Raw genomic sequence first — 72089 nt, 5'->3', positions numbered from 1 at the left:
TTTCCATAGGGAAATACAAAGACAAAGTTTTATGTGATGTAGTACCTATGGAAGCTTGTCATATCTTATTAGGGAGACCATGGCAATTTGATAAGAAAACCTTGCATGATGGTCTCACTAACGAGATTTCCTTCACCCACAAGTATAAAAAGTTTGTACTTAGTCCTTTACCACATTCTCAAGTGGTGAAAGACCAAATACAAATGAAGCATAAGAGGGATGAGGAAAAAAAAAAAGAGCGCTAGAAAAAGAGAAAATCCTTAGGGATAGGAAGGCGTGGGAGAAGAGTGTTCCTTCCCACAAGGTTGATCAACAAGAAAAGCCTCTTGAAAACGTTTTTGAAAATTTGCTTCTTGTTGAACAACCAAGCCTTATCTTTTGTAAAGGAGCACTTACATGCACTGCCACAAGTAGTGAACTTATGAATTTACCTCCTCAAATAGAACACCTTTTAAGTGAATTTGAAGATCTATTCTCTAATGAGGGTCCCATTGGGCTTCCTCCCCTTAGTGGTATAGAACATCAAATTGACTTCATTCCGGGGGCAAGCCTACCAAATAGGCCTGCTTATAGAACAAACCCCGAGGAAACAAAGGAGATAGAATCACAAGTTCAAGACTTGTTGGAGAAGGGTTGGGTTCAAAAGAGCCTAAGCCCTTGTGCTGTACCTGTCTTGTTGGTGCCCAAAAAGGATGGAAAATGGCGCATGTGTTGTGATTGTCGAGCAATCAACAACATCACCATCAAGTATAGGCATCCAATCCCAAGACTTGATGATATGCTTGATGAATTACATGGGTCAACTCTATTATCCAAAATTGACCTTAAAAGTGGATATCACCAAATTCGAATAAAGGAGGGTGATGAGTGGAAAACCGCTTTTAAGACCAAATTTGGATTATATGAGTGGTTGGTGATGCCCTTTGGGCTTACTAATGCCCCAAGTACATTCATGAGGCTTATGAATCACACCTTGAGAGATTGTATAGGTAAATATGTAGTAGTTTATTTTGATGATATCTTAGTGTATAGTAAAACCCTAGAAGACCATCTAAGTCACCTTAGGGAAGTTCTTCTAGTGCTTAAGAAAAATAGTATTTTTGCAAATAGGGATAAGTGTACCTTTTGTGTAGATAGTGTAGTTTTCTTAGGCTTCATAGTAAACAAAAAGGGGGTGCATGTAGATCCCGAGAAAATCAAAGCCATCTGCGAGTGGCCCACTCCACAAAATGTAAGTGATGTAAGAAGTTTTCATGGGTTAGCTAGCTTCTATAGAAGGTTTGTGCCTAATTTTTCTAGTCTAGCTTCTCCTTTGAATGAACTTGTTAAAAAAGATGTTGCATTTTGTTGGAATGAAAAGCATGAGCAAGCCTTCCAAAGGCTAAAAGCTCAACTCACCAATGCACCAATTCTATCTCTCCCAAATTTTTCCAAAACTTTTGAGATAGAGTGTGATGCATCGGGGGTAGGCATAGGTGCGGTATTGTTGCAAGGTGGACACCCCATTGCTTATTTTAGTGAAAAACTCCATGGTGCCACTCTCAACTATCCCACCTATGACAAAGAGCTCTATGCTCTTGTGCGAGCCCTAAAGACTTGGGAACACTACCTTGTGTCCAAAGAATTTGTCATCCATAGTGATCACAAGTCTTTAAAATATTTGAAGGGCCAACACAAGCTCAACAAGAGACATGCTAAATGGATGGAATTTCTTGAACAATTTCCTTATGTAATCAAATACAAGAAAGGAAGCACCAATATAGTGGCCGATGCTCTTTCAAGACGGCATACACTCTTTTCAAAATTGGGTGCCCAAATTCTTGGATTTGATCACATAAGAGAGCTTTACCAAGAAGATCAAGAACTCTCATCCATCTATGCCCAATGTCTACATAGAGCGCAAGGAGGTTATTATGTGTCCGAGGGATATCTTTTTAAAGAGGGAAAACTTTGCATTCCCCAAGGAACACATAGGAAACTCCTTGTCAAAGAATCACATGAGGGGGGACTCATGGGCCATTTTGGAGTTGATAAGACTCTAGACCTTTTAAAAGCAAAATTTTGTTGGCCACACATGAGGAAAGATGTCCAAAGACATTGTTTTAGATGCATATCATGTTTAAAAGCAAAGTCTAGAACAATGCCTCATGGACTCTACACCCCTTTGCCGATTGCAAATGCTCCTTGGGAAGACATTAGCATGGATTTCATTTTAGGACTTCCTAGGACTGCAAGAGGCCATGACTCTATCTTTGTGGTAGTGGACCGTTTTAGCAAAATGTCCCATTTTATTCCTTGCCACAAGGTAGATGATGCTCAAAATATTTCTAGACTCTTCTTTAGAGAAGTGGTGAGACTTCATGGTCTCCCTAGAAGTATAGTATCCGATAGAGATCCCAAGTTTATAAGCCACTTTTGGAAAACTCTTTGGGGCAAACTTGGAACAAGACTACAATTTTCAACTTCTTGTCATCCTCAAACGGATGGCCAAACCGAAGTAGTCAATAGATCTCTTGGGACTATGCTTAGGGCTATCATGAAGGGATGAGTATCTTCCCCACATTGAATTTGCTTACAATCGAGTAGTTCACAAGACTACTAATGCTTCTCCTTTTGAAGTAGTATATGGTTTTAATCCTCTCACACCCATGGATTTGTTACCTCTTCCTAATCCACAAGAATTTGTGCATAAGGAAGGAGTAATCAAAGCCGACTTTGTAAAGAAAATGCATGAGAAGATTAAACTCTAAATACAACAACAAAATGAGAAGTACACAAAATACAACAATAAAGGGAAGAAGGAAATAATTTTTGAGGAAGGAGACTTAGTTTGGCTTCACCTTCGCAAAGATAGATTTCCAACTCAAAGGAAGTCCAAACTAAGTCCCCGAGGTGATGGACCCTTTTAAGTCCTCAAGCGAGTCAATAACAATGCATATAAATTGGACCTACCTCTTGAATATGGAGTTCATGACACTTTTAATGTAATTGATCTTTCTCCATTTGTAGGTACCAATGACGATGACGAGCTGGATTTGAGGACAAATCCTTTCCAAGGGGGAAGGGATGATGGAGGAGGGCCAAGCACATCTCACCATGGAAGCCAAGACCCAAAGATAGACTGTGATGAGCGTCTAGACTCAAGGAAGGAGCGTCTAGGACGTGATGAGGGAAGGCTACACATGGAGCGTCTAGGAAGAGACCTAGACCGTCTAGGCCCTATTACAAGGTCAATGGCTAAGCACATTCACGCCCAATTGGATGAAGCCACGAATGGAAGAGAGAAAGCCTTGTACATGTTACATGGAGGCCCATTAGGGGTGCTTAGTAATTAGAGTAGTGTTAGAAAGCATAAATGAGTGAACATTCTAGAACTTGTTTACTTGGCCGGTCATGAGCACATGTGCCTTGTCATTGTGCATTTCATTTGGCTCTCATTTCATTAGGAATTAGCTTAGTTTTTACGACCCTATAGCTTATAAATAGGAAGGCCATCTCTTGTATTTTCCAAGATTATTGTGAGTAAAGTTATGCTGCCATTTTTGTGCCAAGCTTTGCTTCTACCTAGATTCTAGGCTCTAATCTTCACATCCTTCACCTTTCCTTGGGCTGGCCGAACCTCCCAACTTCCATACATACCATGCACCTTCAAGATCACCATAGCTCTTAGGAGGATCTTGCACACACACATCCATGACTTCTGCACCATCCTTTACATGATTCTAAGAAGAATTTCATGAATTTGCCATCAGTTTTCACATAAAAACAAAAAAAAAATGGTTAATTAAGTTTAAGTCTCTTGGAAATTTAAGATTTTCAATTGAATTCTCATTAAAATATTTTGTTCATTGAGAATTTGAAATTTTTATATTTTTCAAATGAGTCTCTATCATCAAGTAGCTAACATGATTGTTTGATTTTATAATAAGAAAAATTAAATTTTGGAAATTTAATTATCTTTATAAAACAATATTGTTTTGTTTCTTCATATGGTTAGTTTCATTTGCGTTGTTAGGAAAAAGTCAAACACTCGTGACTTTGATTAAGTCTTAAAAATGATTATACTTCATATGTAAGACGATAGTATTCATTCAACAATAAATCATGTAAGACGCAAGTATTTCGTCTATTAGACAATACAACAATGTGCTACTTTCTTTTACGTATGATAAACATTTGATATGTTTAAACGATACACACATAATTTTAAGCTAGCTTCATACTACAAGCAAGAATATCCATATAATTATTCTATGACATAGGGAATTATTGTTACCTTCTTCTGCCAAGAATATTCGTTTAAAAAATGAAGTCACATCAAGATATCTTGAATGAAGAGCTAAAGCTTCTTTCTTCAACAACTTCATGATTCTAACATTTTCAACTCTGGAAAGAGTATTTGTTTTGTACGACTTTATCATTTACACAAATTCAAATAAAGACACACAGTCTAAGAAAAGCTAGGCACATCCAAATATTGGGATGTTGTATAAAACCGAAAAAGAGAAATTAATGTTGCATGAAATACATTTAGTACACCATTTATGTCCAAGCTCCTTAGATGCAAGAACAACATTAAACTAAGTTGAAAGTGCTCAACTGTCAGAAACAAAATTGCAATGACAATATTCTTCACCGCTTAAGGTCATTTATTGAGAATAAGTGAGAGATCGCATTGCATATTGCAAAAAAGTTGCTCAAATTTTATATGTCCAAAAAGCTTCATAGTGAACATTTCACTTAGTAAACTATAAGAGAGTTCATAAACCTTATATACGTCGAAAGACGTTATCCCTCCCTATTGAGCAACATTATGATTTGTTGATCACTATCTAAGAAAAGATAGGCACATCCAAATTTTGGGATGTTGCATAAAAAAGAAAAGAGAAATTAATGTTGCATGAAGTGCATTTAATACACCATTTATGTTCAAGCTCCTTAGATGTAATAACAACATTCAACTTAGTTGAAATTGCTCATCCGTCAGAACAAAACTATAACAACTATATTCTTCATCGCTTACATAAGGTAGTTGAGAAGAAGAAGAAGTGAGAGATCGCATTGCATATTGCAAAAACGTAGCTCAAATTTTATATGTTCAAAAAGCTTCATAGTGAACATTTTTTGGGTTTTTTTGACCATGATGGGGTTATTATTTTTTGTTTTTACCAAAATGGGGTCCGTTTTAAAAAAATTACAAATTTAGGCAAGTCGTGCCTAATTGGGACGACCTCATATGCAGAAGTCGTCCCAATTAGGCACGACTTCTGCCATGTCATACTAAAGTCGTGCCAACTTGGTACGACTTCTGCCCTGTCATACTGAAGTCGTGCCAACTTGGCACGACTTCTGCCACGTCATAATTTTTTTATTTTATTTTTAATTTTATTGTTTATATATTGGGTAGTAAGTTATGTAATGTTAAAAATTAATTTCTTCTCATCATTACGTGTTCTGTAAAATCATTACTTCTCAAGCTATTTATTTTGCAAATTCACAACAATAATTCTCTATTTATTTTTCAAATACAATAATTTTTCATTTATCTATTTATTTCCAAATTCAATAACAATTTTCTTCATTTTTTAATTAATCAAATAATCAAGTTATTGTATTACATTACCGTCAAACATAATTCATACACGATTATCCAATTTTTTGTTCCTTAAAACTAACACTCTTAGAAAATTATGTATCAAATTAATTTTTAACATTACATAACTTACTACCCAATATATAAACAATAAAATTAAAAAAAAATTTAAAAAAATATGACGTGGCAGAAGTCGTGCCAAGTTGGTACGACTTCTGTATAACAGGACAGAAGTCGTGCCAAGTTGGCACGACCTCAATATGACGGGGCAGAAGTCGTGCCAAGTTGGTACGACTTCAGTATGACAGGGCAGAAGTCGTGCCAACAGGCACGACTTCAGTATGACATGGCAGAAGTCGTGCCTAATTGGAACGATTTCTGCATATGAAGTCGTGCCGAATTGACACGACTTGCCTAAATTTGTAATTTTTTTTAAACGGACCCCATTTTGGTAAAAACCAAAAAAAATAACCCCATTATGATAAAAAAAAACCCATTTTTTGTGTTCACTTAACAAACTATAAGAGAGTTCATAAACCTTATATACATCAAAAGACATTATTCCTCCCTGTTGAGCAACATTGTGATTTGTTGATCACTACTTAGATAATTTATTATCTTAGCTAGAAATTGTTGTTTGACAAAGAATACTCGGTTGTTATTTAAGAATGGTTATTATTCAAAGAATACTCTTAAACGAGTTAACGATGATTGTTTGTGATCCAAAAAAAATACTCAGTTTGAGTTAAGGGTGACTAAGTATCAAAGAGTACTTGAATGAGGTTAGTCATAAGTGACTCAGTTCCAAAGAATACTCACAAGGATTAACCATAAGTGGTTATGTGCCCATATAATACTTGAAGGCATTGGTCATGAGTAGCTACATTCCCAAACAATACTTAAAGATGTTATTCAGAAGTGACTATGAGCTCAAAGAATATTTTGTGGGTTAGTTATATGTGCAATTTGAAACAATACTTGTGCGGGTTAACCAAGAGTGTGACTACGAGCCGAAATGATATTTGTTTTATACTTCATAACGTTAGTATGCTTAATGAAACTTAATATATTAACTGAGAATTGAATGTAGTATATTTTGTCACACAAATGAGTACAAAAATATATTGTGTATTTCTCTTTATCCTATCTACTTTACCTTGTACTAGCGGGAACACAGGTGTGTATCCGCATTTTTGTTTTTTGTTTTTAATGTATATCTGTATTTTATTATTATTATTATGTATCTAGTATTTTATTATTATTATTATTATGTATCCAATATTTTAAAATATATAACTTTTGTCCTCTATTATGTATCCAATATTATAATTATATTTAAGTTTTTTGTAAAATTTGAGATAAAATTGTAATTGATTGATAATGTAAAAATTATAACATACATGAAAATTAACATCATATTTTAAAATATATAACTTTTGTCCTGTATTTTGTTGAATCCATAATTTTGGTATTCTCATTTTAAAATAAACACATTTGGTGTTTCTGTTCTGAAAATTCAAAATGTAGTTGAACTTTTGACGAGAAAACTAAAAAGTCAAAGAAAAATGGCTTACAAAACTAAAACAGTTGGACATAAATTGGTTTGAGTGTGTGTTTCTAGTTATAGTTCAGTTCAATGATTCTCCACACCTATTTTTTCACATACAATGCTATCATCTTCACCAATTATTATTTCATTCCAATTTTACATATATGATGGTTTAGGAAAGAGTCAAAATTTATAAAAGAATTGTTTTTTTTTCAAAATATTTTAATAGTAAAAAAAATAAAAGTAGTTGTTAAAGTCACAATCTTTAAGTAGTATCTAAAACACAACATGGTCATTGACTAAAGTTTATGGTACATATATTATATACAAATATTGTACATAAAAATAGCGTGAATAAAAAGTATCTTTAGAAAATATTTTGCAAATGTAAAAATAAATATATGAAATACGATAATATTAAAAAAAAAGGTTTTTATCTAGATGATAGCGCTACTGTTAAATATTTTTTAAGAATAATTTAATTATGTTTTTTTAGTTTTTATTATTAAAAATAAATAAATGGAGGAACTATCTCGTAACTATCTTTCTTTCAAAGGATTAAATAAAATCAAAATTAAAAGCATAATTAGATAAAAGAAAATCAATAGAAAAAAAAAATGGAAAGAGAGAAACGAAAACTACATTTTGTATTCAAATCTGAAGAAAAACAATGGAGTTTTTTACTTTTCAGTATATCTCTCTCTCGAAACTTCCTAATGCGCCTCCCTTTTTCTCTCTAATCCCTTCTTTCTCATATACTAGTTTCTCTCACTTTCACCGACAGAACTTTATCTGGTACGTTTTTTTGTCTTTTAATTTTTTATTCAATGAACAAAACCGTAGGATTCTTATTTGTTTGTGTTTTCTTTAATAGATTTGTTATAATTTTGATTAATTTGTTATTTGTGTGAGCATAATAATTACTATATTGTCATCATACAATGCTAAAAACATGCATAAAGGAATAAAAAAGAAAAGTAAATTCAGACATTGCATTTTCATCTTCTACGTGGTTCTGGAACGAAACTACGACTTCTTATAATGTGAATATGAAAATAGAAAGCGAAAAAGTTTCATGAGATAAAAGTGAAAATGAACGTGAAGAAAAAAATGCAATTGTGCAATGTTCCTGAGCAAACCTCACTTTGCAATGTTTAATTTGAATTTAAAAATAGTTTTATCAGCTATGTTAGTATCTCTTTGAGATATAAAATTTAAATTGTTTTTAAAAAATAAAATTTATAAAGATAAAAATAAAATTGAAATAAAATAAGATGATAGTTAAAAGGGGAATCCCCTTTATATATAAGTATAGATATTACTATTACATGCACTAACCTAAGAAGGAGAATCATTGTGAAAATTACTCTCTAAAATTCTATAAATAATAAATCTATTAAATTATAAAGTTGTATTTATCGCATTCTATTAGACCAGTATAGGTTTAAAAGTCATTAACAAGTCGCTTGTTATACAAAATTATCGTTTGAATAATCACCACCAAACTATATATACAAAAAATTTTAAATGTGACAAAATCAAATGACATATACTTAATAGAAAATATAAATATTTTAAACATTCAATATATTTTTTTTAATGACAACTTAACTCAAAATATATATAAATTTATAAAAAACTTAAAACTTAATAAACAATGACTATAGATAACGATCACATCTTTCACTTAATAATAAATAATTAATTAAAAAATATATAAAAATGTTAAGTAATTAATAAAAAAATGTTTCATAAAAACTTAATTAAAAATAATTAAAATTATGAGAAATTCAAAACTTAATATATATATATATATATATATATATATATTTTGATGGCATTTCATGAAGTTCTTCTTGAATCAATGTAGAGTAATGGGGCGGAAGCAATGAATGAAGGTGAGCAAGATCCTCCTAAGAGTGGTGTTGATCTTGAAGGTGCATGATGTGTATGAAGCTAGGGAGGTTCGGCCAACCCAAGGAGAGGTGAAGGAGATGAAGTTTAGAGCCTAGAATTCTAGGGAGAAGCAAAGCTTGGCACAAAATGGCAGCATAACTTTACTCATAATAAACTTGAAAATACAAGGTGTAGGCTCCTCCTTTTATAGGCTAAGGAGGACCATAATGCAACCCTAATGCTAGCCAAATGAAATGTAAATGTGAAGCACATGGGTGCACATGGCACATGGGTGCACAAATGAGCACATGGGGAGGGGTGTGTCTAGTTTTTATGCTTACCCCCTCCATGGGCTTTCTAGACCGGCCTTGGTAAATTTAGAGGTTTTTTTAGAAACTCTAAGTTTACCTAGGTTGGTGTTTTTAGGTGCCAAAATTAATTCTAAGAAAATTACAAATAAAGTTCCTATGCTAATTTTGACAAGAAATTAAAGTCTACTCTACACTAGAGTTTATGGCATTTGAGCATGTAAAAGAACGTCTTCTTGGATCCTCTTGGCCATAACTCTATGGTTGGCCCAAATCTACTCTTTGGTGGGCTTGCATGTGGGCTTGTGCTTGGGCCTCTTCCATCATATATAATAGTCAAATATAGAATATTGAAGACATATTCTCCATAAATTTTGACACATTTATAAGGAAGAAAGTTCTGGAAAGATAAATGGTGTACTACTACTTCTTTAGCAAATATTCTAGGATTATTTGATGGTGCTAGTATTCCAGATACAGTCTCTCAATTTTGAACAGATGGTGATTGAAATATTTCATTGTCTTTACAGCAAATGCCTCATTTTTTTAGTCATATCATGGTTGGGGCGGAACAAGATATTCCTAATTGCATTCTAGATGAGTCTGGTCGTCTCACTCTTAAATTAGCTAGGACTTTCTTATCATTTATCTAATAAGGATGATCTTCTTTCTTTTATTAAGAGTGATGGTAGTCTGTTAGTTAAATTGATTAAGCTAGTAGTGATAACTTTTTCTATTTGGATGATATGGCGTATGAAGAATTATGCTTTTTCAGGATAAGATTGAGGTTTATAGAGCTATTTTGGTTATTAAAGATTTAACTTGTCTAGTGGATAATTCCTCTAAAGCTTCAATGAAGAATTATATGTTCGATTTCAATGTGCTCAAGTTTTTTTATATTAACACTCGTACTAGTAAAGTTCTACATTCTCTTCCTTTTAAATGAGAGTTTTCTTCACTAGGCTGAGTTAAAATTAACCTGATGGGGCTGCTAGGGGATATCCTGGTCTTGCTACTTATGGAGGTATTTTTCGTGGCAGTATGGGGGAATTTATTGAAGCTTTTTCTGCGTTTTTTGAAGTTCATATTGCTCTGGTTGCTGAGTTTTATAGGATTATACATGCTGTGGAGGAAGCTCAAAAGATGGTGTTTACTAATGTCTGGCTTGAATGTGATTTTGCTTTGGTTTGTACTACATTTTCTACTAGGACAAATGTTCCTTGGATGCTTCGATGGAATACTTGTCTTAATTACTGTGGAAAAATTAGGTTTAGGGTTACTCATATTTTTCGTGAAGGGAATGTGTTTGCTGATAAGTTGGTTAATTTAGGATTTATTCATAGAGAATCTTTTCATTGGTATAATAGGCTTCCATCTTGTCTGTTCTTAGAATTCTTTATGAATATGTATAGTCTACCTATGTATCGTTTTTGTTAACATATGAGTTTTGGTCTAGTTCCCGTATTTTTGTATTTTCTTTTTCTTTTTTAATAATATTTTTTCATGTGATGGCAAATGATTGTTGTTACTTGAGGTGTCAGTCTAACTGAGATCTTAAAGTTGCATAGTGATACCTAACCTGAAAGCTTTTATTAAAAAAAAGGAAGAAATTTTTTTCATGTCCCACAACTAGTATATGGAATATTTATAATATTTATTATTTAAATAAAAATATTATAATAATAAATCTATATATTAAAATTAAGAATTATTTTAGAGTAAATCAAAATTACATCAATTATTGAAGTATTAGTAAAGAAATAAGAAAAATCAAATCGATCAATTATTCAATTATTAGTAAACAATTAAGAATACATAAAAAAACAAAAATAAAAAATTGACCCAGTGTATTATATTTATTATAAATATATTTAGATAGATGTTTTCTCAAATTTAAAAGAGAAGGCAGGTTTCCATAAATAGTAAAGTTTTGTTGTGAATAATTGTGCTTCAACGTTTTCTTTTTGAAATTGGCAAGGGGTGTTTTGTAGCCTGAGCATTTTCTTGTTCATCAAATTGGCAAAGGCTGTTTTGTAGCTGCAAAATATAAAGCATACATAATCTTTTAGATACAATATCCATGAGGTAGTCATATATTCATAATTTTATAAGTCATATATTCATGTAACTGTCTTATAGATGTTAACCACATAGAAAATGGTAAACACATTGTTTCAAAAAGAACAAGCCAGAACTTAAATGTGTACACCTATATGTATGCATAATAATGTAAGTCATTGTATTCTGTTTTCATATTATTAAATAAAGACTTTTGACATAATAAATTGTAACATAATGCAATATCTCATTAATTATAGGAAATACTATTATAGAATAAATATGAACTTCATTACTTGTGGCCAAGTGTATTTAAGGCTCAATTAAGACAACAATAATTTCATGGGAAATGTAAATAAATTCGATAACAAAAGAAGTAAAATGTATTTCTAAATTCAAAGCTTTATAACAGAAAATATACTCAGTAAGAAAACAAAACATACTAAAAATAATACAAATGGACTACATAGTTGCTTTTCTTTAGGTGCTATAATATGAGGGTTGATCAATATTGTATTCAATGTCAACACATCTCATTTCGCATCTGATGTTAGTTGCATCATTGCAAAAAATAATACATAAAAGAGAAATGTCAATAAAAGAATGGACAATTAATAGAATTATGTAAATATTGAAAATGAATAAGAATGATTTTGTACCTGTCATAGGTTTTTGTCTCAGTAGTTTAAAGAAATGTACTGCTGAAGTTAATAGTTATGAAACAAATAAGATAAAATAATATGATACAATAAATTTAATTAGCAAAAGTTCTATGGAATTTTGATGATTATGCTGCTTGTTTTTGTAAACAAAGAACCATATAATTCATAATTATATAATATATAGATCTGTGTCCCTGTGTCCCCGTGTCCCGTGTCCCTGTGTCCCCGTGTCCCGTGTCCCTGTGTCCCCGTGTCAGTGTCTATGCTACAAAGATTAGTAGTCCAAAAATTAATTATAAATAAAAAGGAATGACTAAATTTTTGCCATAACAAATACATTACAATAGAAAAAAAATAATTTGAACAAATTTACATTATATAAATAATGATGGAGATCAAGCTCAAGAGGACATGGAGGCCAATCAACAAGATCAAGAAGAGGTGGAGGCACAAATGGAGGACGCCCATGGAGGTCAAAGTCCACCTCAAAGGATTACAAGAAGCATGTTCAAAGCTTTGGGAGCTAGAGGACATTTATTTTCTCTTTTTGTAATTTCTTTAGTTGAAGGTGCTTAGAGGGAAACATTAGAAACCTCTTTTGTTTTAGCATCTTTTAGGCTTTAGTTAGGAGCTTTAGGAGGGGGGTGTATTAGTAGATAGGTGTAGGTGTAGTTTTTGGGAGGTGTCATAGTAGAAAAAGGTCACACCTCCCATGTGACTTGTTTTTGGTGGGAATTTCAAATGAGTTTATTTGAAATTTCCCACCTATTTTTTCAGCACCTTAGGCTATAAATAGAGGTGCTTCCTTTGTAAAATTCAGATTGGAATTAATCTAAGAAAACTCTACTCAAATTTTGAGTGAACTTTGGAGAGCTTTGAGCCTTCTTCTCTAGTCTTATCTTGATGGATCAATGGAGTCCTCAAGTGGCGGCATCACTCTCATCTAGGAGCATTCCACACTTCTAGTGGCGAGATCATCCATCCTCCTTCCATCTTCATGAGCATTTCTTCTCTCCTTCCTTTCTCCTCTTTCTATTGTTTGTGTTAGCTTGTGTTCTTGAGTTTTGGTTAGATGTTCTTGCTGTTTTTATGAGTTTTTGGTTCGGCAGTTTTATATTTCTGTCCATTCATCTTGTTCCTTTGCTTTTCTTGCTCATTTGTTCGGTTCAATTTGACTACAATTGGTTCATCCAAATGAGTTTGGGATTTGGTACTAGTTTTTGGTGAGTTCTTGTCTTAGAACAATGATCCAACTCTAAGAAAAGTGCCTCTATAATGTCCAACTCAAGGTGATTCCTAAGAAGGTCAAGAACCTTTCTCTATATGGCTAGTGGAATCACATCATGTGGTATCATGAGTCTTAGGTTCTTCTTGTTTAATTGTTGAGTTGTGTGCACTTTAATTTCAAGAACTCTTTAATTTTCTTGCAATTTAAGTTTCTGTTTTAGAATTTTAATTGAATATTCTTGCTGTTTTTCTTTTACACCAAGTGCTTGTGAAAATGTTTATGGCACTCATAATTCTTATGAGTATGGTTGCTCTTTTGGAATGGCATTATCCTTCCTAGAGTTTACCTTAAGCTTCCTTTCACTTGTTGTTAAAATTTGTGATGTGTCTTTTAATTTTGTAATCATGTCAAGTTTTGTCTTAGTCATGTTATTCCATATTTGTCATTACTTCTAGTAGTACTTTTATTGTTTTGATTGTTTCTTGCTTTGGTGTCATATAATTTTCTGAATTGATGTTGATCCTTTGTGCATTTTCTTTTTAGAATTGAGTTCATACTTGTATTCTAGACCTATACAAGTTCCAATACATCATTTTCTATTATGTCTTTGCTAGTTCATCATCCTGTTTTTTTATTCCTATTAGGATTCCTCTGTTTCTGAAAAAAAGTGCTTTACTGTTTTTCCTTATTGCAATTGATTTACTTACTGGAAAATTCTGAAATTCTGGATTTGAGATATTCAAAGTGTTAGAAAAGAATAAAAAAAAGAATCATTCAAAAATACGAAGTACACAAAAAATGATAAATAAAATAAAAAAAGTGTACAATTATGCCGAAAAAAATACAGTAATCTGGCAGCGATTTTGAAAAATTTATTTCTCTCAATTGGCTTACTGTTTTTAATTGATTCCAGTGCCATTATTGAGTTAAAATCTTGAAGTTTCTGTGGTTTAAATTTCATAATCCAGTTCGCTCTACATCTTTCCAGTTAAATCAGTGAATATGAAGCACAGTTTGCCTTTTAAAAAAAAAAATTTCCAGTAGCTAATTTTTTGTTTTCTTCATCTACTCTAGAACTTTTCCTTAAGTATTCTTTTGTGTGCCTACTTTTCTCATTCAGTTCTTTATTTTCTTGATTGTCTTTCATTCTTACTCTTTGAGTTTGTCTCACATATAGTTTTCCTTTTGCAATTACCTTTCTTTGCTTATACCTTTTTTTGTTTGTCTTTATTGTTTCATTGGTTTTGTGGTGGTTGCTTTTGAGATTGGTGTGCTTGCTTTGACATCTTTCATTTGAGGATTCCAAGGCCTCAAGATCAGATTGGTGCAAGAACATTATTTCTTTGAGAGTGACCTCTTTTTCTACCTCATTTCACTTCGGCAGTTTCAATTGCAAAGCTCACTGTTTTTGCTAATTTTTTTAATTTGTTTGCTGTTTTGTGTGTTTGCTGTTTTTACTTACAAATGGCTGGATTTTCAAGTGATGCATCCTACAAGCAGAATTCTCCTTCCAAAGCTTCAATTCTTGGTGAATTACATGAAGCTCAAAGAACAATTAGACGGTTGGAGGAGAAAATGCAAAAGATGGAGGTCCAACAAGCTAGACCATCTCCTTCTATCCATGATGGACATCATTCTCATAGACCATCTTCAAGAGCTTCTTCAAATGATGTTGGCCGTGAAGATGAGCATAGGAGAAGGAGACCTCCACCCCAAGTCCATGGACAAAGACATCATCACCAAGGGGAAAGAATTCACTACGGCAATGACTTCTATCATGATGCAAAGTCCAAGCTTCCTTCGGTCAAGTTACCTTGTTTTAATGGTTCTAGTGATCCAAATGTATATTTAGATTGGGAGGCTAAGTGTGAACAAATTTTTGAGATCCATGAGATCCAAGATGAGCATAAGCTCAAGCTAGCCACCCTAGAGTTTAGTGATTATGCCATGAAATGGTGGCATGGAATTGTAAAGGACATTATCTATCACAAGGGTCCTCCCGTGGACTCTTGGAACTCTTTAAAGGATCACATGCGCGCTAGGTTTGTGCCCCCACATTTTAAGAAAGACCTCATGTTGAGACTCCAACGGTTTCAACAAGGCACGCTAAATGTGGATGAATATTATAAGGAGCTTGAGACGCTTGTGCTTAAAATTGAATTAGAAGAAAGTGAAGAAGCCATGGTTGCTAGGTTTGTGAGTGGTCTTAGGAAGGATATTCAAGACATTGTTGAGTTACAAGAGTATTCATCATTGGGCTCTTTAGTTCATCTTGCAATGAAGGTGGAAGCCCAACTTGCAAAGAAAAACTCTTTTAAAAATGCTTCCAATGATGGATACTACTCCAAGTCTTGGAGAAACAAAACTTCTTTTTCTAAACATCCTTCCAAAGATTCTTCTTTCAAACCCAAGGAATCTAAGCCATCAACTTCTAGACCAAAGTCTCCCACTAGAATATCTAATACTAAATGCTTTAAATGTATGGGTTATGGTCATATTGCTGCAAATTGTCCTTCCAAACGAAGTATGTACATGCATGAGGGCATTGTAGTTAGTGAGCATGATTCGAATTCTCCTAAGCATTCATTGCATTCTCATGCATCTAGTGAGGAAGAGAGTGAATGTCCACTTGAAGGGGATTTGTTAGTTGTGAGAAGACTTCTTGGACAAGTTTCACAACCTTTTGATGAAAGTCAAAGGGAAAATATTTTCCATACAAGATGTCTTATTCAAAACAACATTTGTTCCTTGATAGTGGATGGGGGTAGTTGTGCAAATGTGGCTAGTACAAGAGTAGTAGATAAGCTTGGATTGCCTACTATCTCTCATACAAAGCCCTACAAATTACAATGGCTTAGTGCAGTAGGAGAAATAATTGTTAATAAACAAGTCCTCATCCATTTCTCCATTGGAAAATACAAAAATGAGGTATTATGTGATGTTGTGCCCATGGAAGCTACTCATGTTCTTTTGGGAAGGCCTTGGCAATTTGATAGAAAAGTTTTACATGATGGCTTTACCAACAAACTATCTTTTGAATTCCATGGTCACAAGGTTACTTTAAAATCTCTCTCTCCAAGAGAAGTCCATGAGGACCAAGTTATCATGAAGAAAAAGAGGGAGAGTGAAAAAGATAAAAAAGATAAGAGTTCTAAGCCTACACTCCTTGTGTCTAGGCGTGAAATTGAAAGGGAAATAGTGGCTCATCATCCTCTTTTTTTAGCCATCCCTAGAACTCTTAGAGTAGAATCACTTGTTGATAGTTCTCATTGCTTGGAAAATTTGGTAGAAGAGTTCCAAGATGTGTTTCAAGATCCTCCAAATGGACTTCCACCTTTGAGAGGGATTGAGCACCAAATTGATTTGATACCGGGCTCTTCTTTACCAAATCGTCCAGCATATAGGACCAATCCAAGTGAAACCAAGGAAATTCACCAACAAGTTGAGGCTTTGATTGAAAAAGGGTGGGTGCAAGATAGCATGAGTCCTTGTGCTATGCCTATCATCTTAGTGCCAAAAAAGGATGGCACATGGCGAATGTGTTCGGATTGTAGGGCCATAAATAACATAACCATTAAGTATAGGCATCCCATACCTAGACTAGATGATTTGTTGGATGAATTACATGGTTCTAAAATCTTTTCAAAGATTGATCTTAAAAGCGGCTACAATCAAATCCGTATCAAACCGGGTGATGAATGGAAGACGGCTTTTAAGACCAACTTTGGTTTATATGAGTGGTTAGTTATGCCTTTTGGTTTAACTAATGCACCAAGTACCTTCATGCGCCTCATGCGCCTCATGCATCATGTTCTTAGACCTTTCATTGGTAAGTTTGTTGTGGTTTACTTTGATGACATTCTCATTTATAGCTTATCTTTGAATGACCATAGGTTGCATGTTAGGCAAGTTTTGGAAACCCTTAGGAAGGAACATTTGTATGCTAACCTTGCTAAATGTATGTTTGCTCTTGATCATATAGAATTCCTAGGGTTTGTTGTGAGTTGTAAAGGGGTCCATGTGGACAAAACAAAGGTGGTGGCCATTCAAAATTGGCCTACACCGAAATCTTTGAATGAGGTCCGAAGTTTTCATGGGCTTGCTTCTTTCTATAGAAGATTTGTCCCAAACTTTGGTACCATTGCCGCACCACTCAATGACATAGTGAAAAAGGATGTGGTCTTTCATTGGGGAGAAGCACAACAAAATGCTTTTGATACTTTGAAAGAAAAATTGACTAATGCTCCCATCTTGGCCCTTCCTAATTTCACTAAGACATTTGAGATTGAGTGTGATGCTTCAAGCATAGGTATTGGGGCTGTTCTCCTTCAAGAGGGCCACCCCATAGCCTATTTTAGTGAGAAATTGAAGGGAAGTCATCTCAACTATTCCACCTATGATAAGGAATTATATGCACTTGTTAGGGCTTTGTTTACTTGGCAACACTATCTTTTTCCCAAAGAGTTTGTGATACATAGTGATCATGAATCTCTTAAATATTTGAAAAGCCAAAACAAACTTAACAAGAGGCATGCTAGGTGGGTGGAATTCATTGAGCAATTTCCTTATGTGATCAAACACAAGCAAGGCAAAATAAATATTGTGGCGGATGCTCTTTCTAGAAGATACACCTTGCTAAATCTTTTAACCTCTCAATATCTTGGTTTTGATCACATTAAGGAACTTTATCATGATGACCTTGATTTTTCTCCCATCTATCAAGAGTGTCTTAAAGGAGGATACAAAGACTTTTTTATTCAAGATGGCTTTCTTTTTAAAGGAAAACGTCTTTGTGTTCCCCAAAGCTCTATTAGATTATCTCTTGTTAGAGAAGCTCATGAGGGGGGTTTAATGGGACATTTTGGGGTTGCTAAAACTTTGGATGTGTTGCATGAACATTTTTTTTTGCCACATATGCATAAACATGTTCATAATCCAGTTCGCTCTACATCTTTGAAGTCTTAGGTAAGCCTAAACCCTAAACGTGATTTCGGTGAATGACACTTTAAATTACGCCACCACCTTTCTTATCAAAAGTAAAAAAAAAAATATAATGTCTAATAATAAAAAATATTATTATGAATTTTTTTGTTCTAAAATAAAATAAAACTCATAAATATAAAAAAAACAATATGAATCAATCGTTCTCTACAAATGTTACCGTATAAAAAGCAATCAAAACAAATATAAAAAATTACAGTAAATATCAGTTATAAAATAAAACAAATAAAATATAAATTGTTATAATTTACAGAAAGACAAAACATTACCCTGAAAGCTAACAAACATAAATATTTTATATTTCAATTCATTTTCAAAGATAATATTCTTATATAAATAGTGTTAATAATATTATTATATTATTATACTTCACCTTTTTTATTTAAAAAAATAACACACATGTCTTTTTTCAAAGTTCTTACATTTATAAATTTTAAATTATTTTTTATTAAATTAAACAAATTATAATAGTTCATACAATGTAAAAATTATAAAGTAACAAATTGAAATAAAAAATACAAAATAATATTCCATAATAACATTTAACATGAAATTACATAACTTTAGTATGGTAGTAAACAAAACTTCAAAACTAAACTAAACATAATTAATTATCTCCGGTAGAGATTACAACAATTACAAAATGTCTCATGTGCTATTTAATTAAATGTTCCAAAAAAAACAATAGATTAAAAATAACTCATCATTTTAAAGATCTATTGTGTATCTTTCTCATGTAAACTGGGGTTAAATATTTATGTTATAATTAAATTAAACCATATGTTACTTGAAGTGTAAATCTAACTGAGATGTCAAGTAACATAGTGATGTCTAACATGAATTTTTTTTATAAAAATAAATAAATAATTAAATTAGACAATATTCCAATTTTACATTATTCAGACAATGTTAAAAATTAATTTAAATTTCTATATTGTTCATATGCTTAAATTAATAAACTTAAAAATAAAATAAAATAAAATTAAACACATAATATAATATGTAAGAACGAAACAAAACTTGTAATATTAAAATAAGCAGAACATTATACTTAACAAATACATATTAAAATTTGAATTATTTAAGAATTTTATTGATTTTCGATTTTTATTTAAGAATGATATTATAAATTTTTGGATTTTTTTTATTTCAGATTTTGAATAATTTCAAAATTTAATTTTTTTAAATTTTCATTTAAGTAGAACATTAAATTATTTAGATTTGACATTTATTTTAGATTATTATTTAAGTAGGAATATTAAAAAATTATGGATTTATATTTATTTAAGATTTTGAAAATTTTATTTATTTAATATTTTTAAATTAAAAATAAAGTAATTTAAGATTTTTATTTATTTAAAATTTTGAAAAATTTATAAATTTTATTTATTATACGATTATGACAGTATGTGTTAACATATTATTATTTTATTATTACTATTATTAATATTTTTTTATTATTATTATTGTTATTTTTTATTTTACACTGTAATTAACTTACCTATACTTATAGCTTTATTTTACAATTTTTCTGAATACCAAAACACATATATACACATATACATAAACATTACGCATACCAATATTCATCATAACCATAACAATTGTCATTTCAATCATTTTCAATTCAAATGTCTATTCATACCCTTTAATATTTAATCTAATTGATTTTAATTATTTAATTTATTTAATTCTTTAATATTTATATTTAAATTTATCTTTATATCTTGATATTTATTTATTTCTTTTATATCTTTATCTTTATATTTAATATTCATTTAATTTAAAATTTATTTGTTTCTTTTATTTATTATTATATGACTGTGCAAATTTCTTTTATTTATTATACGATTGTGTTGGGATAGTATGTAGTAAGAGATTATTATTATTATTATTATTTTTATTTTTATATAAAAAACTTTCATGTTAGGCATCACTATTCCATTTGATATCTCAGCTAGACTTATACATCAAGTAACAACAATCATACTATTAATAATATTACTATTATTATTATTCTACATAAAAAAAATAAAAGAAAGACTTTACGTATAAAATAGTTGACATAATAATTATTCACAAATATTTGACATTTATAGTCCATACAGTACAACAATTATAAAGTAACATATTGAAATAAAAAATACAAAATAACATTCCATAATAAGATTTAACATGAAATTACATAACTTTAGCATGTAGGTAAACAAAACTTCATAACTAAACCAAAGTAAACGAAATTAATTTTCTTCAATGAAGATTAATAATTTCCAAATGTTCAATGCACTATTTAATTAAATGTTCCCAAAAAATAATAGAATTATAGAATTATATTCGTCTCTTAGCAAGCAAGTACGTCCAGTACATTTATATGAGGGTTTTGTAGTACTTCCTGCAATATAATCTTATAATGTTAGTGTAAAATAAATAATATTAATTTAAAAGTAAAATTAAATACATTAAATTTAATTAAATGAATAAAAATGTATATTTCTTTCTTTATCAACCTTATTTCAGATTTTTATTTAAGTAAAACATTAAATCATTTAGATTTTATATTTATTTTGCATTTTTATTTAAGTAGGGAATACAATAAATTAGGATTTTTATTTATTTAAAAATTTGAAAAACTTAGAAATTTAATTAATTTAGATTTTTAGTTAATAATGACATTAAATAATTTAGGATAGGTATTTAGTTAAAATTTGAATAATTTAGAAGTTTTATTGATTTTTGATTTTTATTTAAGAATGACATTATAAATTTTTAGATTTTTTTATTTCAGATTTTGAATAATTTAGAAATTTATTTTTTTCATATTCTTATTTAAGTAAAATTTAGATTTGGTATTTATTTTAGATTATTATTTAAGTAGGAATGTTAAAAAATTATGGATTTATATTTATTTAAGATTTTGAAAATTTTAAATTTTTTTTAAATTTAATATTTTTTAAATTAAAAATAAAGTAATTTAAGATTTTGTATTTATTTAAAATTTTGAAAAACTTAAATTTTTTATTTATTTAAAATTTTATTTATTATACATTGTGTAAGATCGTATGTGATAAGAGATTATTATTTTTATTATGACTATTATTAATATTTTTATTATTATTACTATTGTTATTCTTTATTTTACACTACACTGTAATTATTTTATCTATACTTATACCTATAGTTTTATTTTACAATTTTTTCTAAATACCAATACATATATACACATCATAATCACTTTCATTTCAATCAATTCCAATTCAAATATCCATTCATACCAACTGCTTATTTAATATTTCATATTTAATTTAATATTTAATCTAATTGATTTTAATTATTTAATATTTATTTTTATATCTTGATATTTAATATTTATTTATTTCTTTTAAATCTTTATTTTTATATTTAATATTCATTTAATTTAAAATTTATTTGTTTCTTTTATTTATTATTATACAATTGTCCAAAAGATGTTAGAAAATCCTCCACTATAAAAATAAAAAAAAATAAAAAGACTGCAAATGTTGACTGTTGTAATTAAATTTGTTTCAATGGGCAAAGTCCTAAACGCATACATAAAAGATTATACTGTTACTTTCAGAAATAGAAGAAAAATGACAAAGTAATTACCTTAAACGACTATATGAATAAAAATTTAATTATTACATTATTTTAACGTAAACATTAAATTATAATTTCATATTATTATAAGTATAATTTCTGTATATGTATTTTAAAAATATAGATTATTAACATGTGTATTTCTATATTTTTTTATCACTATTTTTTATATCTCTATTTTTTTTATTACTATCATATGTGTATTTTTATTTTTATTTTTTAAAGCCTAAATCCTAAACTAAAATACATAATACACAAATTAATTTTATCATTTCTTTAATTCTATTCAAAAATTGATTTTTTAATATGTTTATTTAATGAAATAATTACTTAATATTTAATGAAAAATGAATGCGGCCCCAATATTTCTATAATAAGAACGAACTTCTATTTTATTATTATTGTATTGTACATATTAAAAATAATTACAATAAAATTTTGTCTTTATACATAAATATAGATATAAATGTTATGAAATTATTATTAAATTATATGCTTCAATAAAATAAATATTATGTGTATAAATAGTATAAGAATCAGAAAATAATTATTACATTATTTTATTGTAAACCTTAAATTATAATTTCATATTATAATTTTATTTTCAAATTAAAATCAAATACACATTAAACCAAAACAGAACGAAACTTAAAATAGTAAAAGAAGCGAAACATTGTTTTAGCAAAAATATATTGCCAAATTACATTTAGAAAAAAAAGTAAAATTCTTGAGTATTACAACACTAACAATATCCTAATATTATTAGGGATTATCCCGACCTCAAAGATCAACTTATCACCTTTGTGAAATGCATGAATTTGACAGAACTCTCTCCATCCATACCCGAATTTTACCGATGGAGGTGCTCTTATGAGAACTTTGCAATTTACTTCACTTTTATAGAGGTAGGATGTGTGGTTGTAGTTTGACATAGTAGAAGAACACACCAAAATAAGAGAATGGTTAGAATGCAAAAGACTAGAGAAAAAAATAGAGAAAAGAATGGTATTAATAATGATATTGGAATTGCGAATGAAGTCTGCACAGTCAAAATCTACTTTAGACAGTCAAATCTACTTCAGAACGTGAATATATGAATTAGAAATGTAATTAATGATCTTGGAATTTTAAATTTCAAAAATCTGAAAAATTAAATATTTGAAGAGTAATGATAATAATATTGGAATTGGAAATAAGTGTGCGGCAGAAGTCAGAAAAAGAATATATGAATCAGAAGGTAATTAATGATCTTGGAATTGTAAGTTTTGAAAATATGAAAGAATAAATAATAATAAATAATAATAAAATGAAAGCTAATAATACACAAACACAATTACCTCTTAAACGTTTTCAAACTTGAATCAAAAGCACAAAATGGATTGGAAACTTGCAGATGAAATTGTTGAAAAAAGTATGAGATGAACAGAAGAACAAATGAGATGAAGAATTTAAAATATCAAAAGCAAGAAATAAATAGAAATTTCATGAACATATGCCTTACAAAACTGGAACACAACTGGTACAAATGAAAAGAGCAAAAAAGATGTACAGAATAAACAATAATCTTGAACAAAAAATACAAAAAAAACTGCAATAGAAAACACAGAAAACACTTGAGATAAAAGAGATGTACAGAATGAGCAAGAATCTTGAACAAAAAATACAAAAAAAAAAAACTGCAATAGAAAACACTTGAGAAAAAAGAGATGTACAGAATGAAATAATCTTGAACAGAAAATACAAAAAAAAAACGCATCAGAAAACACAGAAAACCCTTGAGAAAAAAAAAGAGATGAAGAGGATCGGTCAAAAAGATAAAAGCAAGAAACTTTGATAAAAGAGATGTTTAGAATGAGCAAGAATCTTGAACAAAAAAATACAAAAACAACTGCATTAGAAAACCCTTGAAAAAAAAAACCCGTAAAAGAGATGAAGAGGACCGGTAAAAAAAAGATAAAAGCAAGAAACTTTGATAAAAGATATGTACAGAATGAACAAGAATCTTGAATAAAAAATACAAAAACAAAAAAACTGCAATAGAAAACACAGAAAACACTTGAGAAAGAAGAGATGTACAAAATGAAAGAATCTTGAACAGAAAATACAAACAAAGCTGCATCAGAAAACACAGAAAATCCTTGAGGAAAAAAAAACCCATAAAAGAGATGAAAAGGATCGGTAAAAAAAAGAATAAAAAGCAAGAAACTTTGATAAGAAAATACAAAAAAAAATTGCATCAAAAAACACAGAAAACACTTGAGAAAAAAAACCGTAAAAGATAAAAGCAACGATCCGTTAAAAAGATAAAAGTAAGAAACTTTGATAAGAAAACCCTTGAAAAAGCGAAAACACAAAACAAACAAAGAACAAAAAATATGATAAAGACAGAAGAAATAATGGTAAAAGAGACAAATAAAATTGGAAAAAAAGATAAAAGCAAGAAACTTTGATCAGAGAAATCTATAAACTGCATCAGTTACGAAAACATGTAAGAAACCGAGAACAAAAAATGTCAAAAACAAACCATAAAATAGATCAAGAGAATCAGTCGAAAAGCAAGAAACTTTAAAAATACAAAAAATATAAAAACATAGTAGAAATGTGAGAATGAGATGAATAAACGGTATAAAAGATTACCTCGTTCATGGAGTGCAAAATCAATCCATAAGAGGGGGTATATGTAGTCCGAAAAAGGCGCCACAATTCATCCGAAATCAAATTTGAATTTGAAAAAACATTACCTTGTTTGTGATTTATGATTCTTCTGCAAACACAGTTGCGGAAAAAAGACCCCAATTTAAGCTTTGTTGAGAGAAGAACGAAACCCTAATCCTCGATTCTGAAGATATTGCTTTTGGGCAAATTGTGAAGCACTGAACCCTTCAGAAGTTCCGTATGAGTGACAGTTGCCAACATGGTAGGCACCGGACGAACGTGACCGACCGACCGAACGCATAATAAATGTGAGGGTGTGTGACAAAGCTAAGGTGGTTAAGATACACCTCCGAAGAATAAGGAATACGCGTTTAAAGAAGATATGTTCCCCGGGTATTCCGGAGCACGATTGGTAAGACCTATCTATAACCACCCTGAGCCCAAGGGGTAGAAAGCCCATTAGGCAATCCTATAAATACGGTGCTCAAGCCAAAGAAAGGTACGTTTTCATTCACTTACTAAACCACACTTAGAATCTCATACTTACTTGAGCGTCGGAGTGCCTTCGCAGGTACCCTCCCCGCCCGACCGAAGGAGACACCAAGAAGGAACGACCGACCGAAGTAAAAGAAGATCGACACGTCAGCAGTTATATTACGTCAACCGACCGTGCCTGGGCCCCATCTCTCCACTCAGGTACAATTGGCGCCCACCGTGGGGCCGAGGCAAAATCTCAATTTTTAAAGCTATAATGGTTGCGACAAGGAACAACAACGACGCTATGACAGAACAGATGACTATGATTCAAACCCTCCAAACTCAGATGGAGGAACTGCGGCAAAAGGGGATGGAAGACCGTCGTCAACACGAAGAGAATAGACGCCGCCAAGAGGAAGAAATCGCCTTATTGAGAGAGCAGAATGCACGACTCCAGCGATAGGTCGATAATCCCGAACAAGAAGGCCAATCCCATATGGCCGACCGAACCGCCTCTCGCATACCTACACCGACCGACACCAATCCTGCTTCCAAAGCTGAAACAGTCGAAAGAAAGTCAAGTAAAAGGGGTCATCCTTTTACAGACGAAATCATCACTACACCACTTCCCGACAAATGGAGAGGCCTCGCCATTAAACTTTATGACGGCTCGACCGACCCGGACGAGCATTTAAATGTTTACAAGACGCAAATGACTTTGTATACCACAGATAATAATGTGTGGTGTAAAGTATTCCCCACGTCGCTTCAGGGAGAACCTCTTACCTGGTTTACAAAGCTACCTCTGAACTCCATTGACGACTTTGACATCCTAGCCGCGAAATTCTCCACTCAATATGCCACCAGCCGACCGCATCACATGTCCTCCATGTCTCTCCTAGCGATACAACAAGAAAAAGGTGAATCTCTCAGAACCTTTTTAGATAGATTCAACAAGGCATGCATGAATATCCGAGGGCTCAAACAGGAAGTCCCGTTACACCATTTGGTTTCGACCATCCGTCCGACCCGTTTTACTGAATGTCTCATCAAAAAGCCACCTCAAGACATGGAAGATCTTCGAACTCGGGCAACCAAATTCATGCAAATTGAGGAACACATTGACTATCACGAACGGTTCAAAGCCGTCGGATCCGGAGTCCTCAAAGATCAAACCCCGAGCAAAGAAAGGGAATTCGAGACCGAACAGACCGTTCGAAATACCCCAAGGTCCGACCGGAACAGAGGAGGCCGAATCCCCAGGTTTAACAGTTACACCCCTTTAACTGTTCCGAGGGGACGAGCCCTAGATGAAGCACTGCAAACGGATTTAATTCCGACACTAAAACAGTATCAAACACCACCGAATGCAGATACTGCTAAGCGTTGTCAGTACCATCGGAATTTCGGTCACACGACCGAAGGATGTCAAGCGTTGAAGGACAAAATCGAAGAGCTCATCCAGGCTGGCCACTTGCGGCAGTTCGTCAAGAGGATAAGGAATTCAAGATCCCCACCACGGAGTACCGACCGTCCATCCCGTGGTGTTGACCGGTCATAGCGTAACGATTACAAACGCCGAACTGACCATAGCCAGGCTTCGCGGAAACGCAGTGAAAGCCCCGTTCGGCGTACACGCGCCCGCAGCACAAGTCCCGACCGAAACGCTCGCCCTCGCCAACGAGTCTGCGAAGTCATTAACATGATTGCTGGACCCGTTACCTTGGGCGAACCGAACCACGAAGCATATTACATAGCCGGGGGCTTTGCCAGTGGCGGGTGCTCAAATTCCGCCCGAAAGAAACATCTCCGGGACATCCAGTCCGCTCATACTACCACGAGGAGGCGTCCACACATACCTCCGATCACTTTCACTGACGACGACTTCACAACCATAGATCCAGCCCAGGACGACCCTATGGTAATCACCGTGGAAATTGACAAGTTCGCAATTGCCAAGACTTTGGTCGACCAAGGTAGCTCGGTTGACATATTATACTGGAAAATCTTTAAGAAAATGCGCATCCCAGAATTAGATATTCAACCCTATAACGAACAAATTGTAGGGTTCTCAGGTGAACGGGTCGACACTAAGGGGTATATAGACTTATATACAACCTTTGGTGAGGAAGACGGTGATGGAAGAGGCCCAAGCACAAGCCCACATGCAAGCCCACCAAAGGGTAGATTTGGGCCAACCATAGAGTTATGGCCAAGAGGATCCAAGAAGACGTTCTTTTACATGTTCAAATGCCATAAACTCTAGTGTAGAGTAGACTTTAATTTCTTGTCAAAATTAGCATAGGAACTTTATTTGTAATTTTCTTAGAATTAATTTTGGCACCTAAAACACCAACCTAGGTAAACTTAGAGTTTCTAAAAAAACCTCTAAATTTACCAAGGCCGGTCTAGAAAGCCCATGGGGGGGTGAGCATAAAAACTAGACACACCCCTCCCCATGTGCTCATTTGTGCACCCATGTGCCATGTGCACCCATGTGCTTCACATTTACATTTCATTTGGCTAGCATTAGGGTTGCATTATGGTCCTCCTTAGCCTATAAAAGGAGGAGCCTACACCTTGTATTTTTAAGTTTATTGTGAGTAAAGTTATGCTGCCATTTTGTGCCAAGCTTTGCTTCTCCTAGAATTCTAGGCTCTAAACTTCACTTCCTTCACATCTCCTTGGGCTGGCCGAACCTCCCTATAATCATACCTATCATGCACCTTCAAGATCAACACCACTCTTAGGAGGATCTTGCACACACACCTTCATAGCTTCCGCACCACTTTCTTACATGATTCAAGAAGACCTTCATGAAATGCAATCAGACGGTCTCCACAAAACAATAAACGTACGATATCTTCTGGTCAATGCCCAAACTTCCTACAACATCCTGCTCGGTCGTCTGTCCATCAACAGATTAAAAGCCATTGTTTCCACCCCACACTTAGCCATGAAATTCCCTTCGGCAAATAACGACATTGCAACAATCCATGTCGATCAAAAAACCGCTAGAGAATGTTATGTCGCAAGTTTGAAAAGTGAGCCAACTCGACGGCTCTACACAACCAATCCGGATGACCGACTCCCGCAAAAAAGAGGACGATCCCCGACCCGACATTCCGGACGGCGCATGTCCCGTCGACAAATGATAGCCCTTGTTGATCTCGACCCTCGTATGGACGATCCCCGTATGGAGGCAGGAGAAGACTTGCATCCGTTCCCACTTCGCGACGATCGCCACACTACACATATCGGCACTTCACTGAAGCCGGACAACTGAATGGCCATCGGCACGACACTTGTAAAAAATGCCGATCTGTTTGCATGGACGGCCGCTGACATGCCTGGCGTAGACCCACAGGTCATCACTCACTGATTATCACTGTATAAAGAGGCTAGGCCAATAGCTCAAAAGAAAAGACATCTAGGCGAGGAACGACGCCAAGCCGCACGTGACGAAGCCGATAAATTGTTACAAGCCGGATTCATTCGGAAAGCCCATTACACCACATGGCTAGCCAACGTGGTTATGGTAAAGAAAGCGAACGGAAAATGGCGAATGTGCGTTGACTACACGGACCTCAATAAGTCATGCCCAAAAGACTCTTACCCTCTGCCTACCATTGATCGTCTCATTGATGGGGCGGCCGGACATCACATCCTCAGCTTCCTTGATGCCTACTCAAGTTATAATCAAATCCAAATGCACCCGGCCGACCGAAAGAAGACAGCCTTCATGACTGATTCCGATAATTTCTACTATGAAGTTATGCCCTTCGGACTCAAAAATGTCGAGGCCACTTATCAAAGACTAATGGACCATGTATTCCACGACATGATCGGCAGGAATGTTGAAGTCTATGTCGATGACATTGTTGTTAAGTCCGACTCATGTAAGCAACATATTGCTGACCTAAAAGAAGTTTTTCAGGCCCTCCGTCAGCACCAGATGCGACTCAATCCTGACAAGTGTGCATTTGGCGTCAAGGGGGGGGGGGAAGTTCTTAGGTTTTATGCTTACCCATAGAGGCATAGAAGCTAACCCTGCGAAATGTAAAGCTATTTCCGAAATGAGAAGCCCCAACTCCATTCAGGAAATTCAGAGACTCATCGCCCGGCTCACCGCCTTATCCAGATTTGTTCCTAAACTTGCAAAACGAACAAGACCCATCGTCCGATTAATGAAAAAAGCATCTCGCTTTGAGTGGTCGGCTGAATGCGAGCAAATTTTCCTCCAATTGAAAACTTTTCTATCTTCCCCACCGGTCATCCAGAAACCGAATGCTAGAGAGCCCATTATAGTCTACCTCGTCGTTTCAAACGAAGCCGTTAGTTCAGTCTTAGTGCAAGAAATTAATTTTGAGGAACGACCAGTTTATTTCGTTAGCCGCGCCCTCCATGGCGCCGAAATCCGATACCAAACGATCGAAAAGGTGGCTATGGCTCTCATCATTACCAACCGACGAATGCGTATGTATTTTCAAAATCATCGTATTATTGTTCGGACAAATTACGCCATTGTAAAGATTCTCACTAAGCCAGATTTAGTCGGACGAATGATCGGATGGACGATAGAACTATCTGAATTCCATATTCAGTACCAACCACGAGGAGCCGTCAAGTCGCAAGCTCTTGTTGATTTCGCAGCCGAACTCACTCCTTCCTCAGCCGAGACTGAACACTCATCGTGGATCCTATACGTGGACGACTCCTCCAACGAAAGGTCGTGCGACGCTGGAGTCGTTTTGGAAGGCCCCGGCGAGATTGCCATCGAGCAAGCCCTAAAATTCGACTTCAAAACTTCAAACAATTAGGCCGAATATGAAGCCATTTTAGCCGGTCTACGCCTCGCTCAAGAATTGGAAATCACTAAGTTAATTTGTAAAAGTGATTCCAGGCTAGTCATCGGTTAACTTAATGACGAATATGAAGTCCGAGAAAGCTTTTTACAGCGATACTATCACTTAGTCAAACAGTTGATGAGCACCTTTTCTGAAATTTCCATGCAACACGTTCGACGCGATCACAATACTCGTGCGGACGCCTTGTCCCGGTTGGCAACCACGAAGTGTAAGGGAATGCATAGGTCGGTCATCCATGTTACGCTTGCACGCCCAAGCATCGACCTACAGGAATGCCTAACGATCGACGCGGAATCTACTTGGATTACCCCAATTAAGCAATATTTACTCGACGGCACATGTAGTCCTCTCGGCGAAAAAACCATGAAGCTGCAGGCCGCCCGTTTTGTCTTAATTGGCGACGACCTTTACCGCCGAGGTTATACCCGACCACTCCTTAAATGTTTGACACCCGACCAAGCTTCCTATGTCGTCCGAGAGTTGCACGAAGGAATTTGCGGAACTCACTCCAGCGCGCGAACAATGGCTGCCAAAGTATTCCGGGCCGGGTACTACTGGCCGACCGTCCAAGGCGACTGCACCAATTTCGTCCAAAAATGCCAAGAGTTTGACACTTTGTCCCATAAAAAACCTGAAGAACTTCATTTTATGTTATCACCTTGGCCGTTCGTCCAATGGGGTATGGACATCATTGGCCCTTTCGCCCCCGGTAAAGGCCAATGTAAATTCTTACTGGTCGGCATTGATTACTTCACCAAGTGGATCGAAGCCGAGCCTCTGACTGCGATCACCGCCCGCAATGTTCAAAATTTTGTATGGAAAAATATTGTTTGCCGCTTCGGGCTTCCACAGATCATCATCACCGATAACGGTCGGCAATTCACCGACCGGACGTTAGCTGAATTTTACGAGAAACTCCACATCAAACACATCGCCAGTTCAGTCGAACATCCGCAAACAAACGGACAAGCAGAAGCTGCAAACAAGGTCATCCTAAACGAACTGAAGAAACGTCTCAGCCAGCAAAGGGTAACTGGACTGAAGAACTCTTAGAGGTCTTATGGGCATATCGCTGTACTCCTCAGACGACTACACAAGAAATGTCGTACAGCCTAACGTATGGCACTGAAACTATGATTCCCGTCGAGATTGGAGAACCTTCTCTCTGCCGACAAACCCTTGATCTTGATCTAAACAAGGAAAGTCTCTCGGTCGGCCTCGATCTCATCAACGAACTTCGGGACAAGTGTAGAATTAGAGAAGAAGCATGCAAAATTCGGGCGGCCAGACAATACAACTCCAAGGTCAAACCGAGACTGTTCCACAAAGGCGATTTAGTATGGCGAATGCGGAGTAGCGCCCGGAAGGAAGGAGGCAAGTTCTCTAGCAATTGGGAAGGACCATTCCGCTTAGCAGATACGGCAGCCGGTGGAGCCTATTACTTAGAACATTTATTTGGGAAGGACATACCTAGAACGTGGAATGCCACGCATCTCAAATTTTATTACAGTTGAACTTAATAATAAAAGTGTACTCTTTCCTCGCTCGGTCGGTTTTTCCCTAAGGAGGGTTTACGACCGAGAAGTTTTAACGAGGCACTATAAATTAAAATCCAAGTCTCCTATTCCTTTTATTACTCTCAATCTATGCCTCGTTCGACATTCAAATTATTATTAACGTATTCAGAATTATTTATGCCTCGTTCGGCATCAGAATTATTCAGAATTATTTATGCCTTATTTAGCATCAGAATTAACTTATTACTTTAATGTAATCGGAATTATTTATGCCTCGTTAGACATTCAAATTATTATTAACGTATTCAGAATTATTTATGCCTCGTTCGACATCAGAATTATCATTAACATAATCGGAATTATTTATGCCTCGTTCGACATCAGAATTATCATTAACGTAATCATAATTATTTATGCCTCGTTCGGCATCAGAATTATTCAGAATTATTTATGCCTTGTTCGACATCAGAATTATTCAGAATTATTTATGCCTTGTTTGGCATCAGAATTAACTTATTACTTTAATGAAATCGCAATTATTTATGCCTCGTTCGACATCAGGATTAACTTATTACTTTTAACATAATCAGAATCATCCAGACCTCGTTCGACATTCGCATTATTACGAAATCAACTACGCCTCGTCCGACATCCAAATTAACAAACAAACAAGGTTCAAAAATACCAATCCGGTCGATCAACAATCAAATATTACATCCAAAATAAAACCATCATTGTACGATGCCCACATGCCGGGTCCAGCAATTTTCTATGGGATATTCATTAATTCTTCAAACGAGGCGTCCGGCTGTGGTCCCGGAGTCTCCGCCTTAGCTTCCTCATTAATGTCGCCAGGGTTGGTCGACACAAGTTTTCCATCGACCACCATTTTCTCAATGTCATACCGGTCGTCCTCCAGCGGCGCACCGTGCAGACAAGCCACTTGTTGGATGCCCAATCGGAAGTATTCTTCGCTAATGCGAAGTATGAAGTCGTGACACTTGGCCACTTCCGCTTTCAAAGCCTCCTCCCGGTCGGCTCCTCCTTTCAGTTGTGCCTCAAGACTCTTCGTGAGTTCCTCTTGCGCTTTTAGAGCCGTCTGCTTCTCCTCCAACTGGACCTTCAACCTCTCTGCCTTCTCGGTCGACACCTTGGTGGCTTGAGTGGCCTCGGTCACATCTTTCTTTAACTGGGGTATGGTAACGGTCGTCACTCTCTCGAGCTCTTCAACCACCGTTCGGCTTGCCATAAGCGCCCGACTTTGTAACTCTAATGTTTCCATCATCAGTTTAGTTGTAGGGATGGTGGCAAAAATCTCATTCTCTTCGGCGGTCAGCTCCGCCTGCAGGTGGGCCGCTATGTCCATGTCGACCGCCAACAGCTTGGTTCAGAGGTCGTTCGGGATGGCCCAGCTCGGCCCTCCTGATTTCCCTTCGGGGGTCGACCCCTTTTCTTCGCAGCAGCCGAGGCCCCCGTCGCAGGAACCGTTGTAGACGGAACGGCCGCCAACGCCCCGGCCGTGTCGACAAAGGCCGACTGAGCATCCCTACTCTGGCGCAACTTGTTCATATACTCATGCAAAGAAGCGTCCGCCCGACACATGATTTCTGCAAAACAGACAGGAATTAAACACTATTAATGAAGTTATTCAATCAAACCAAATTTACAATCACATACCAATAAAATCCGCCCAGGGATCGGACGACACATATAACGAAATTATCTCCCTCGTAGGTAACTTGTGAGGGAGTTGGTCAAACACCACCATAACAGCCTTATCCAAAGCCGACAGGGCCGTACGGGAACTCGTGTTACGCACAGTCGGATTCTGGGTCCAATGGAACGGAAACTTGGTAACATCATCATTATAAAAATACTCTCGGTCGTCCGGCTCCACAAATATCTTGAAATATCGTTCCTTGAAGTTCTTGTAGGACGTGGTGAAGGCTGCAAAACGCACACTCCCCGGACGGCTGGTCAATGACACCCAACTTACCGGGTTGGACAAATGTGTGTTATAATAAAATAAAAACACTTCCGCTCTGGACGTCAAGTCAAAAAGTTGACACACCATTCGAAAGGCCTGTGCACGCCCATGAGTTCGGATGAAGTTGGGTTGGAGCTAGGTTGAGAAACCGTAGCACGTCCATCGTGAACTCATCGAACGACAACGTCACTTTCAAATCAGTGAATAACGTACTATAAACATAAAAGAAATCTACCGGAGTGTTCTCCCTTCCATGACAGACATGGTCAGTATACCCACATATTTCGGCAATAAGAATATCTGAAGGTAAACCCGACCGCACGACAGGGGCCCTAGCTATCACTTTATCCAGGTCGTTCGGTTTCCTAAAATAGTGGGTATATTCCTAACGCTAATATCTACCCACTCATAGCTCGGACCCATTGACCCACACGTACTTTCGTCACTTCCGGACGATGACTCCCCACTCTCACTCGACTCTCTACTACCTACTCTATTTGAAGAAAGTTGAGACATAACTAACCTTTCGTTCACAAATTAACACCCCGGTCGGCAACTATGGTTCATACAGCGCAACAACTCGCAATGTGGACTCGGCAATCGGAGCAACTCGGATGCCGAACTCAAGGAAACGTGGTCTCTCTGCAACTGGGGACGTTATTTATAGCATTTCCCTCTCATCCTCATCCGTTTAATTCCCGTTCATCCTACGACCCATATCAGCCGGAAGTCGAAGCGTCACTTAATCCACACCGCCGGATCCATCTCCTTCGTCTTCGACAAAAAGCGAACGTCCCGTCATTCCGTTACATTTAATGCCTGACACCTCGAAAGGCACAACAATCATTACGACTCTTCGACATTTATTTACCTCGAGCCTGGGGGGCAAGTGTACCGGTAGGCACCGAACGAACGTGACCGACCGACCGAACGCATAATAAATGTGAGGGCGTGTGACAAAGCTAAGGTGGTTAAGATACACCTCCGAAGAATAAGGAATATGCGTTTAAAGAAGATATGTTCCCCGGGTATTCCGGAGCACGATTTGATGGCATTTTCATGTGTTCTTCTTGAATCAAAGTAGAAAATAAGGTGCGGAAGCAATGGGTGAGATGATCAAGACCCTCCTAGGAGTTGTGTTGGCCTTGTAGGTGCATGATGAGTATGGTGTTTGAGTGGTTCGGCCAGCTCAAGGGAAAAGATGAAGGAATTGAAGTTTAGAGCCTAGGATTCTAGGGAGAAGCAAAGTTGAGCACAAATGGGCAGCATAACTTTACTCACAATAAACTTTTTAAAATACAAGGTGTAGGCTCCTCCTTTTATAGGCTAAGGAGGACCATAATGCAACCCTAATGCTAGCCAAATGAAATGTAAATGTGAAGCACATGGGTGCACATGGCACATGGGTGCACATGGGGAGGGGTGTGTCTAGTTTTTATGCTCACCCCCTCCATAGTCTTTCTAGAATGTTTCACACAAATATGCTTTCTACACTACTCTAATTACTAAGCACCCCTAATGGGCCTTTATGTAACAATTACAAAGGTCTTCTCTTCCCAAAACCGTAGCTTTGACCCATGTGTATGTGAAGCTAGACGGTCTAGAAGGAATCCTCATCATGGCCTAGACGCTCCTTATGTAGTCGTTCCTCATCATGGCCTAGACGCTCCTCTTCATGGGCTAGACGCTCCTTTTTGAGTCTAGACGCTCCTCATTATAGGCTAGACCGTCTAGTCTTGGAGGCTTGGCTTTCATCGTGTGGTGAGCTTGGGCCCTCCTCCATCATCCCCTCCCTCTTGAAAAGGATTTGTCCTCAAATCCAAAGCTTTTGCTTTTGAGGGGGCTTGTTGTGGCTGGATGGTGTCCATCATCTCCTCCTTCGGGAAAAGATCTATCCTCAGATTTGCTAACTTGATCTTGGATAGCAGCCTCTTGCTTCGTCAAGGTGTGTCCTCCCGGATCAAATATCAACCTATGAGAATCTTGAAACAAAGCAAAGGAGTTAGAGTGAGTATTTGGAGAACAATTAATTGTGTGAAGTTGCCATCTTTGTTTTTCTCTTGTTTTGGTCAACTTCTCACAATGCTTCCCTTTTGATGGTTGTAGGTGCCTTCTAATCCTCTTATGTTTTCTAAAATTTCCAAAAGTAGTTACTTTTTCCTTAGGCATAATCCCTTTAGGAAATGGTGACAACTTTAAAAAGACAAGAGGACTATGTTCACATACAACTTCAAATGGAGAGATATGAGTAATCTTGTGGACTACTCCATTGTATGCATGCATAAAAGGAAAAGGATTCTTATCCCAAGAATTGTGGGTGTCCTTCATGATTTCGTGAAGCATAGAAGGGAGAGCTATGTTTTCAAATTTTGGAGCTCTATCCCTTATTTTTGAAAATAAATCATGGAGGCTTGTCACTTTTCTTAAGAAGAGTTTATCCACTTCCATGAAGAAAGAATCAAGACCTTTTGTTGTCCTAGGAAGCTCTAATATGAAATTTAGGTTTATGTCTTCCCAAGGATCATTTGCAAAAGGTGAAGGAGTATAGAGTTCATGAGACATCGCCTTAGATGTATTTTTAAAACACGGAATGTTTCTAGGGTAATGTCTTTGAACATCTTTTCTCATGGGTGACAATAATTGTCCTTTTAAAAGCTCTAGAGTTTTATCAACTCTAATTTGACCCATGAGTTCTCCTTCATGAAGAATATCTCTTTTATGTGTGAAGGTAGTCTCGTTGATACAACCTTTGTTCATGGAAATTTCAATTCGTTGCAAAGGTTGTCTCCATAAGACATGACAAGTTTCTTTAGGCACTACTTCACATAAAAAATTGTCTTTGTAGATGCCTATAGATGACTTGACCTTCACTTGGTGATATCTTGGCATGTATGTAAAATAATCTACTATATTTTTATCTATGCAAGCCTGTTTTAAGGATTCTTCTTTTTTTTCTAGACTTGCAAGTGTTCCTTTACAAAAGGTAAGGCTAGGTTGTTCAACAAGAGGTATATTTTCAAATGTATTTTCAACTCTCCCTTCTTGTTGAATGACCTTGTGGGAAGGAACACTCTTCTCCCACGCCTTTTGTTTCCCAAGGGTTTTCTCTTGCTTTTCTATTTTTACATTTTCTTCACTCTCACTAGCTTCTTTTTCTTGGCTACTATTCTCATCTTTGTCCCTTAAGATCATAGATCTTTCATTGAAACATTGAGATGCTAATTGATCATTGCCAAGGTATTCTAAACATGGAATTTCTCTAGCTTGAGTGTGAGAGATATGCTTGGTTAGGTTTTCTTGTCTCTCTTTCCTAGCTCTCCTAGGGAATTGTTGATGATATTCATTTTTCCTAAGACTTTCTTCCCCAAGATAATCATGATGTTTAGAGCTAGATGCATGAGAATGTAATTTTTTTGAAAATTGAGACTTCTCATTCTTTGTTTTAGTCAATTCATTAGTTTTGATCTCATTCTCCAATTGTTTAGATGAAATTGATTGAATATCCTTAGTAAGTTGTTTCAAAAGAGATTTCAAGGATTTCACCTCACTTTTAAGAGATTTAGAGGAGTGAGAAGACATGACTAAAGCTTTGTGTGTAGAAGTATTTTACCTTGAGAAAAATTTAGGGAAGTCAAAGAAGGTAGTCTTCCAGGTAAGGGAGGTGAGTCACAGTGGACTACTTAAATACCAAGCCTTTGCCTTAGCCAAAAACTATCCCTCAATGTCTTCACACAAAGCTTTCTCTTAGTAAACCACTTGAAACACAATTAAGTTGAGAAATCAGATTTTAATGCAAGAAAACAATGCATGCTAACTAATCAACAAAGCTAGACGGTTCAAATTTAATCAAAACTAACCATGCAAACGTCACTACTAAAGCAATAGAAAAACAATTACAAACAAGTAACAATTACTAAACAAGAATGTTATACTATTCGGCCCTAGGTGAGGCTTCTTGGACACTTTGAGCCCTTGAAGACACACTCACCGTCTAAAGCGTAATTAAGAGGTAATTAACAATAAACCAAGTTGCAAAGGAAATAAGAGAACTCCCTTGGTTGATCTCTTTTTGGTTAGTGCACTTCCTTGTTGTCTTTGCTTGTTGATCTTCCAAGTGTTTGTAGTGTTTTCTCAAAAATGTTTGTTTCAGATTTGACCTTGTCTTCTCCTTAGAATGATGGCCTTTAATTCTCCAATTTCCAGCACCTAGCAAAGGGCTAAACCTTAACCAAATCAAGTTCCCATTCACATAAGCACCAAAGAAGAATTAAATTCCAGCACCCAAATTAGAGGTCAAAGAATAAAAGCAAGAAACAATTGTAATTGAATAAAACAGTACCACCAAAAGGATTTATAATATGACAACTTAGAAAGAGATTCAAGAAACTAAAGCAAACAATTAAAGGTACTCAATTAAAGGTTGGCACACAAAAAGAATTCCTAAAGAAAAGCACTAGATTAGATGACCAAATAAAAAAAAACAGCACCACTGGAAAATGTTGTGGGCCAGAAAACGTGTTTGTTCCCCGATTTATGCTGATCTGTATTTTTGGAATTTGGCTCTGAAATTTGTTATGCAAGATATTCAGGATCTTATCTAAAATCTGGCTTTGGATTCACTCAAAACGGATGCACCATTTTTTTTAATAAATTTTTCAAAATTGGTGTTCGGTTAGGCCAGCTGGAGCGCTCAAGATTTGCACTCTGATTTTGTAAGATTTATCATTTTTTTTCTGTTGCTTCTTTTGACCTAATTCTTTTTTTTTCTTTTCTATAACACTTTAAACTTGCATTTTCCAGAAAATCAGAATTTTTCTATGGGTGGAAATATTTTTCTGGGTTAAAACAGCCAAAACAGAGAAGGTGTAAACAGGGGAATCTGAAAACTGGAAACAAAAACAGCAAGATACCAAAGTTTAGACACAATGGAAATTTGTGAAATAGAATTGTGTATGATCTAAACACAATATGAACTCAAACTAAAAATTAAAAAGGCACCAAAGGATCAAAGAACAGCAGATTCAAACAATTTAAAGAGACCCAAAAGCAAGAAACAATCAAGCCAATAATAGGACTACTAAGAATTGTTGACAAATATGGATTCACATGACTTGACACAGCATTTATAGATTCAGAAAATAAAGACTCAAAGCATAAAATGAAGCAAAATTAAGAAAGCAATAAGGACTCAAATTCCTAAAAGAAAAACAGCCACTCAATGGTGTAAGGAATCCTATCACAAGCTGCACAGAATTTGTTCAAGATCAATTGAACAATTGTGCTTTGGTTGGATCTTCCATAAGCACACCAAGAACAATTTAAAAAGTAAAAAACAGCAAGACAAGTATGAAATTTAAATGACAATATGAAATAAAGAAGAACTGAAAATTTAAAAGACCAAGCTACTCATCTTGAAGAACCAAAAGCTCATGATACCAAATGATGGTATTTTCATGAAGTTCTTCTAGAATCAAAGTAGAAAATAAGGTGCGGAAGCAATGGGTGAGATGATCAAGACCCTCCTAAGAGTTGTGTTAGTCTTGTAGGTGCATGATGAGTATGGTGTTTGAGTGGTTCGGCCAGCTCAAGGGAAAAAGGTGAAAGGATTGAAGTTTAGAGCCTAGATTTCTAGGAGAAGTAAAGCTTGTGCACAAAATTGGCAGCATAACCTTACTCAATTAAACTTTTTAAAATACAAGGTGTAGGCTCCTCCTTTTATAGGCTAAGGAGGACCATAATGCAACCCTAATGCTAGCCAAATGAAATGTAAATGTGAAGCACATGGGTGCACATGGCACATGGGTGCACATGGGGAGGGGTGTGTCTAGTTTTTATGCTCACCCCCTCCATAGTCTTTCTAGAATGTTTCACACAAATATGCTTTCTACACTACTCTAATTACTAAGCACCCCTAATGGGCCTTTATGTAACAATTACAAAGGTCTTCTCTTCCCAAAACCGTAGCTTTGACCCATGTGTATGTGAAGCTAGACGGTCTAGAAGGAATCCTCATCATGGCCTAGACGCTCCTTATGTAGTCGTTCCTCATCATGGCCTAGACGCTCCTCTTCATGGGCTAGACGCTCCTTTTTGAGTCTAGACGCTCCTCATTATAGGCTAGACCGTCTAGTCTTGGAGGCTTGACTTTCATCGTGTGGTGAGCTTGGGCCCTCCTCCATCACGATTGGTAAGACATATCTATAACCACCCTGAGCCCAAGGGGTAGAAAGCCCATTAGGCAATCCTATAAATACGGTGTTCAAGCTAGAGAAAGGTACGTTTTCATTCACTTACTAAACCACACTTAGAATCTCATACTTACTTGAGCGTCAGAGTGCCTTCGCAGGTACCCTCCCCCGCTCGACCGAAGGAGACACCAAGAAGGAACGACCGACCGAAGTAGAAGAAGATCGACACGTCAGCAGTTATATTACGTCAACCGACCGTGCCTGGGCCCCATCTCTCCACTCAGGTACACATTACCTTGTTTGTGATTTATGATTCTTCTGCAAACACAGTTGCGGAAAAAAGACCCCAATTTAAGCTTTGTTGAGAGAAGAACGAAACCCTAATCCTCGATTCTGAAGATATTGCTTTTGGGCAAATTGTGAAGCACTGAACCCTTCAGAAGTTCCGTATGAGTTACAGTTGCCAAAATGGTGTAAATGAGTAAAGGAAAAGGAGAGGAGCGAGGAGAGAAGGGTTGTCATTAGGGTTTTAGAGAAAAGAGAGTTTCAGAGAGAGAATGGAGAAACGAAATATGATAGAGAGAAGGGAATCAAATCAGAATGAGAGAGAAAAAAGTTACTTTTAAAAAGTGCTACGTGGCACGTTTTGATTGATCCAGGTATATTGGGTTGATTGGTGGAATTTTTTCTACTTTTGGTATTAAATGTTTTTAATTTTTTTTTTCTGAAATGGAGAGGACACGTGTTTAAACTTACTGTGAGAGTTCTCTCCATTTGTATTACGTATAGATTTTGTTCGCATGTTATCTTTACTAAATATTTTTCCCCTCATATTTTTTTTTCCATTTTCTTTACTCTTACAATTATGCTAATTTTGAATTAGGTGAAAGTGAGAAAAAGGGAAAGAGAGTAATGAACGAAGTTATTTAAATAAATAAAAAAATGAGAAATGAGTAGAAAATATAGAATAAATTTAATTAATATGAAAGAAAATAAATAAATAAACTAAGCAATATAATGAATTGCAAAATTACCCTCTTTTCTATTTTAATAAAAAAATGTATAAATTAAGGTTGAAAATTGATTAATTATGAAATAATTAATTTCTAAATTTGGAAATAATATGTAAAAATTATTTACCTTTTAAATAATTTTGAATAATTTTTTGCAAATCATATCCAATTTTTTCACATACCAATTTAAAAAGTTAAATGTAATAAAAAAATTCAAAATGAAAAAATATATGTAACTACCCATTTATCTATTAAAAATTAAAGATATTCTATTTTTATACACATGGAATCATGTGCAATTTAAAACATTATATATTTTGACATTTGATCACAATTTTAAAAATTAATGTTGACTTTAGGGAATATTAAGCTTGCATCTCTTCCTCACAAGTTCTCTTTATATAGAGAATAAAAAGAAGGTTTATTAATAAAGAGATAATGGATAATTAATGTTTGTCATATTTTCAAGATACTTTGAAAATACTATTTTCAACCTTCTAGGCTGAGTTCAAAGAGATATAATTCGAAGACTTTAGAATGTCCTAATCTACTCAATGGTTCAATTACCAATATTCATTGATCATGGTCTTCCACTAAATTAAGGAAGGATTCCCAACCAAGAATCCCATCAAGATATAATAAATGAAAGCATTTTCACCATGCAAAATTGTATAAGTATTATTCGTTATCAAGTTATTATTTATTTAGTTATACAATTTACATAGTTTATAACTACCATATAAAATTGTTTTAACTTAAGATTACATGTGGAATAAACAAGATGTTACCTCTATGCACCTAAGCAAACACATTCATTGTATTGTATTTTTCCAATGTTAAAATGCCAAAATTATAAATTTATTCAATTCATTTTTTTAAATAAGTGTCAATTGAATAAAAAAAACAGTACAAAATGATTTTTTTCCTTTCAGCTCATCATGGAATGGAAAAATACTAATAATAATAAATAAAAATAAATTAAATTAATACTCATTAAATGAACTAATTTAAATAAAATTATTTATTCAAATAATATATATATATATATATATATATAAATTTTTTAAAAGAGAATGGAAACACTACAAAAAATTTAATATTTTTTTTTAAAATATAAAATTATAATTATATAATATATTTTTCACGGACAATATAAAATTTATTACAGAAGAAAATTTATGTAATTATATTTTTTTTGTGTGTGTGCATTTATATTTACTGATTAGTTTTATCAAATATTTTTAATTTGGTAGAGATTTATAACTTAGGAATTTAGGAGCTAACAACTTGTGTAACTACAGTTAAAGAATTTAGGAATGTGTGCATTTTGTATTGGTGTTTTTTTTTTTTAAATAATAAAGGGATTTGAATTAATTATTTTTGTTGAGGTATATGTTTTATATTAAAATTTAGAAGGAGTAATTATTAAAGTATTAATTAGTAGGGAGGCGCATTAAAATGGCCACGTTCTCCGCAGCAGAGAAAATAGAAAAGAAAAGGAAGTTGAATGAGAATCCCTCCTTCTCTGTTGTAATTGTAATTGGAATTGGAATTGTAATTGTAATTGCAATTGAATACCCATTTGCGTTTCAATTGTCTTTCTTTTTCCTTTCCTTTTCTTCCATCTTCTCGATCTCTCCGATCCACATTCTCTACACACCAGATCCATCAAATCCACTCACTCTCCTCAATCCCATTCCGAGATGAGCACCGGCGACCTTCTCAGCATCGAACCTCTCGAACTGAAGTTCTTCTGTGCGTTTTCTCTCTCCCTCTTTCCCTCTTTCTCTTCTTCTAGGGTTTCATTTTCATTCCCTTCTTTCAGTTGAGCTCAAGAAGCAGATCTCGTGTTCTCTTATATTGTCAAATAAGACCGACAGCTATGTAGCTTTCAAGGTAACCAACCTTTCATTTCAACTCTCTCTTTATTTTTTAGGAGTACCTTGTGATTATGATTTTGCGAAACCTTTTCTCCCCAGCCTCTCGCTCGATTTGCATGTTTAATTTGTATTCTGATTTCCCCCCTCTCGCAGGTCAAAACGACCAATCCGAAGAAGTACTGTGTTCGTCCAAACACTGGAATTGTCTTGCCACGATCTACATGCGATGTTATCGGTACCTATCTGGATACAATACTCCCAATATCTAATTTCATTTTTATGACTGCTAATTGATGTTTTTGTCACATTTGTTTTTTTTTTCTTCTACAGTTACCATGCAAGCGCAAAAGGAAGCTCCTTCTGATATGCAATGCAAGGATAAATTTCTTCTTCAAAGCGTAAAAGTAGAGGATGGAATCGCCGCAAAGGATATCACTGCAGAAATGGTATAATAATATGTCATGCAATTGCTACCCGTTGCAATTTCCTTTGATTCTTTTTTTTTTAACTGTTTATTGGGTGAAATGACTGAGACCCCTGCCATTGGGATTTTTTTAGTTCAACAAGGAAGCGGGGCATGTGGTTGAGGAGTGCAAATTGAGAGTGTTGTATGTCTCTCCGCCTCAACCTCCGTCTCCAGTCCCAGAAGGTTCTGAGGAAGGATCATCACCTAGAGGTTCTGTTTCCGACAATGGAAATATCAGCGGTGCTGACTCCGCGGCAGTGAGTTCTTAACTTGTTCATGGTTTAGGTGAATCTTTTTTGTTTCTCAACATAAGATTTAATGATATTAACTGGAATGCTTTTCTCTTTGGGCTTGTTAGGTAACAAGAGCATTTGCTGAACGACATGACGGTCCAGAAAAGTCTGCAGAGGTAAATCAAAGAGATATTCTTTTGGAGTGTATATTCTGTTAGTGAACACGCGTTGATCTGTGGATAGTGGCTGTGTTAATTAACTGACATTAGTAGGTTGTGATTGACTATTGATACTTACTAGGAAAGAATACAAAATGAGAACTGAACTTTCTTGTTTGAACAGGTGTTTCTTTTTCAATTTGCACTTTTTTGTAGTCAGTATACAGCAAATGAGAACTGAACTTTCTTGTCTGAACATGTCACTTGTTTAGTTTGCATTGTTTAGCAACTTTGGATATTTGAACTGTGTCATTCACTGTGTGCCAAACCGGTGTGCAAATATACACAATTGAGTACTTAAGATAGAAACTTATTCTCTTTCTTGGAGAGTAATATTGATTTGAAGAAAATTTTCCAGCTTTGTGCTTATTAGAAAATGTACTTCTAAGTCTAACTCAATCTTGGAAAACTAGCTTGTAAAGTGTGATTTGCACTCGTTTATATACTATAATTTGGTTTTATCTCTGTTTTGTGAGCCCTTCAACATATTCTTTCAACCGAAGACTAGACATCTCAAGCTGGGCCTAAGTGAAATCCGATAGCGGCTAACATGAGGCCTAACACCTTGTTAGGATATGCTCTGAATGATACTCTAATATCATCTTAAGAAAGTGAAATTTAAGTCTAACTCATCCTACAAAATTGACTTATAAGATGAGGTTTTAATCCCTTCTTTGGCTGTTAAAAAAAAGAAGGGAGAGGATAGATATGGGAATGAGTGGATTAAAAAAAGTGGGATCCACTATTCATTATCACTCTATTTTCTACCTATTTTTATACTTCTCTTTAAGAAAACTCTTCTAGCTCTTTATTTCTCTCTTATTTTCATTCACCTTTTCTATTTCCGTTTATCATATTTGTTTCATACTCCCCCCTTCTTTGGATGTCATTCACTACTTTTACTGTAAAATTCTCTAAATTGATCATAGATTGTCGAAACATGGTATCTAATTAATACATATGATTATATAAGTATTAGAGCAGATTATTTGTATAAAACGGTGGCTTGAGGAAATAGCTTTCTTGGGTAGTGAGGTCCTTGGTGTGATTTCAGAGTCACTTTAAATAGCTTTAGATGTGTGCAACTTTGGCAGGTTACTTCTGCTTCAACAAACTCTACGGGCATGTTTGTTTAACAGAATCTTTTATGAAAATAAGTTAGTAGAGTGGGAATAGAGTAGTAATTAAAGGTCTTTGGTTAAAAAGAAACTTAGAAAAAAAAATGAAGAGTAGAAATAGATGAAAAAAAGTACAGTAGGCCACCAGTTTTTAAAATTATTTCTTGGAAAATCTTCTCCTCACCAAACAACACCAAAGGGCTAAGTTAATATTTTCAGGACCAGTGTCGTGATGCCTATAACCTGAATTAACAGGACAAAATACAATTTCTTTTTGGGTTCCTGGCTTTAATGATTTTATAAGCATGTAACTTCAGTTTTTTTATGTTTGGGAACTTTATTTTGATTATAGTCAGTTTTTTTGCAGGCAAAAGCTCTTATCTCAAGGCTGAACGAAGAAAAGAATAATGCAATTCAACAAATTAACAAGCTTCGTCAGGAACTGGTGAGGATCTACAAAATATATATTGATAGATAACTTATGTCTCAGTCTGACTGACCTGCAGTTCTCCTTTTCTCCTGACTGGAGAGGGAAATACCAAGAGTATTGTTACCCCTCTTTAAGTGGGTAGTAAGGTTCTAAAACTGAAAGGAAAGCACCAGAAATTATAGAACGAACTTTCCAAAGTTTGTTGAAGGTTTTCTGGTTCACAACTGAGCTTCGTTGATGTGCTGATTTTCTTTTGAAAGAATTGCTTCTTTCCGTTTCTTAACATGATAAAATGAATTCTTGTATAATCTAATTGGATGATGTGGTTATGTTCTTGGCTTTATTTTCCCCCCTATCCTCAGGCTTTTACTTACTAAAATGCAGTTTATATTATTGTAGCAGAATTTGCCTTTTGATATTATGTTAATTTGTCAACTAAGTATGTGACTTGTCACCATACTTTTTATTTGAAAACCTTATTTGAACTGAAAGGTAGAAATGATGATCTGGGATTAGATGGGGGAACTTGGAAGTGTCGAATGTTGGCCAACTTAATTTAGGAGGGTCTTCACTTGAATATAGGGCTCATGATATTTTATTTTCTCCCTAAAATTGCATTTTAGGCTGAATCAATATTTTCCTTTCATAATTTTCTGTATTATCCGTCACTGTTAATTGCTTTGTATTGGGAGACTGAGGAACAGAGATTTTCAGCATTAGCATTTGAGCTTTTATTTGAAGGAACATTTTGTGCAGGACGTAGTGGTTACTTTTGCATCCTGTGGTTTCGTATTAGTTAGTTTACCTCTTTAGTTATATTGTTCAATTTGTGCTTTTGCTAGAGGTGTTAGGAACACATTTTTTCTGTCTAATGCTTTCTCACCTTTTTATGTCGAGTTTCTAAGTTGACATAAGTCAAACAATGTTTAGTTGTACATATGATGATCATTTTTTTATATGATATAGACAAGTATACGATGACAGACAAACTTGGTACGAACTATTTGTATTAAAGCAAATAAGCAAATGTCTTTTAAGCAAGCAAACTCAGTATGTAATGTTGCCACTGAACTGTGGGGGAAACACTAATTGGTGATCTTATTATCTGCAGGACACACTGAGACGGGAAAGCAACAAAAGTCGTGGGGGTGTCTCGATGGTCATTGTCATATTAATTGGTTTACTTGGCATAATTATGGGGTATCTCATGAAGAAGACCTAAGTCTTTTTGATATTCAATCCTTCACCATATGTTTGATCTTAGTTTCCTGTTGTTCCTGGCTGTTCAAGAAATGAAGACGAAGGGCAAAACAGATTAAATTCAGTAGGTGTTGGTGTTTTTTTGGGGGTCGATATGGACATAGAAACATTAGTTGAAAGCGTGGGTCAATGATTTCTTTCAAGAGCAGATTACTGTGAACTGACTCATGCTTTTGGTAACATGCATTCTTTTTAAGTCAAGGGAAAATTTGTTGTTTTATGTGGTTCATTCAGTGACTGTCTGGAAATGTCAACAATGACCACTAGTAGCATGCATATTATGAATATCGGATATTTTATTTTTCATGAGAATAATATTACTTTGTAGTTAGATTTCCTAAAGCTGGATAAAAAGCTCTTATTTGGCCGGGGTATCAGTTGCGTAGTTTATTGGAAGTTATTTTTTGCAAATTTTGATGCTCAATAATGAATTGACCTTAATCCAAACATGTAATTAAAAGTTGGCAAAGACTAGCTACTATTTATCTAAAATGGAACCTAACAATACTCGAATTTTATTAGAAATTATAATTGAAAAGGAATAGCTGGAGATCATATACTTACAGGAATTTATGTTGTCCGCCAGTGTAAACAAGAAGCTTAGGTAACATTGGAGGAAATTTGCAGTAGCTAGGTAGGAATAACTGCAGTCTTTTCCATATATTCTTTTATTAGGAATATTACTTGAGTTTTGTTGAATGAGTTTATACTATATTTTATTTTATTTAGGCTAAATAGCATTTTATTAGGAGTATTACAGTTTTGAGTAAATAAGGATGAGATCGTTCCCATTACAAAAATTACAAATAGTTGAACAAGCCACCGCATGAAAGAAAAAAATATGATAAAAAGAGTGAAGACAGAAGTAGACTAAGAAAAAATGAATAATCAATCATCTTTTTTGTTTGAGTTCTTCCTGAAAGTGTGTTCAATGTGGTTGGCCATGGAAAAAGCGGTGGAGGCCAGCCGCTTAATGTCTGGGACTTGGTAGTTCTGAGCAACATACACTCCCAAAGCTGCCCCCATCACAAACGAAAAACTGCTTTTGATTATGCCCATTATCAAACCACACGAAACGACACAAGCACAGCACAACTGAAAAAATATCCTTAATTGTTTGGCTGTTGGTAGCGTCTGTATGGGGTCATTTCCATATTTATTCGGTTCTTAGGTCATAACATAACCCCTTCCCCAAGAAAATTTTCTTTTCCAACAAACAAATTAACCCAAAACCATTCATCAAGCAATACCATCTTTCCCTGCCAAGTGGGACCCATATATTCGCTACTTTATCCCACTAAAGATTTTGGTAAGTTAAACTGGAAATAAATAATAATGGTTAATAAGTTATTATAATGAAAAATATTTTTTCACACCCATTTTTTCTTTGCTTCAAATTACACTTTCTTTAAGTGTTGAATTATATATGTGATTGGGGTATTTTTATAAAATAATAGACATAAGATAAATGTAATTTGGAGCATTGAAGATCAAATTATCACTTCTCTATTATAATTCAAATTAAATAGTAAAAAATGTGGCGGAGTATATCTTATTTTTTTTATTTAATATTATATATTCTTATCAAATCTTCTATGTTTAGATTATAAATATAATGTGTAAAATTTGTTCTATCCATAACTAATATATTTAACAAAATTATAGTTGAATATTTGAACATGGTTGTAGTTAGTTGTACAGGAAAACCATGATCTGAAAACTGTACCAAAACAAAAAGGTTTATTTTATTTTATAATATGATTAAATGTGATGGTATTTAAGCAAAGAAAGAAAAAGTTCATAAAACATTTCCTAAACAATTTTTAAAATATTCTTTATTAATGATTAATTTTATATTAAAAAAAACAATACCTGTCTTAAAAAATAAAAAAAACATTTATATTTACAATTTCATAAATTAAAAACGCTGTCAGTTTTTTTTTTCATTTTAGGAATCGAGATATGCTAATAGTGTTTTTTCAAAGAAAAAAAGAAAATATATGTTAATAGTATCTCAATATTATGTTCAATACAATTGGCATATCCCAAGTGGCGATATTTAGGTGTTGGCGTAGGTGAAAAATATTTATACATTATTATTTAAAGAATTTAATCAGAGTACATAAAATAAATTTTATATTATTATTTAGTAACAAGTTATTTTTAATATAATTTAAAAATAATTATTCTAAAATTATTAAACTTATTGTGTAATTTATAGTTGAATAAGAATAATTTTTTTAATCGTAATCAAATTATGTCATCATATTATTATAATACGTGCATTCTACTTTTTCTCTCTTTAATTATATCTTTATCTATTAGTGTTCAAGAGCAAGGGTGACCGTATTTTTTTTATCTTAGTTTAATTGTGAAAAAAATCAACTAAAGTAATGAATCATATTTGACTTTTACTTCATTATCTTGCCTAGTTTGTAGCATTCATTTCTTTTTTCACGCAAGGCTATGCAAAAGGATAGGATACTTGTATGCATAAAGTGAGTTTAGATAGTACTTGATATTGAGTGTAACTATTATTGTTGGTGTAAGTCACTCTCTTGCTCTTTAGCAATTCACTCCTTTAGACTTCAAGACTCCTTCTTAATTCTTCATCACTCGGTCAGGTGTAAACTTACAAAAGGTTCTCCAACTATGAAGTAAGTACTCTGTATCAAGAGAGTGTATTGTAAAACTAATAAAAACGTATCTTACTCATTGTAGAGAGTTTATTTGTAACATTGAGTCATGAATCATCTGACTAATAGAAAAAATTTAGCATATATTTGCATTAAATCAGTGTTAGCTGATTTCTTGGGAGGTAACCCTGATTTATAAGGAGGAATATTTGAATAATATCTTCAATAAATCAATATTAGCTTATTTCTCGGGGTGTTGCATGGATTTGATGGGATGTGATCCTGATTCGTATGAAGTTTTCATAACTACCTTAATTGTTATTTTTTACAAATGTGTTTTTAATATAGTTCCAATCGGTCGGTTGCAGAGTGTTTGAATCTTGGAACTAGGTGAGTCATAATCGATTAGGTGTAATAATACACAAAGACCATTATCGATTAACCATTTATTTCTAGTAGATAATCGATTATGTATGAGAAAACACATGCAAGATAATCAATTAATCATTTTCTTTAGTACATAATCAATTATATATTACAAAACACATGCAATTATATCCTATATTTTGTAAGCAAAGTTGATTATGTGGTGTATTCAACCTCAACTATAATTAATTACCAATAATTTTAAAAATCATAATTAATTATATTACACATTTAAGATCTATTATACTTATGTTTTATGAACTTGTATTGAAGTTTTTTTTTTTACTTGGATTGAGGTTGTTGCTTTTGACTTTGGTGGTGTTGCTTCTTGACTGCTTGATTGTGTTCTCTAGATCCTCTTGACATTACTTTTGTGAAGCTCTTTCATTTTTGGACAATGAATTAGTTAAATAAATAAATGAAACACTTTAGGGGTGTTCCTAACCCGTATACAGAGATCTCATAATGATGTTACCTATAAAATCTTAAAGTTGTAAAAGTGTCTTCACCAACCCAGTTTAGTTTTACAATTAAAAGTGAAAGAAAAATGTAAACATGACTTAGCATTTGTAAATAATGGGATTTCAGAAAAAAAGGTTCTATAAATCGACCAAGTTGGAAAATTTTGTTTGGGAATGATGTGATGTTTTGGAAAAAGACCTCTTAAATGGTGACAACCATTAGGAGGTATGAACAAATTATCCCTAACAGTTTTTAACCAAGATGGTGGTGAAATAGGAACCTTGGGTAAGGAAAAAGATAAGGAAGGAAAACACCTTGGAGGTGAAAGGATTAGATCCATGTCAACTTGGCCTTCTTTGTCTTTTTCTTTTTTACTTGTGGTAGGTGGGTGAGGTAGGTCTTGTTTTACCTTTTTTATCATTAAGATTTGCTTTTGTGGACAATGAAGAGCTATGTGCCCAAAACCTAAACATTTAAAACATTTGATATTTGAAGGTTGGGTAGGTAACTTAGGATTAGAAGGATTTGTAGTAGAAACTTTCTTTGGAAACATGGTTTGTTTGGAAAAATTGGAAGGACAATTTTGAGTAGACATTTTGTTGGCATCCTTCCTAGAAGAGTTGTAGAAATTATAATCATGAGTATTTTTGAAAGTTGTTTTCAAAAGATAGGATTCTACCTTGATGGCTTGGCGAAACACTTTCTTTAAAGAAGAGTACTCATTTAATTCTACAATTTCTCTAATATCTCTTCTCAAACCACGTACAAACCATTTTAGCTTTGACTCTTCATTAGCATGCATATTCATTTTAGTCAAAGTTGTTTCAAAATCTTTAATGTATTCTTCTACCATCCTATGTCCTTGAGGAAGCCTTTGGAACTTCAACAAGTGTTCCTTCCTAGAAGGAGGAACAAACCTCGCGCGCATACACTCTTTCAAAGCATTCCAAGAAACCACAGGAGGTTTCTTGTGATATATAATGTCCATTACAATTTTATGCCACCATTCTTTGGCATAGCCCAAAAAGGATGAAGAAACTATCCTAAGTTTATCGTCATCTTGGACCCTATACACATGAAAATAATGGTCAACCTTAGTCTCCCAATCTAAATACACATTAGGATCACTATCACCATTAAAACTAGGGACTTTTTTACAAGCAATGTTGAACACTTGGTGATATCTTTGGTCACGGTTATAGCTCTCTTCATGAGAATGATGGTGATGCCTCCTTCTTCTATGTTCTTCTTCACCAAGGACTGAAGCTTTGGAAGGAGAATGCTGTTTGTAAGATGCACCACTTGAATAGCCAGCCATTTTGTAAATAAAAAACAGCAAACACACAAAAACAGCAAACAAGTTAAGAAATAAAATTAGCAAAAACAGTGAGCTTGGCAATGAAATTGCCGAAGTGAATGGAGGCAGAAAAAAGAGGTCACTCTCAAAGAAATAATGTCCTTGCACCAATCTGATCTTGAGGCCTTGGAATCCTCAAATGAAAGATGTCAAAGCAAGCACACCAATCTCAAAGGCAACCACCACAAAACCAATGAAACAATAAAGACAAACAAGAAAAGGTATAAGCAAAGAAAGGTAATGGCAAAAGGAATACTATATGTAAGACAAACTCAAAGATTAAAGAATGAAAGACAAGCAAGAAAATAAAGAACTCAATGAGGAAAGAAGGCACACCAAAAGAATACTTAAGGAAAAGCACTAGAGTAGATGAAGAAAACCACAAAATTAGCTACGGGAAAAAAAATAAATTAAAATGCAAACTGTGCTTGATATTCACTGATTTAAATGGAATGATGTAGAGCGAACTGGATTATGAAATTTAAACCACAGAAACTTCAAGATGTTAACTCAATAATGGCACTGGAATCAATTAAAAACAGTAAGCCAATTGAGAGAAATAAATTTTTAAAAATCGCTGCCAGATTACCGTATTTTTTTCGGCAGAATTGTACACTTTTTTAATTTTATTTATCATTTTTTGTGTACTTCGTATTTTTGAATGATTCTTTTTTCTATTCTTTTCTAACACTTTGAATATCTCAAATCCAGAATTTCAGAATTTTCCAGTAAGTAAATCAATTGCAATAAGGAAAAACAGTAAGCACTTTTTTCAGAAACAGAGGAATCCTAATAGGAATAAAAAACAGGATGATGAACTAGCAAAGACATAATAGAAAATGATGTATTGGAACTTGTATAGGTCTAGAATACAAGTATGAACTCAATTCTAAAAAGAAAATGCACAAAGGATCAACATCAATTCAGAAAATTATATGACACTAAAGCAAGAAACAATCAAAACAAGAAAAGTACTACTAGAAGTAATGACAATTATGGAATAACATGACTAAGACAAAACTTGACATGATTACAAAATTAAAAGACATATGACAAAAAATAACAACAAGTGAAAGGAAGCTTAAGGTAAACTCTAGGAAGGAGAATGCCATTCCAAAAGAGCAACCATACTCATATGAATAATGAGTGCCATAAACCTTTTCACAAGCACTTGGTGTAACAAAAGAAAAACAGCAAGAAAACTCAATTAACACCTAAAACAGAAACTTAAATTGCAAGAAAAATTAAAGAGTTCTTGAAATTAAAGTGCACACAACTCAACAATTAAACAAGAAGAACCTAAGACTCATGATACCACATGATGTGATTCCACTAGCCATATAGAGAATGATTCTTGACATTATTAGGAATCACCTTGAGCTGGACATTATAGAGGCACTTTTCTTAGAGTTGGATCATTGTTCTAAGACAAGAACTCACCAAAAACTAGTACCAAATCCCAAACTCATTTGGATGAACCAATTTTAGTCAAATTGAACCGAACAAAAGAGCAAGAAAAGCAAAGGAACAAGATGAATGGACAGAATTATAAAACTGCCGAACCAAAAACTCATAAAAACAGCAAGAACATCTAACCAAAACTCAAGAACACAAGCTAACACAAACAATAGAAAGAGGAGAAAGGAAGGAGAGAAGAAATGCTCATGAAGATGGAAGGAGGATGGATGATCTCGCCACTAGAAGTGTGGAATGCTCCTAGATGAGAGTGATGCCGCCACTTGAGGACTCCATTGATCCATCAAGATAATACTAGAGAAGAAGGCTCAAAGCTCTCCAAAGTTCACTCAAAATTTGAGTAGAGTTTTCTTAGATTAATTCCAATCTGAATTTTACAAAGGAAGCACCTTTATTTATAGCCTAAGGTGCTGAAAAATAGGTGGGAAATTTCAAATAAACTCATTTGAAATTCCCACAAAAAACAAGTCACATGGGAGGTGTGACCTTTTTCTACTATGACACCTCCCAAAAACTACACCTACACCACTCTCCTAAGTCACATGGGTAATGCGACTTTATTTTACATTTTCACACTCCTTTATTTAATAACCACACCTCCTAAAACTATACAAGATTATTTCAAAGCTTGGCATTGCCCCTCATGGGATGGACTTGGGCTCTTTGGGCTTTGGCCTTCTTGGGCTTGGGCTTGGGCTTTGGGCTTGGGCCTCATCTTTATTTTATGTCTTCTTTTAATTTTGAGAAGACTAGAAGGAAGAACTTCAAGTGTGAGGGTGGATGTCCTCTTCCTCCATTAATAAAAGCCTCCTTTATTTGATTCTCATCACACTTTAGGAGTGTTCCTAACCCGTATACAGAGATCTCATAATGATGTTACCTATAAAATCTTAAAGTTGTAAAAGTGTCTTCACCAATCCTTATATCCCCTAAACCAAGTTCAATCCATCAAACAAAAAAAACAACTCTTAGTTTGGTGTCTGCATTCAAGGACCACCAAGCGAGCCACTAGCTCTCAACACCACCAAAAAAAACCTGGCTCCAAACTAGCACTTGTGTGACCAGCTTTAAAAACTAACGTCATCTAGCCAGACAACACCTGGTAGAAAACTAACAAGCAAAATAGAACTATGAATATAATACACTAAACCAGGGGATAAAAGATAGCAAAGCATGTGTGCTTAGCTGTGAAGAACCGCAATCTCCCTACTGTATGATCTAAAAAGCAATATACTTTTTATGGCCTATATCTATTCCATTCATTCTTCATGGTTCGTCTTTGTTATACTCAGAAGGTTGACTTCATCAGATTTTAAAGTTGATATGAATAATATGAGCTTTGGGCCACTCTAGTGGGAGAGACTGGATTTTCCTTCAAATTTCATCAGATTGGGTGTCATAAACCTTGCCAACATTAGCTTCATCAATCTGCCCCCAGCCAACAGTATAACCAAGCCAAGAATAACAACCTTTGACTTGTGTTCTTCTAATGCTTCAACCTGCACCAAATATCACAAAACCAGCAAACCATGTACTTCTTTCCTATGAGCCTGGGCTGCTCCTTTGACTTGTGTTTTTCTAATGCTTCAACCTGCACCAAATAACACTATCTTCCAAACCTATCAACAAGTTCAAAATACAATACATACCCATAACATTGATCATAGAATAAATCATTTGATGAATTTTACAACCAAACCTGCAAACCATGTACTTAATTAAAAAAACAGAGATTATGGTTAACTACATTTATTTTGTTGCTATGTTAATGCATATTAAAGGGGATAAAATCCAATCGAAGAAGGAAAACTTAACTTTTCTTACCTTATGTTTCATCCACACCCATGACTATACTTGTGCCATAGTAAAGATTTCCTCTGCGTCTATCTTTGCTTGGTTAAAAGTAACCTTGTTTCTATGCTTCCAAATGCACCAAACCACTGAGACCCATAGGCTTTTCCATAAACTGTTGCCTTCTTGGTTAAAACATATACAAGAAAATTGTTCGAAATGATGAATCAAGTCATTATGATTTACCGAACTAATTCCTATCCAGTTAAAGCACATATTCCATACCTTTGTTGATACTTCACATGTAACAAGAATGTGTGAAGTTGACTCCTCCTCCCTTCCACATAATACGCATATAGTATCCCCCAATATGACACCCTTTTTATGCAAATTCATCTTAGTTGCTATCCTATCCAATAGGCCCCTCCACACATAAAATTGAGCTGATGGCATAACCTTTAAATTCCAAAGATATTCAAAAACCTCCGATACCCCCCATATGTCTGGTTAACTAGCTTTTTGTAGGCAGATTTTACCGAGAATGTGTACGATGGAGGATCATTCCATAACCTTATGTCCTATTTGTTTGGGCATAGTGACACCTGTGATATGCTTTCCATAAAATCCTCTAACATAGTTCTTTCCCACTCAAACCATTCTCTTCTCCAGTTAAATTTCCACTCCCACCCTTGTGTAGACCAACTTCCGAAATTACCAATAGTCTTGTCTTTAAGATAAGAGTTATTATATATTCTTTCATACCTTCCTTTGAGTTGACCATTGGAAAGCCACTCATCTTCCCAGAATTTGATCTTGTCCCCAGACCCAAGTTGCCATACCATATTTGAATTGACCCAATTGTCTCCTTGATCTGATAGGCTGACTTTGGATAAATCATTCCACCATCTAGATTTATACCTATTTCGATTCGGTGTAAATGAGTTTGTCATGCTCCATAATCCATACTTCGATTCAAGAACATCCTTCCAAAGACCCTTCTCAGCGGAACCCATTCTCCATAACCATTTTTCCAAGAGTGCCTTATTGAATAAATCAATACATCTAATACCTAAGCCTCCCTCCTCTTTCGCTTTACAAATGTTCTCCCAACTAGTCCAGACGATTTTCCTCCCTTCTGCTCCCCATCCCTATAGGAATTTTCTCTGTAATTTTGTGATCTCGTTACTCACTCCAACCGGGACTTTAAAAAACGATAAGAAGAATAGAGGTATGGCATTGATGACAAGTTTTATAAGGCAAACTCTTCCCGCAAAGGAAAGGTTCCTCCCCTTCCATACCGAGAGTTTCTTTCTTATCTTCGATAACATTGGTTCCCAAAAGGAGCACCTAGCCTGATTACCACCAATAGGTAGGCCTAAGTATGTGAATGGTATATCCATTAGGTTGCAATGGAGTATCTCCGAGTACATTTTTACCTCATATCTGTCTACTCCAATTGCTCCAATTTTGCTTTTGTGGAAGTTTACTCTAAGACAAGAGCTTAATTCGAAGCATCTTAACATAGCCTTGATGCACAAGATATTCTGTACATTTGATTCGCATACAAAGAGGGTGTCATCAGCAAATTGTAATAGATTCACCTCCACCTTTTTGTCCCCGATTTTTAAACCCGAGAACAAGTTTTTTCTTGTCGCTTGTTTTACTAGTCCAGCCAAGCCTTGTGCAACAATCAGAAACAAAAAAGGTGCCATCGGATCGCCTTGTCTGAGGCCTCTAGACGGTTTGAATTCCTTTGTCGGACTACCGTTTACCAATACCGATATAGTAGTTGATTCAAGGTATGCTCTAATCCACTGAATCCATTTTCCACAAAATCCTAATCTATTCATCATGTACAGTAGGAACTCCCAACTTACCGAGTCGTATGCCTTTTCAAAGTCAAGTTTTACAACCACCCCACTTTTCCTCCTTTTTTTCAAATCATCCATGACTTCATTCACAACAAGGACACTATCTAATAATCCTCTATTGGATAAAAAAGTCGATTGTGATCCATCTATCACCTTCTCAATAACTTTTTTAATCCTCCCAGACAACACTTTTGTCAGAATCTTATAAAAACATCCTACAAGTGAGATGGGTCTATACTCTTCAAGAGATTGGGGATTATCAGACTTTGGGATCAGTATTATGAATGAAGCATTACATCCTTTTGGGATCTTCCCCTCACTGTGAAAATGTTTTACTGCTCCCATCACGTCCTTTTCTAACAAACCCCAATACTTTTTAATAAAACTGAATGTTACTCCGTCTGGGCCAGGGCTTTTACTGTTGTCACAATTCCAGATAACATCCTTAATTTCTTTATCTTCAAAAGGATCAGTCAAGAACTTGTTTTCAGATTCTGTTAATTTCTCAAATTCAACATTATCCAACCTAACACCAATATCCTCGACAACCGACATCTTTTTCTTGTAGAATTCCTTAACTAACTCCTTCACTGTATTTGGCTCTTCCACCCAATTATCAGAGTTATGACAATGTATTCCTTTGATCTCGTTCCTCATCCTCCTCCAATTAATTGAAGCATGATAGTATTTAGAATTAGAATCCCCTTTCTTAAACCATAATTGATGGCAAAATTCATGGAGCTCTTCTCGGAATCATGATCAAGGGTGCAGAAGCTATGGATTGAAATGTGCAAGATCCTCCTAGGAGTTATGGTGATCTTGAAGGTGCATGATGTGTATGGGAAAAGGGAGGTTCGGCCAGCCCTATGGTAGGTGATGAAGATGAAGATTAGGTCCTAGAAACTAGGCAAAAACAAAGTATGGCACAATGTTGGCAGCATAACTTTACTCTCATTAATCTTGGAAAATACAAGAGATGGCTTCTCCTTTTATAGCCAAGGAGGCCGTGAATCCTAAGCTAATTACACATGAAATGTGAGCAAAATGAAATGAAAATGAGAAGGCACATGGCACATGGCCGGTCATGTGTACTAAGGTTCTAGAATGTGCACAAAATCTAGGGTAAATCACATATAAGACAAGTTTGTGCTTTCTAACACTACACTAATTACTAAGCCACCCCTAATGGGCCTCCATGTAACATGTATAAGGCCTTCTCTCTTCCATCCGTGGCTTCATCCATTTGGGCGTGAATGTGCTTAGCCATTGACCTTGTAATAGGGCCTAGACGGTCTAGGCCTCCTCCTAGACGCTCCAAGTGTAGCCTTCTCTCATCATGTTCTAGACGCTCCCTTCTTGAGTCTAGACGCTCATCACGTTTTAGTCTTGGGTCTTGGCTTCCATGGTGAGGTGTGCTTGGCCCTCCTCCATCAATAATGCTCTTGACTTTTGTTGTAATAAGGATTCATTCCTCATATTGATATCTTGTAACTGGCTCAAAAGTTCTCTTCGTTCCCTGATCTTGTTTTCATCTAGTTCGTCTTCATCATCTCTAATATCAAGCTCTTGTATTTTATTCATAATGTCCGCTTTGATCTTGTCTGTATACCTGAAAACATCTTTGTTCCACCCTTTCAAATCGCTCTTTAGCATTTTCAGTTTCTCTTTTAACACTAGAATTTTGTTTCCCTGAACCAAATAACTTCCCCATTTGTCTTTAACAAAGTTGTCAAACTCCTTATGTTCTTGCCAAATGTCAAGAACCCTGAATGGTTTTGGTCCCCAATCTGTTATATTTGATTTTAGCACCAAAGCACAGTGATCAGATACTTGTCTGTTTAAGACATATTGTTTGCTACCCGGCCAATGTTGCAACCATTCAAAACGTGGTTAGGATCCTATCAAGTCTGCTTTTAGCCTTTCCATTAGGTCTATACCATGTATATTTTCTTCCAATACAGGGTATATCAACCATCTCCATGCTATCAATAAAATTATTAAAACCTTGCATTTCTCGCTTGTTACCTCTGGCTTGACTTATCCCCCTTCGTTCCCCTTCATTTCTTATAGAATTGAAATATCCCAAAATGCACCATGAGTTACAAGATTCCCTTTGTCTGATTCCTTTTAATTCCTCCCACATTTGCATTTTCAATTGTAAATTACATGAAGAATACACATTTGCAATAATAATAGGAATATTACTCTCCCTAAAGATTCCGAAAAAAACAATGTACCATCTATTAATAATATGTTTAGTGCATTGGAAGAATTTTGTGTGCCAAATTGTAAGAATACCACCTGCTCCGTTAACTGGTTCGCTGTAAAAATAATCTATATCATTGTCCCCCCATAACTGACAATAATTATTTAAACTGAAACTAGCCATTTTCACTTCTTGCAAGCATACCATTTTGGAATCTTCCTTCCTAATGATATCCTTAATATATCTCCACTTCACAGGACTTCCAAAACCTCTCACATTTATAGATAAAATTCTCATTTATAACCCATATTTTCCCCTTCTTCCCTTTGTAATTTTAAAATCCTATCCCTTTTTTCAAGTTCTTCTAGACTTACCATAATGTTTTCTTCAACCCCACATGTAGCACCTAACTGTTTACCCAATTCCCATAATTTAATTGTTTCTAAACTTCCACGTTTTAGCCAAAATAAACGATTACAATTTTTTATAGCCATGTCAGATACAGAATTACTAATTTGAGATAAAACTGACCTTATATGCTTGCGACCTTTTCGCTTGCTGTTTTTGCTTGATTCACCCATCCAGAAAACTCTTCTTTCCGTTGTGTCGATTGAATTAAATGACATCAGTTCATTACCTTCCTTCTTTTGTTTTCCTGTTCCATCCAAGATTGATTGAGACTCCCTTTTACTTTGCTCATTGAAAGGTAGATATCTGTCATTTATTCTACACGATCTAGACCCAGAATGAAGATGATTTTGCGTGTGATTGTGCTTTGCGGAGACTGGAGAAAGATGTGAAGGAGATCGCCCTTCCTCCCCCAAGGGTGTCGTACAAAGAGAATCCTCCACCCTCGAAATTGACTGCATTGAGATCGCCTCCCTCACAGTCTCTTCTCCCGCCGACGACCGAACATGGGTAAGATGCAAACCCGTCCCTTTAAGCTGCCAATTTCCACGAATGCGGTAGTTGACTCTTTTTCTCCTCCAATTCCTCTATTGAGTGGGATTGGAGTGTGATGGTTGCGTCGTTGTTCCAAGGTAGCCCGTGATCGTGGTGTGTAGATGTGTGATCTTTCTGGGGCTGGCCGTGAGCACGGTGTGCGAAGACGACATCGTCCCGAGGTTGCCCACCATGTTCTGTCTCTTCCAAATCGTTCATACTTGCCACGTTAGGTGGGCTTCCTAGCGATTCAATCCAGGCTGAGTCCTCCACCCTTTCAGCATTTGGGCCAGATTTGGAATCTATCTCAATGTGATTTTTTAATTTGCACCTCCCTTTTTCATCCGCGAAGTGTGTCTGGTTCGAAACGCATTGGGCCATTTTTGAAAGCTCATATTTCTTTGCCTTGTCAGCCCTGCTTATAGCCGTTAAAGTTGCAGACCCTATGTTTTCCTTTCATGTGGATAGGCACAGATTAGGTGCAGGTGTAGCTTCTAGGGATTTTTCCGAAAAAGTGTCGCCACCGTGTGGCGGTATTGATGGTTCAGATCGCCGGTGATCTTTGTACACACGGTGACTTTGCATTGCTCATTTCCACTGTTTGTTCCTCCTCTTCAATCTTTCTTGTATCTTCAAAAGCCCCATTCCCTGAACGCGCAGATACTTGTGACGCCATTGAATCTACTTCACTATCTGCTCCATCAGATGTTTCGCCCCAATGGCATTGACAAAGTTTGTGTTCAGGAACTGTGCATTCTTCCTCCACTAATATCTGATACAAAACTTCGTTGATTCTCATATAAGAGGTTACCTTTGCCTCACATCCCACTGATACTCTAACTTTAAACCTTGCGTATTCTAACTCATCCGAAGCCATCGTTGCTTCATCTACTTCAATCAGTGTTCCTAATAACGCAGCAATGTGTTTGAAGCACTCTATATTCCATAACTTCAACGGTAAGCCCCTGCATCTCCCCCATCTTCTAAAAATCTTCCATAAATCTGTTTCTTTAAGATCAAAGGGAAAGTTAGAGAAGAAAAAAGGTGTACCCTCTATTCATAGCAGTAAGCTTTGTATCTCAGATTATTTGTTTAACTATTGTGAAGCTCTTTCATAATAGTGTTTTATTTGATTTTATGGGTCAGTGTATATGATTTGTTTGAAAATGATTTGCAGTGCATGTATGTTCAACCCTTTTACTCTGTTTGAAAATTATTTGGTGTAGAGTGATGTGTTTGTTCATCAACTGAACAAAAATAATTATGTGTTACTGGTTTGTGGTTGTGTTTTATTTTTTAAAATATTTAATTAATGTCTGTTAATAATTTGTTTTAAAAAGTTATATTTTATTTAATAATTAGAAACTGTGTAGATTTATGCTTGGTATGTAATTGGTTCTATAATTGATTTAAGTTCTTGATAAATAATTTTGTTGGTTAACTTATTATTCGAAAACAGTGAGTCTTTTGGCCTTTAACCCTGTACTTAAATTTTATTGAAGTGTATTAGAATTAGTTATAAATTATTTTTTCTGTATTATAATTAGTTAAAAATTAATTTTTGTGTATTACGGAATTAGTTATAAATTAATTTTTATGTATTATAATTTGTTATAATTTTTGTGTGTGTATTATAAATTTATTTTTTGTATTATGTTTATTTATAATTTTATTTGTGTGTATTGTAATTAGTTATATTTGTGTGTATTATAATATTAATATATTGTGTTTTGTTATTAGTTTTAATTTGAGTTGTGTATTATAATTTTGTTGTGTGTATTATAATTAATTATAAATTTATTTCTGTTCATTTATATAGTTATAAAATTATTTATGTGTAATATAATTAGTTAAAATTTTATTAGTGTGTATTATAATTAGTTATAATTTTATTTTGTGTATTATAATTAGTTGTAAATTTATTTTTGTGTATTATAAATATGTTGATATGAATATGAATTTTATACTTAGTTATAAGTTTTTAACTTTGTATTAATATAGTTAGTTATGATGGTAACCTACTCTTAATTCTAACTTATCTTTTGATAATATTAAGTAATTTATATTTTCTGAAAATCAAAATAAATTATTCAAACAATACTGAAAATAATTTATAAAATTTTAATTAATTTAAATTTATATAAAAATATCTTATATTTTATTTAAATATAATAGTAAAATTGTAAAGTTACACATTTTTTTCCATATTTAAAAAAAATTAAAATATCTATAACTATCACATAGACTTCTATAATTTTTTCAACAAATCTATTTTAACTTATTTCAATTAAAAAACACTTAAATTCTTATAATTTTCTCTAAATTTCTAACACATTCACTTTCTCAAATCCTTACATATTTCTTCCAGAATTCATATACAACCTAAAAAATTAAGTGTGTTTGATATATTTTATTTCATGAAAATAATTGTTTATTTTATTAATTTCTTTTAAAATGATAAGAAAATGTTTTTTTTTAAAAAAATTTCCTTAGAGACTAATTATAAGCTTATTAATTACGAAAGTATTTGATATTAAAAGAATTCAATTGTCATTTATTGTTATTTTATATTAGCAGTCAATGTTGAACTACTTCTCAGTGTTATTTTTGAAATAATAATTTTAAAGTCAAAAATTGGTTTTTTAATACAATGATTTGGGTGATTAGACAGAAATGCGTCAAGTATATTCTAATTAAATAGGATTTTGGAACTTAAAAAAGAGTTTGTATAAGTTTTTTTTCTTTCTAAATAAGTATAAATAGTTTAAGTCATAGTTTTGTTTATTGCTATCTCGAAGTAATCCACTCACGGGTTTCTTGTTTCTTGGACGTGTGATCAACTACGTTACTTCTCTGTTGGTTTTCTTCATCTCCAATTTTATCAGGTTTGCGATCAATCAAACTTCCACTTTAATGTTTTTCTCCATTACTTCTCTGTATTCACCAATATTTTACTATTATCTGCCAGTTTTGTTCTTTTTCTTGCTTTTCTGAATTCCATTTCTCTAAATTGATCATAAGACACTGTAGGTAGGATATGATAATCTTTTTAGAACTTATTAGGGTTTCCTTTTCTACTCTATCCAAAAAAGAATTGTTTTCGGATGATTTTTTCCTGTATCCCCTTCTGTGTTTTGTTTGTGTTACTATCTTCCGACTTAAGTGTCTCAAGATTGGGTTTTCTCGTTTTATGATGTTTCTAACCTGTTTCTTGTTTTCTTGTTTGGGTTTTCTGATTTTTAATTTTGGTGTTTGGCGAAGTACCTTTCTTTTGTGAGATCATGGATATTTTATTTTAATTGAATTTTGTTAATTCTAATTTCAGCAAGAATGTCAAGGAGCTACTTCAAACAAGAGCATGATCTTGGTATACCTTTTGCTTCCTCTTTTTTCGCCCAATTGCTTGAAACTTTTGTTTTGTACTTAAGAGGTAAGTAGGTATTATATTAATAATAGTTTTCTTTCCAGAGAAGAGAAGAGCAGAGGCTGCCAAGATTAGGGAAAAATACCCAGACAGGATACCGGTGAGAATTGGCAATTGTATTTTTCTTTGCTACTGTCTAAATACTTCTGCAATTTTTGGTGATAGGTGAAGTATACATTTTTGCAGAAGAAGATTTATTCTTTTATCTGTTCTTGTTTTTTTTGCTGCTTGAGTAGTCTTTATTTTTTTTTGTATAAATATTGATGAAACCTTGTTTATTATCTATAAATAAATGCATTTATTTTGTCTAATGTCTCCTTCAAGTCACGTCGCGGCAGTATAATAACAGACTCACTCTTAACTTCTGTGTAAATTCCTTACACGATGGGTTGTCCTTGATCTTCATTACAATCTTTAACGGGGAGAAAATTGTTTAACTATGATCAATGCATTTGGATAGCTTATACTTTGTTTTTCAGATTTTAGTCTTGCTCAGTGAGTCCTATTTGGTGAACGTAATTTAGTTAGGCATTTTTGTATGCTTAGTTTAGTGAACTTCTCACCATAAGTGTGTGTTGTTCCTGTTAGTGTCGTCATTTCCCCTTACCCTGTTTTACTTTGTTTCCAGGTGTTTCTATTCCTACCTTTCCCTTGGTAAAATATAATATCTCTGTAAACATAGTTGCGTTCCTTATAAAAAGCATTGGTACAATTCCGAGGAATCTATATAAGTATTTTATTTTACTGTTATGTTAATAGCATAGTCAGACATCTAGGTTAAATTTGATTAGAGAGTAATATCAGTATCCATATTTAAAGATAGGTCAATTTTAATTTTACTGGTAAATATATTTTATACAGGTCAAAGTATGGTGTGTTAAACTTAAACCTTTTGCTTACCTTAACTATCATTCTCGGAAGTGCATGTCATTGATATATCTGAAATTTTGTGCTAAATTATTCTGGATATGCCTGAAGGTTATTGTGGAGAAGGCAGAAAGAAGTGACATTCCAAGTATCGACAAGAAAAAGTAAGATGTTGCCTATATTTTCCTTCTAATGTGGAAAATGCCATATTATTATTAGACAAATGTTAGCCGGTGTCCTAAGGACTTTCTCTTTATTGATTTCTTAAATGATGTCCTCATACACAGTTTAGTAAGATCCTATCAATTATTTTCATTCTGATGTATGCAATTTAAATTTTGGCTTAGACAAATGAATACATTTTTACTATTGTTGGATTACTAACTGTGCAGAGCATACCTGTTAGGATTGTTTCATAATTCCATTTGGTTGCCTAACAATTAATGCAGGATCTTATGCTTGTTTAACTATTGTAAAGTGTTGCATAAATGTGATACACAATCATAAGGCCATATTAATCACTGTGTGTAACCAGCCTATAAGAATTTATCAGACCAAAAATTGATAAGAATGACCTACAAATTTGGCATCAGTGACTATTAGCAATACTGCAATAGAGAGAATTGACTGATGTTGGTAGCTTCAATTAGTAAACGGACCTGAATTTTAACATGGGTAAACAACGTTATGAATTGCTTTTCTATTTCTGAAAGCTTGGTTGTAATGAAATATATAATTGGCCGTTGTCTTACGCCAGACAACGCATTAAATTTCAAACGTGGATGGCAGCCGTCTACTGTATTATGCTATGAATCTGAATGTCTACATTGCAGGTACCTTGTCCCTGCTGACCTGACTATTGGACAGTTAGTCTACGTCATCCGCAAAAGGATCAAACTAAGTGCAGAAAAGGCAATCTTTATATTTGTGGACAACGTCCTTCCTCCTACAGGTGAATTGAGGCAAACACATGCTTTTTCTCTCTTTCTTAGTATATATGATTCTCTAGATTTCTAATGTATAATAAGCCTTATCCTATTGCTTGACTTGATAATTCAATATCTTCAGGAGCAATTATGTCTGCCATATATAATGAGAAGAAGGATGAGGATGGGTTTCTCTATGTTACATACAGTGGCGAGAACACCTTTGGGGATTTCAATTCCATTGAGCAGCCCTTACAAATTAACAGCATATGATTAGGTCTCATTGGTCTGTCAGATAAATTCGTTATAGTACTTCTGTCAAGAACCTTATTCTCAATGTTTTGTACAGTTGTATAGAAGTTCCTTGAACTTGATTAATATCAAAAGTTCTCCCATTCAGTCTTTCAACTCCTTTCTCGGTTAGCATCATGCATATATTCTCAATTTTCATTTTGATTGTTCATTGATACAATGGATTAGTAGTACAAAACTTGGATTTAAATATCTTCAGGAGGGGGTCCACACATTGGCTCTTGTTTCCCCTTCTTATCTGGATAAACGGTGGATAAATAGTTAATTGGAATATGCTAGGAGCAGGGAATTGAGTTTTGTATGGCAGAATATGGGGCTCATTCGTAATGATGTATTTTATCTTTCAATAAGCACAAGAAAAGAGTGAAATTATAATAACAAAACTAGTGCTTATTTATTTTACCTCGGTGAAATGTAATACTTATGCTGATCATATTACTTCACATAATTTACATTTACAATTAGAGTCATGTTGGTTTACGAACATGGAGAGGCATGCACGTTGGAGACAGTAGAATCCGAAGGATGTGTCATTGTATTGTTACATAGAACCTAGAATTTGATATTTGGTCCTTTGGGAGCAATGGTTATTGTGACAATGCGTTGCTTTTGATGGCAGATGGTGTACGTTCCATGTGGCATGCTCCTTGGCTGCTGGGAAGAGAGTTGAAGGTGACGGTTTAGCCATGCTCCGTTGTCTCTAGAACTCCTCGTCCCCATTCCCCACTCCTCTGTAGGCCCCATATGTTGCCATTGTCATATGCCACTTGAGCTTTGAAATAATGCAAGAGAATTTCAACCAGGAGCAAAATAGGATATGGTATTAGTACCCTTCAACTTAAAGATAATGTTTTCAATTCTTTTATTTTATTGTAAACAACTATAAAAGTGTTGTTTTGTTTTCATTAAAAAATTTGTTTTTATAAGTGAGTACTTCAATTATGAGAGTAAGTTTTTTTATTATTTCTCACATTATTTTATGATTTTTTTCATAGTTATTGATAAGATTTTAAATAATAATTCTTTTTTCTTAAATCGTTGGGTCCTTAAGAGTCCAAATTTTCCACTGAAAACCGGAATGAACAAAACTCGGAAAAAATTTGTTTTTAAATCTTTAAATTTTCTAATGATCGATGAATTTAATGTCGACTTAAAAAATATATGAATTTAATTTCTATTGGATTTATTATGTTGTTTAATGTTAAAAGAGACCAAATCTATATGCTTTTTTTCAAGTTTGAGAACTTGATTTATTCATACGATAGTACAAAATCTTTTGAGAAGTTTAACTGATATTATAAAAACAAGAATAATGATACATCGATAATCTCAATTTTTTATATAACTACCTTATAATTCTCAATATTATTATTTTAATATTTTTTATTATTTAATTAGAAATTTATTATTTATTATATATATTTATTTTTAAATCTATCCTAGAGTAGTATATAATTTTAAAAGTTCTCAAATTATATTTTCCTAAAAACTAAGAATACTTTTAACATGAAAGGACAGAAATTTGAAGACGTTCATCTGAAAGAATATATGTTTATCTCTTCAACAAACTCTAACTATGTAAGCAATTTTGATTTTTTACTTTTTCCCCCATTAATTTAACATCTAAAGCATTTCATCCTAGTCTAAGTCTTGTAATGAAATTTATTTTGGTCAGTCTAGTTATGAGTCCGAATTAACAGAAAACTACTTGATCTCGCTTTCATTAAACCAACTTCGTTTTGGCTTGTCTCTAAGCAGTTTTGTGATGGCATCTTTTTCATGCAATGAGAATACCACCAAACTTCATTTATCATTCGTCTCTTCCTTAATTAATGTTGTTCAAGAAAACAATAAGAAGCAAGTAACTAATGCATTCATGCAGTTGCAATTTTGGCAACATACTACTACTTCTTCAACATAACCCTTAATCATTTTGATTACAATCTTAATTCCCCAACAAATAGCTAATAGTTCAGTTATACAGAATAAGACTCTTTGTGGTAGGGATTGCCGATGGGGTTTCTGTCTGGAGTGATTAAAAATGATCGAGAATAGGGGTAAGGAGACAAATGTGGACCCTTGATATCTTCATTTTCGTTTTCAAGGTTCATCTCCCAAACACATGCATGTTCTCATAAAGAACGTTCTCCATCCCATACAAAATCTGTATTTAATGCACCCTCTATTCTATACCATTACATATTTGTGAAAACTTACCCTATAAGTCTACTCATAAAAACCTCACTCTTCCCCTGTTCCTAACTTAGAACCAGCAAACTCATCTCAGCATGACTTCTCTTTCTCTTGCTATGATCCTTCTCCTTTGTGTTTCTGTGCATGCATGCACTGCCCGATTTCCTAGTCTTACTAAAAAAGACACCCCACATAAGGTTGGGTTCCTAATACCAACCATTCCCTTTTTGTATGCTATATAAGATCACATTGCATTAGTTCTCCAAACGGAACAAAAAATATTTTGTTCACCATATTTGAAGCATTTTGAAATTATTTACTGATAGAGACTAAGATTTGTGATTATCTACAGGAACTAGACAAGGTCAAATTATTGGAGACATTAAGTGCCTCTAGTGGTATGAAGGATTACAGGCTACAGGAAAATCAACAGCAGCAAGCAAATAATGAATTGAACACCTGTGAGAGTTGTAGCATATCATCCACTTCGAAGGAACTGATCGTAGAGGCATCTTCAGGTGCTTAATTTTATCTTTCCTTTCCCAAACACACACAGCAGTCACGAGCTCCAGCAATAGAGGAATGAAACTTCCAATGTTTATTACTGTGTAAAGAATTTAGTCATTTTCGGTTAATACAAAACAAATGAAGTTTGCCTTTATCTTCCCAGTCAGGAAAATGATCTAACGTACGTTTACCTTATATGTGAGGTGCCGTGTAACTGAGTTATATATGTATATATATGTATAGGTGCACAAGATAGTATGCCATTTTATCACCTTCTGGCTTAGAATATATATTTATAGCTGTGTAATATTGTTATAAATTACTTTATAACAATAAACTAAGTGACGGTGGTGGCATGGGTATGCAGGGACATCTTTTCAAATGGATTCGCCATCCTTTCTCGCAGCAGAGGTAATATACAGTAAATTTAGTTGATTATTTGACTCTCTTATCGGGTTAAAAAATCAATTATTTTATTCTTTAAAATCAATGATACATAAACAATTTCAAAATAAACCTTTTTATGTAGTATGCATATGAATGTCAGAGATTGATGCACAATTTCTAGTGCCAAGAAGATGCTTCCCAAATGAGAGGGGCCATGTAATGGAAATGGTTTTTATTTAAAATCTGTCGAGAAAGTTTCTGAAATTTGCACAGAAAACTTTAATTCTATTTGAAATATGATGTGCCCATGAATATAGATAAAGAATCTATGTCTTTCATTTATTTATGTGTGGCGAATCTTTGATTATCGTTGTTGTGAAAAAGGATTTGTGGTGGGAGAGTTGCTTGTGAATATTTATGAATTAATAGAAAGCAATGAGACATATGGTTGTGTAGGATGAGAGGAGGCGTGAACGGTCAATGCTGGGAGCTGGTCAGCGTCATCACCTTGAAGAAACAATGCTTACAAACGGTAGTGACAGTGCAGAGGACATAGTTGAGATGGACTATGCTCAACCTCATCGGAAACCACCCATTCATAATGAAAAGCCTTGACTGCATGCATGCTTAGTTAGTTATTTACCATCTCTATTTTTCCAAGAATGTTTAGGCCATGTAGTTTTTGCCCTTCGGATGATGTGTACGACAATGTTGAGTTATTTATTTTCAAAACCATATAGTAATTGATTACGATGTGTGCTGTTTTAAAAAACATGCTGTTAGTTAATGGATAAATATGGATAATATAATAGCAGGCAGTGTGACATAGCATTTACGTTAGTCAAATTTGCAGGCAGACACCAAGGCACATGCAATGCCTCGGTGAAATGTCAGAATTCCCAGTTTTGCATCAAAATAATTTAGTTCACGTGAAAAGTGTGGAATGGTACGTAGAGATGGATTGAAATGGAATAGTTGCCAACTTTTAAGGCGTGTATCAGAATAGTTGGTATTTCTCTTAAATGCTGGTAGTTAAACTGTGTACCGTTTACTGTCCTAAAGTTAGTTAACCCTATTCTTGCTCCGCCAAATACTATAAAGCCAATATATTAATTATTGCAGGAAAATAACAAAAATAAAGGAAATATATTAATTAATGTAAGAAACAAAGTAAAGGGGAATAAATTAATTAATATGCAGGAAGCAAACAGTACATATCTCACAAGTGCTACATATAAGTGCGGCCAAAATAACCAAATTCTCAATTCCAATCTATAATTACCAAAATATTGATTGAAATATAGATGGAATAATATTTTGAATTTTAAAAATCCAAAATAAGATACATTTCTATTGTTTCAAAAGTTATGAAATGGTAGGTTTATGAAATGGTAGGTTTAGTCAAATCCAATTAAGGTAATATTGGATCGAGCTTAAGACAAGTTGAGTAAGTTCAGACATATATTGAATCGTGTCGGTCCAGGATAATCCAAGTTAAGTCGAGTTAACTCAAAGTCAAGTCGAGTCTTGTCACTAATGCAGAAAAGTTGCTAAACAACGTTTTTAAAACTCTTAGACAACGATTTCGCAGTTGTATCTATCAACATGTAGTTTGTACTATTGATTTATAGACGACGGTTCAAAATTGTAGTGTATAAGACATACACATTTAGATGACGGTTATTTTGACCAACCGCCGATTATAACTTACATCAAATATGGTCAAAGTATACCTAAAGAAGGGTATAAACCACAATTTCAGTACAAATCGCAGTCTATACCTTCTCTATGTGATCTCTGTTTTTTTTAAATGGTCCCATAATAGACAATGGTTGTTGCCAAAATCGTAGTCTCCGCCATCTATTATGATATTTTTTTTAGTTCATTTTGTTTTATGTCTTTCCTCCTCTTAATTAGCCTGTTCATTTAAAAACCTATACAAATACAAATTCAGATAGATACACATTCTTTCAAACAATAGAATTATATATATTGATAAATCAATTACAAACATCAATATGTATTCCTATCTATCTAATTCCTATACATTAGAAGTATGGTATATCATTTAAACATATATACTAGAGTTATAGAAATTAATGAAGTATGTGGCCCAAGCATTTCTCACATAGTCTATTGCTTCTAAAGGTAGTGGTTGATCATCGATAAAAAACTTTATTACAAAATAAGTTTAAATTAATGTTAAGGTACATATAATTTTATTATAAAGAATAATTTAAATATTATTACCTGCTCCTAATCTCGTCGAATGCCTACACTTATAATGGTAATCATCCATTGCATAATGTAGTAGACATACTCATAGCCTCCTGATTGCTTATTACACTACATTTCAATATAAATTAAAAGTTAATATTTTGATAAACAATGAAGATAGAGGGAGATAAAAGATTACAAATCCTTAGGTTCAACCGTGTCAACTTTTGATAATTTGTATTGGATCGACCTTTGAGTATGCTATATCCACGCTAGTCGACCCATGCCCAGGTTAAGTTAATTCAGCTTGGACACACATTGAGTTATGTCGGCCCAGACCGAGGTCGAGTCTAGTTAGAGTCAGCTCAGCTCAAGTTCAACTCAGATCTAGGTTGAGCCGAGTCAGCTCAGGCTTTAGATAAGTTGAGTCAGCCCAAGCCCAGGTTAATTTAAGTTGGTTGGGCCCAAGTCGAGCAGAGTTAGCCCAGACCTAGATAAAGCTGAGTGGGCCTTGTCCTAATTTGAGTCAATTTGACCTAGACCTAGGTCAAACCAAGTTGGCCCAACCTAGGTTAAGTGGAGTTAGGCCAACCTAGGTCGAGTTGAATGGGCCCAGGTCTAATCAAGCTAAGTCATCCTAGGCCCAGAGCAAACTATGTTAGTCCAGATCTAGGTCAAGTTGAGTTAGTCAGAGCATAAGTTGAACTAAGTGAACCTGAGCCTAGGTCAAGCCAAATCGGCCTTGCAGGCCCAAGTCGAGCCGAGTCATCCCAAGCTGCCTAGATCGAGCTAAGTCGACCCAGGAGTCGGTTGAACCGAATCAATCCAAACTCAGGTCGAGTAGAGTCAACCTTGGCCTAGGTCAAGTCGATTTGGTGTAGACCCAACTCAAGTCGAGTCAGCCTGGGCTGGGATGACTCGAGTCAAAGTCGGCTTGGGCTCAAGTCGAGTTGAGCCGAGTCGACTCAAGACCAGGTCGAGTTGAGTCAGAGTCAGCTCGGGCACAAGTGTATCTTACACCAACGTTGAACCAATTAAGACCGAGTCCAAGTTGAGCTGAGTTAGAGTCACCTCGAGCTAAAGTCCAACTCAACCTTAAATCGAGTGGAGTCGGCCCAAGCCTAACTCAAGTTGAGTTTACTCAAAGTTATTTCAAGCTCAAATCTAGTTCACACCCTCGTTGAGAAAAGTCAATCCGGTCCCAGGTCTAGACAAACGGGGTTAGGTATGACCAATTTGAGTTGGGCCCCTATTGGCCTACAACATGAAGCGTACATCAAGTTGGGCCATATTCAATCGAATTGGGCAAGACTTAGGTAAGATCGAGTCTAGTCGGGCTGAATGTAGGTCAAGTTGAGTCGGGTCAGATCTAGGTTTAGGTGAGACTAAGATGGACTGGACCAGGTCAGGTTAAGTCGATTTGGGCCTATTTTTTGTCAAGAGATCAAGCCCATATTGGGTTCGAGTCATGTCAAGCTAAGTTGATTTGATCCATGTTAAGTCAAGTTAAGTCGACCTATTCCCAAGTCAAGCTGAGTTGGTTTGACCCCACTTTCAATCGAGTTGTGTTGGGCCAAATTGTGTAGAATTCGATCAAGATTAGGTTAGGTTGGGCCAAGATCGAGTTGAGTCCAACTAGGTGAAGGTCGAGTAGGACTTAGGTGGGATCAAGACAGATTCGTCCAAGTCAGGCCAAGTCATATTGGACCTATGTCAGATCGATTAGGTCAATCACACATCAAATTTAATCTAATTGAAAAAATAAATTTAATATAAATTTAATCCAATTTAAATTGAATTGAAAAAATCTAAATCAATTTGATGCGATTAAAATGAATATGAATTTTACAATTTCATTGGATTTAGATT

At 34.6% G+C, this 72089-nt stretch overlaps 6 protein-coding genes across 9 annotated transcripts; 4 read left to right on the top strand and 2 right to left on the bottom strand.

The window, feature by feature from the left end:
* The first annotated feature begins 25754 nt into the window (after nucleotides 1-25754).
* On the top strand, nucleotides 25755-26603 carry LOC137808984 (uncharacterized). Its single transcript, XM_068610129.2, has one exon. The coding sequence runs from the start codon at nucleotides 25755-25757 to the stop codon at nucleotides 26601-26603; it is 849 nt and encodes a 282-aa protein (XP_068466230.2).
* Nucleotides 26604-42035: 15432 nt separating this feature from the next.
* LOC137810538 (vesicle-associated protein 1-2) lies at nucleotides 42036-46562 on the top strand. The gene is made up of 8 exons (XM_068611876.2): nucleotides 42036-42370; nucleotides 42441-42511; nucleotides 42649-42730; nucleotides 42826-42941; nucleotides 43054-43218; nucleotides 43320-43370; nucleotides 44898-44975; nucleotides 46072-46562. Exons 1-8 carry the CDS (start codon nucleotides 42319-42321, stop codon nucleotides 46180-46182), a joined length of 726 nt encoding a protein of 241 aa, XP_068467977.1. The 5' UTR covers nucleotides 42036-42318; the 3' UTR covers nucleotides 46183-46562.
* Nucleotides 46563-46980: 418 nt separating this feature from the next.
* LOC150028974 (uncharacterized) lies at nucleotides 46981-47343 on the bottom strand. Its single transcript, XM_090298201.1, has one exon. It carries the CDS (start codon nucleotides 47277-47279, stop codon nucleotides 47109-47111), a length of 171 nt encoding a protein of 56 aa, XP_090154327.1. The 5' UTR covers nucleotides 47280-47343; the 3' UTR covers nucleotides 46981-47108.
* A 2065-nt stretch (nucleotides 47344-49408) lies between these two features.
* Nucleotides 49409-59314, bottom strand: LOC150028973 (uncharacterized). The gene is made up of 3 exons (XM_090299413.1): nucleotides 58977-59314; nucleotides 49894-51045; nucleotides 49409-49415 (listed from the first exon to the last, which is right to left on the bottom strand). Exons 1-3 carry the CDS (start codon nucleotides 59312-59314, stop codon nucleotides 49409-49411), a joined length of 1497 nt encoding a protein of 498 aa, XP_090155539.1.
* LOC137810537 (autophagy-related protein 8f) lies at nucleotides 59299-65012 on the top strand. Of its 4 annotated transcripts, none has more exons than XM_068611873.2 (6): nucleotides 59299-59363; nucleotides 62713-62754; nucleotides 62856-62911; nucleotides 63790-63842; nucleotides 64512-64630; nucleotides 64747-65012. In XM_068611873.2, exons 1-6 carry the CDS (start codon nucleotides 59360-59362, stop codon nucleotides 64875-64877), a joined length of 405 nt encoding a protein of 134 aa, XP_068467974.1. In that variant the 5' UTR covers nucleotides 59299-59359; the 3' UTR covers nucleotides 64878-65012. The 4 variants fall into 4 exon arrangements, with proteins under 4 accessions (XP_068467974.1, XP_068467973.1, XP_068467975.1 ...); XM_068611872.2 differs by lacking the exon at nucleotides 59299-59363 and adding an exon at nucleotides 59559-60344; XM_068611874.2 differs by lacking the exon at nucleotides 59299-59363 and adding an exon at nucleotides 62114-62272.
* Nucleotides 65013-67112: 2100 nt separating this feature from the next.
* On the top strand, nucleotides 67113-68962 carry RGF6 (root meristem growth factor). Its single transcript, XM_068610717.2, has 4 exons — nucleotides 67113-67306; nucleotides 67462-67627; nucleotides 67984-68027; nucleotides 68460-68962. The coding sequence occupies exons 1-4, from the start codon at nucleotides 67205-67207 to the stop codon at nucleotides 68616-68618; spliced, it is 471 nt and encodes a 156-aa protein (XP_068466818.1). The 5' UTR covers nucleotides 67113-67204; the 3' UTR covers nucleotides 68619-68962.
* The last annotated feature ends 3127 nt before the right edge of the window (nucleotides 68963-72089 follow it).

This window comes from Phaseolus vulgaris, chromosome 2 (assembly GCF_051622355.1).
Source record: "Phaseolus vulgaris cultivar YP4 chromosome 2, ASM5162235v1, whole genome shotgun sequence".
NCBI lineage: Eukaryota > Viridiplantae > Streptophyta > Magnoliopsida > Fabales > Fabaceae > Phaseolus > Phaseolus vulgaris.
Note: the sequence above shows the minus strand (reverse complement) of the source record. Positions and strands in the feature narration are given on the sequence as shown.

Excerpts from the sequence above, each read along its gene's own strand:
- LOC137808984 (XM_068610129.2), top strand. The coding sequence starts at position 25,755 with ATGACTTTGTATACCACAGATAATAATGTGTGGTGTAAAGTATTCCCC.
- LOC137810538 (XM_068611876.2), top strand. The coding sequence starts at position 42,319 with ATGAGCACCGGCGACCTTCTCAGCATCGAACCTCTCGAACTGAAGTTC. Across the intron at positions 42,371-42,440 it reads TCTCGAACTGAAGTTCTTCT|TTGAGCTCAAGAAGCAGATC; the intron begins GTGCGTTTTCTC and ends CCCTTCTTTCAG. Across the intron at positions 43,219-43,319 it reads GCGGTGCTGACTCCGCGGCA|GTAACAAGAGCATTTGCTGA; the intron begins GTGAGTTCTTAA and ends TGGGCTTGTTAG.
- LOC150028974 (XM_090298201.1), bottom strand. The coding sequence starts at position 47,279 with ATGGGCATAATCAAAAGCAGTTTTTCGTTTGTGATGGGGGCAGCTTTG.
- LOC150028973 (XM_090299413.1), bottom strand. The coding sequence starts at position 59,314 with ATGCAGTCAATTTCGAGGGTGGAGGATTCTCTTTGTACGACACCCTTG. Across the intron at positions 51,046-58,976 it reads AAAGGTCGCAAGCATATAAG|TGGTGCATCTTACAAACAGC; the intron begins GTCAGTTTTATC and ends TGGCTATTCAAG.
- LOC137810537 (XM_068611872.2), top strand. The coding sequence starts at position 60,308 with ATGTGTTTGAAGCACTCTATATTCCATAACTTCAACG. Across the intron at positions 60,345-62,712 it reads TATATTCCATAACTTCAACG|CAAGAATGTCAAGGAGCTAC; the intron begins GTAAGCCCCTGC and ends TTCTAATTTCAG. Across the intron at positions 63,843-64,511 it reads CCAAGTATCGACAAGAAAAA|GTACCTTGTCCCTGCTGACC; the intron begins GTAAGATGTTGC and ends TCTACATTGCAG.
- RGF6 (XM_068610717.2), top strand. The coding sequence starts at position 67,205 with ATGACTTCTCTTTCTCTTGCTATGATCCTTCTCCTTTGTGTTTCTGTG. Across the intron at positions 67,307-67,461 it reads AAAAAGACACCCCACATAAG|GAACTAGACAAGGTCAAATT; the intron begins GTTGGGTTCCTA and ends GATTATCTACAG. Across the intron at positions 68,028-68,459 it reads CATCCTTTCTCGCAGCAGAG|GATGAGAGGAGGCGTGAACG; the intron begins GTAATATACAGT and ends ATGGTTGTGTAG.